Source organism: Pristis pectinata, chromosome 12, assembly GCF_009764475.1.
Source record: "Pristis pectinata isolate sPriPec2 chromosome 12, sPriPec2.1.pri, whole genome shotgun sequence".
NCBI classification, from domain to species: Eukaryota; Metazoa; Chordata; class Chondrichthyes; order Rhinopristiformes; family Pristidae; genus Pristis; species Pristis pectinata.
In genome coordinates this window covers 19,395,085-19,453,975 of record NC_067416.1, presented here as the reverse complement: position 1 = coordinate 19,453,975, position 58,891 = coordinate 19,395,085, and the positions used below count along the sequence as shown (strand labels likewise).

Below are 58,891 nucleotides of genomic sequence, written 5' to 3'. Positions count from 1 at the left end.
CACTATAGGGGCAATTTACAGAGGGCAATTAACCTACCAACTCACACATATTTGGCAAAATTCAAACTGCTAGAGGAACTCAGTACGTCAAGAAGCATCTGTGGAGGCAAAGGGATGGTCAACATATTGGGTCGAGACCTGCATCGGGACCTCTTCAGACAACTTGACTTTCAGGATTTTCAGATTGAAATTCCATAAGGTTTCCACTAAGTCTTGTTTCCACTAACTCCTCTATGAGAGGAGTTCCTGTTAAATTTCAATCTCTTTACAGTAGTTTAAATTATCAGTAGTTTTGTTGACCATGAACAAGTAATATATTTGAGTATCCGTTGTAAAATTTACCAAATATTTTTGACAAGAATTTCAGCTGCCGTATTATGCATTTGAAAATGGATTTTGTTTAATGAAATCTGATAACAACCATTTTGTGCTGGTTCAATCAGACACTTCTGAATGTAGGTCACACTTGTGTCCTTCATAACAATACAAGGCTTTATAGGGTGGATGCAGGGACGATGAATGTCTACAACCAGGGTTGAGGGGGAGATGAGGGTTGCAGTCTCAAAATTAGGGCTTGGTCATTCAGAAATTAAAACAAATTTCTTCATCTACAGCCCATTGATTTTGAGATATTAAAGGAATCAAGAAATATGGGGTTAACCCAAAAGGTAGCATTGAGATAAAAGATCAGCAATGGCCTTGTTGAATGATGAAGCAGGTATGAAGAGCCTAAGGGCCTATTCCTCCTTCTGTGTTTTGATGTCTTTAGATGCAAACTTTAATAGCTGCTTGAAGAGAATGATATACAGTCTGTGCTCAGTTTTACCCAAGAAACAGCATATATCAGGACGGTCTGACTATGGGGTGGTGGGGGGGTTTGGAGCTCATCCCTTCCTATTCATTGTTGATTCAGCTTTCTCAAGGCCCTTTCGTTCCAGCTGCTTAAACTGTAAATAACTTACACTCCCTGTCTCTGACAGTGTAGTTTATATGGTCCTTCAGAAGCAACAGCTACTGTAGGTCAACAGTTTGGTGCAACTTTGCCTACTTTCTCTACAAAGCACCCCACTACCAGGCTTTGATGCTCTCACCCGCTACCTCCAACCAACTGTGCAAGACTCTGAAGCCCCAACCCACCCACCAACCCCCAACCATCGCAACTGTCCACCATCCTCTAAGCAGTGCAGGCCTCCAATCCCATCCCCAACCAGCTCAGAGCACTACTTTCCTCTCTCTCCATACCCTTTCCCTAACCAGTGGAGGCCTCCAATTCCACCCATCATACTAGGCTCCAATCCTATATCTCTCTGCATGGCAGGGCTCTATTAGTCATTACACACCCACACTCCACCTCCCCCCAAGACCAGTGCAAGACTCTGATGCTCTCTTCAATACCTGCAGGGCTCTAATTCTCCTCCCCTATCCCCAACCAGGATTGGCTCCAATTCCCCTCCCCACGCTAGTACAGGGCTTCAATCCCTCCCTCCAACCACCACAGGACTCCAAAACCCCTCCACATCCCTTTTCCCCATCTTCCCATCTACTCCCCCTCTGCGAGCACGCACGCGCGCACAACACACACACACACACACACACACACACACACACCTCTAATCAGAGCAGAGGTCCAGTCCATCCAACCTGTGCAGGGTTCCACTTTCTCCTCCCAACCTCCAATGATACAGCTTTAGAATCTATATAAATTCCTTGGCCTATTTTTCATGTGGGAAGTCCTTCTTAAGGCACCAAATGGGTCAAAGTGCATGGAGGCCAATTGCAAAAAAAATCAAAAGGTCTAAAATGGGACTGGTGAAAACAAGGTTCCAAACTGAGAGGCTGCAACATTGGTTTGAGATCTAAATTGAAGAACAGGGGATCTGAAAACAATATCCAAAAACATGCCTAAAAGTGTAGGCTTGAACTGACTCAATATGCTCAGGACTGATGTAATTCTACTAAGCTAGTTTATGTGTCCAGTTGATTACACAGCGAGTAAAATAGTAATTACAATAAAAGAATAGAGTTAAGATGTCAGTACCTGTCAATAATTTGCTCTTGGGACTCCTGTACAGCTTCAACGTCAGCTTCAGCAGGAACTACAAACAGAGGATGTGGGGAATCCTGTTCTTCACCAGATGCACGTATACCAGATGAAAATACACTAGTGGAGAAGGAAAGACAAAAACATTATGATCTTTACTGAACAAATAATTATGCAAACTGATTCATGGAAGCTTCCCAGCACCACTCCCACTTTACCTAATTTGTAACTGAAAAATTCAAATCCAAGTCTATTTGATGACTCACTGGGTAATTACATCATGAGAATTGTAAAGATTATGTTTTCACAAGAGAATTTGTAACAGCCATGCAAACAACCCAAGTATGAACCAGGCTCAATCCTTTATTCTGTACAGGGTTGTGTATTTGTTTGTTCACTAATGTTTGCAAAAGAATTATTGGTATTACTTCATACTCACTCAGCTAAACTATCAAATGAGGAAATACATCCAACCAACTACCAAGGCAGGAGAATACTATAATTGGTCTCAGCATCCTTTCTTTAGGAAGGGAAAGTCTGCTCCTCATTACTGGCTGGCATCTTCTGTTCCCCTACCTTTCTACCACTAAAAAATCAGACAAAATGACTGCCTGTGATGGCAACATAATTGGAAATACCTCTTAGAGTAAGATTGAAAGAACTTAACAATAGGTCAACAGAAGGAACCAAACTCTCTCTAGCCAAGGAAAAGAGGACAGAAATAGCCTGAATGTAATGTAAATCACTGGTCACCATAAGGATTGTGAATCTGGCCACTTCTATCTAATGAGAGACCTAGCAAATGGCAGCTGGAAATGGAACCGTTATATCTAAAGTAAGGTCTTATGACATAAAGATAATAAGAACAAGAGTGAAAAGCTGACACATTACTGAAATGTTAATCAGGAACCTCAAAAGCTGACCATTCAGATCTGTGTATGTAATATTGTAAATGTTATGTTTTCACAAGAGAGCTAATTTAAATTATTTGCTGCTGTTGAACTAGGGACAGAACACATTAGGCATTGGAGAAATTCATAGGCAGAGAGTCTGAGATCTACTGCAACTCTACATTCCAATATCATTACTGAAGCATTCATTAATGAGTATTTTTATGTATGACATAAAGAATGGAATACATTTTAGGAACAATTTGTAAATGTTTCCTGGCACTAGAGAAAGTACAAACTAAGTTGGACATCTAATGAATGGAAAATATGAAATTAAGGCAGTAACATGTTTAGCCCTTTCAGATATTTGTGACAAATCACTGAAGGTTCAGATTTGGAATTTAATTGAAATTTCCGTTCTTTGGACAAAGTAGACAATACCTGTCAATTTATACCTATGCAGCATAATAAAGTACAGATGGAACTTTGACTCATCTTCAAACTATTTACCACCACAAACACAATTTTTTCAAAAACTGTTGCTCTAATTTGTTTGAATTCACTTACAGATGGGAAAACTATTTTCTCTCTATTTGCAGCTTTTAACCTATTTAAATTTTTTAACATCTGACCTAAAAGCCTGTTGTCAATTTTAACCAGCAGAACTTAATTCCATATCTGCTATGACGGAATAGCTTGCACTTCTACACTAAATTGATAATCATGATAAGTGTTATTCTTTACAGCAAACATCCCTGTATCCAGTCATAGCCAATAATCCAATACTTTTTTAAAAATGAGCAGGCTCAGAACATATGCACATAAATAAATGTTGACCTTCTTGTGCATATTTTCCAAGGAAGTTCCTAAATAAGAAATTTAGTAACGCGTGCCTCCATTATTTACCTTGCTCGATAAAGCAAAAGGTGGGAATCAGCAGAAGCATCTGTGGCTTCTTAAATCCTAGATTACCTCAACTGTGGTGACGTGACTTTAACTATTTTATAGAACTCTTTAAGTGTTGTGCAAACAAGGCACTGACACAAGTCCTGATGTAACACAGGAAACTGTGAGCATCTTATATTCAACTCTTCATGGGGTCTAGATTTGGGAACCCCTACTTTTCCTCACTAGGAACATACATGGTCTGAACCCTGACCATCTCTCCCTTAAATGCCTTTAATCACCCTGATGCTGATTTACCTTTATGGAGCTTTTCTAGTGTACTTCTTCTAAATCCTATCTCGGCCCAAAGAGATTGGTCTTTGCTCAATTTACAACTTTACTTCATCTTTCTTTGTCTTTTGATATGACTAAATATAACTGAATTATGATCCCAAATACTTTCCCACTCTGCCTCCTTCAACTGCCCAGTTTCATTCACAAAAGCTAAGTTCAGAACTGCACCTTCTCTTATTAGTTTTGCTACACATTGATTAAAAACGTTTCCTTGAATGAGCTTTAAGAATTCTCCCCCCTGTAAACTATTGACACTGTTTCTTTTCCAATTAACATTAAGATATGTGAAATCCCCCATTATTTCAACATTTCTCAGATATTTGCCTACATTTTTACTATTCCATCACCTTCTGATTACTTGGAAGGTGTTGTGCACCACCAGCAGTGTGATCGCTCAGTTTCATGTTGAAATTTTCAAAATTCTTTACTTTGTTACCTTATTGGAAGCTGTTCAAGGTTATTCTGGAGAACATCAACATCATCCAAAGGCTTAGTGTACTCAGGGTCTTGTGCAGGTTCAGGAGCAATAGCTGAGAGAAGAAAAGCCTGAAAGGACTCTTCTTTTTCTGAAGCCAAGGAAACACTGTTAAACACAGAATCAGAGATGTCTTGTATAAATGTTCACATGGTTATGTTATGAAAATGGACTTCCAATGACATCAAAGCTACAATATTCCACCAGAGTCCAATTCTATGGTTACAGGCACACTTGCAATGGTAACAAACAGAGATTGACTGAGTCTCTGTAATCCAGGCAAGGTGAAATTGTTATAGCAGTCCTAGTCCAGAATGGTTGAAAACATTCTGTAAAATTATATTGATCATTTTTCCTTGTGCTTTTCATTACATTCTACTTATGCTACTTTGAAAAACCCAAAATAAATGATCTTGAACATGGAACTGATTGCAATCAGTTCAAAGAAAATTAGAGACTACTTTTCAAAATCAGCCTAATGGTGGCTAATGTTTCTCAGCTTTACAGGGAAACTTTCTCCATTCCCCATATTGATACCTTAATGGAGGCTCTTCAAGGTGGGCCTGGAGAACTTCAGCATTATCCAGTAGCTTGGTGTGCTCAGGGTGTTGTGGAAAGGGAGCTGAAACAGGCGGAAGAACTGGAACTGACTCTTCCTTTTCAGAAGTCAAAGGTACACTGATAAACACAGTCAGACACGTATCAGGATAAAGATTCAGGTGACTATTACAACTAATTTACTGTATGATCAAAACTACAGCACAAAAGAAATTGCCACTTTAATAAACATTTTCATATCAATTTTACATTGATGTATGTTGGAAATAAAGCAGAAAGTACTGGAAATACACATTGGGTTAAATAATATCTCAAGACAAATTCAGGTCCATGTTTCATCCAAGATATTACTCTCTTCTTCCTCCCATTACTGATCAGCCCACTGACAAATTTCTAACATTTTCTAATTTCAGGTTATCAACATTGACTATATTTATTCTTCTCTCTGTACTTCCTCTGAGCACCTGTAATATCTGGTAAAATTTGAAACAACCATTATTCACATTGTATTCCATTATATATTGTGTAGGCCTTCCAACATCCAAAAAAGTTAATCACCTGGTTACACTGTGAGGCAAATCATTTTTTCCAGTTAAACAGGCCACAAATTGGTTGCCTTTGAGCTCCTAGAAATATCTGAATGAGCTGAGAAGTGATCAAAGAAAAATAACAAACCTTGATTTCAATTTACTCAGTAATCAGACCTGAGTCAGTGTGGATTCTTCCTGCTGAGACAAAGCGGGGGTACCAGTTCAAGTTCCTCTCCTGACACAGAGGCTTTTTCTGTTCTACATTAACTCCACACACTACCAAACAGTTTTGCAGATCTCTACTAGCCCTCCCTCATCCAGTACATTAGTCTTAAGATCCTCATCCTTGTTTAACGTTCTCTGTGGTTTTGTTCCACCTTACACTCGCATTTTTCACAGTTGCATATCCCAGAATACGACTTCAGCAACCATGCAGACCATTTAACCACCAGAAGTTTTCTACTTGCACTTCTTACAGTAGAAATTAAATATCTTTTTTTCACCTTGATATATGACAGTTTCTTTAAATCGAGTCATCATGTGTGGCTAATTTTAAAATAAACAATTTTCAGATTCCTGCACCAAATTTCTCTCACTACTGATGCAGCAAGTTGAATCATTACAAACTTCATTGAAACAATTCAAGCCTTGCAATTGACTCTGCTTCTGCAAGACTACCAGCTCCTTTTGTCAATCAGGGTGGAGATGTTGAAAATCCAAAACTAATAGTAATCCTTTTCCAGGATGTAAAGGGAACATTTCTGATGAAATAAAGTAGCAGGCTTGAAAATAATCCAGTTTGGAATTCCTGAAAGACTCAAGCCTTGCCTGGATTTTGATGCACAAAACTGAGAGCACACATCAGGATTTCTTTACAGGCAGATGTGGAAATGTAAATTGCTTAGTTGCTGAAGGTACTTGACATTAAGCAACAAGCTGTTTTCTGACTCATAACTTTCAAGTTTTTTTTCCAAGGGTTGAGACTAACAATTCTATTTAAGTCAAGAGGCAAGGTTGAGCTAACTTCCAATATTTTTCTCATTTTGTGGGCAGGACGAGTTTGGCTATCCCACAAGACTCTTTATTACACAAAAGGCAATTACAAAGTCAATGCCTCACCATGGATTATCTTTCAGGCGATTGCGATTGGGAGGATCTCTAGATAAGTTTGCACCTTTTTTACTAAGGTCATACATGAGCCAACATGGCTCACGTTCAGTTAAAAATCTGACACAATAGTTTAAACGTTCAAAAATAAACAGATTAATCAGGCGTTCACTAAGATAGAAATATGAAGGAAAATATATTATTTTTAAATAATATAAAAGGCTTATTTTCATTCTAGCAGCAACACAGAAAACTGGAGGACAGGCAGCATCTATGGAGGGAAATAGACAGTTGGTGTTTCGGGTCAAGACCCTTCATCTGGACTGGAAGATAGAGGGGAGATAGTCAATATACTGGCTAGCTCCCCTCTATCTTTCAGTCTGACCTGCTGAGCTCCTCCATCTTTTTCTGTGCTGCTCTAGATTCCACCACTTGCGGTCTCTCGTGTTTCCACTTTCATTCCAGAGTTGCTTCCCCCGAAGTTCCTTAAGACTACCATGACAAGTTAAATGGTCACTGTGCAGTGTGCCAATGATCTTTCTGGCTGTGAGCCTACAACCCAGAAATGTAATTGACTCTGGTGAGTAACTGAATCAGCCTGCAACAGAGAAGGACCCTTCCATGGCATGTTGAGCTACATGAAGTGCATGAGGGAACTAAAATAAATGCAGGAACTCAACCAGATTCGTGGGCATCTTAGAGGAAAGAGGTATGGGAATGGGGAGGAGGGTGAAGTGATTGATGGGAATGATTGAGTTGGACAAAGGTTACAAGCTAGGGGATGATCAGTGGAGACACAAGAGAGACTGCAGATGCTGGAAATCTGGAGCAACACTCAAAATGCTGGAGGAAGGCAGCATCTATAGAGGGAAATGGACAGTCGATATTTCAGATCGAGATCCTTCATCAGGACTGGAAAGAAAAGAGGGGAGATAGCCAGAATAAAAGGGTGGGGGGAAGGGGTGGAGCAAGAGCTGGCGGGTGATAGGTGGATCCAGGTGAGAGGGGGAAGATAGGCAAGTGGGAGAGGGGGAGAGTGGGAATGACGTAAGAAGCTGGGAGGTGATAGGTGGAAGTGACAAAGGGCAGAAGAAGATGGATAGGAGAGGACAGTGGACCATGGAATAAAGGGAAATAGGTGAGGAGGGGAACCGGAGGAAGGAACGTGTGGGTGATGGGCAGATCGAGAGGGCAGGGGAGGGGAAGGAGAAGGTGATGGGGCCAGTGGGATGAGGGAAGACAAAGGGGGGACAGAGGGGAGTAGTTACCGAAAATTAGAGAAATCGATGTTCATGCCGTCAGGTTAGAGACTACCAAGGCGGAATATGAGGTGCAGTTCCTCTAATCTGCATCTAGCCTCAACCTGCAAGTGGAGGAGACCATGGACGGACATGTCAGTGTGGGAATGGGAAGTGGAATTAAAATGACCGGTCACCGGGAGATCCTGGCTGTTACAGCAGACGGAGCGAAGGTGCTTGATGATCAGTACTGTGTTAGGAAGTAAGTAAATAGTTTAAAGGCCTCCTTGAATCAGGTCCCTGCACAGGACTGTGACCTACGTACCGAGGTCCCCTGGAGGACCTGCAGGATAGTGTGGCCACTCTAACAGAAGTGGTGTCCAGCCAAATGACACTGTGAGACACTAATGCACAAGTATGGAGACCTTCTTGCTTATCTGCACCAGATAAAACCAAAGAAAATGAAGAAAACCAGAATTGTGATTTTATAAACTATGCTATGTCCTGACATTTAGAGTAATTCGATTGCAGAATTGTGACACGATGTAATCTAATTAATTGGTACAAATAATTTTCCTATTTAAGGATTAGGGACAAATGATTTCTAATTTCAGAATCCAGCTACGTTTAGCAGCTGGTATTTTCTTGCATTTCCTTTGATAAATGTTCTTCAGCACTTACTGTGAATGATAAGGTTTTTCAGCAAAAAGTTTAAATTTTTTAAGTTTTGTGGACTGATACCTTAATGAAATCTGTTCAAGGTTCTCCAGAAGAATTTCAGCATCATCCAAAGGCTCGGTGTACTCAGAGTCCTGTGGTGGATCAGGATCAACAGATGCAAGAAGAAAAGCTGGAAATGGCTCTTCCTTCTCAAAAGCCAAGGATATGCTGGAAAACACCGACTTATAAATGAATGAGATAAATAATCATGTGGCTTAGCTAGAAAGTACATCTAATTTAGATTGAGAATTACTACCAGAGCCCAATCCTTTTATCACAAATCAATACTTCCAATAGTAACCGTCAGAAGCAGGAATCATCACTGATCAAGTCCTTTCTAACCGAGGGACAGGGAGATCAGATAAAATGGGCCAATTCTAGTCCTAGCTAAATTGACCAAGGCTGTATCTATCAAAACTCTGCAAAGTAATGTTGAGACTGTTTTCAATATCATGGATTAATAGATTAATATCATCAATACATTCTAATTATGATGACTTGAACATGTCAAGGTTATCAGAGTGAATCTGGCTCAGAGGAAATTAACTGCTGCACTTAAGAAAATCAGCTCATCATCAAGAGGTTTTCCAGCTTCAAGTTTAATTTTCAGAATCTTTTGCTGTTTCATCCCCTTCAATAAATTTTCTTAATTATCACTGTAGCCTAACAGATTTCTCAGCTTCAGAGTTAAATTTTCTAATTTCTCTACATTAAATACCTTAATGGTGGCTGTTCAGGTTGATTCTGGAGAACATCAGCTTTGTCCAAAGCCTCGGTGTACTCAAAGAGTTGTGGAAGATCGGGAGCAACAGGTGCAAGAAGGAAAGCTGGAAATGACTCTTCCTTTTCAGATGTCAGGGAAACACTGGTAAACACAGAATCAGAGATGAGTCAGGATGAACATTCATGTGGCTTAGCCACAAACATCTAGCGACTTTTACAACAGCTCTTGTAATCATAGGCCCAAGTCCAAGGGTAACAATAAGAAATGGGAAATTTCATTTATTGACCCTTTACTAAACTATGGACAGTAAGACTAGTTGTACTGCCCTTTCTGTAGTCTTCACCATCAATTCCCTTCCTTACTGCTGTTTCTAATTAAAGAAAATTCATAAAATGACAGCAGTCATGTCTTCTGGAGCTGTTTCTTTGCAATCCACTTAAGCTGATTTGAACATTCCAGAATTAAAGAAATGATTTGAACATGGGACAGACTGTAATTGTATCAGGGGAATTTGTAAATAGTTCTCCTGAATATTAGCCTTACTGTGACCAACACGTTTCTCAGCTTGAAATTTACTAAATTTTATACACTGATACCTTATTTGAGTCTGCTCAAGGTGATCTGGAAGAACCAAAGGACTGGTGTTCTCAGAGTCCTGAGGAGGATGAAGAGCAACAGGTGCAAGTAGAAATGCTGCAAATGATTCTTCCTCTTCAGAAGCAAAGGAAACACTGCTGAACACAGAATCACAGATGAGCCAGAAAAGGTATTCATGTGGTTTGGCTATGAAAATTAATTTAATGTGTCATCAAAGCTATTGCTCAGAAGAAAGCTGTTTGAACGATCGCTTCCAGATCAATTTTGCATTGAGTTATACATCACAAATAAAGCAGAAAAAGCTGGAAATGCATAGTTGGTTGACAGTAAGGGACAAACACAGGTCAGTGTTGCTGCAGGTTGGATCTCATCCAAAGTATTAATCTTTTTCCCCTGTAAAATTCTAATTTAACCAAAGCCTATTTCTAACAATTTTTGGGATCAGATTAAAATTGTTTCCATTTTTTAATCTTGCAACTTTTCCTGAAATCACCTTTGACCATACTAGGTTTTAACATTTTAGTTGTACATTCTCCAACATTTTGCAGACCTTCTATCCTGATGAAAGTTTAATATCAAGAGGGCACAGGTTTAAGGTGAGAAGAAGGAGTTTTAAAGGGGATCTCAGGGGTAAGTTTGTTAAAAAGAGAGCGGTTGATATCTGGAACACACTGCCAGAGGAGATAGTGGAATCAGATACAATTGCTATGCTTAAGAGGCATTTAGACAGACAGTTCAATAGACAAGGCATAGAAGGATACTGTCCTAATGTGGATAAATGTGTGGATAAATTAGTGTAGATGGCAAAAAAGGTCAACGTGGACATGATGGCCTGACGGGCTCATTTCTGTGCTGTACAATTCTGTGACTTGATGTGATCAGACTTTAAGACATATATGTCTCCAGCTAAACAGCTGGGGATTCAGGCAGTTTTTAAGCCCCTGGAGATGTTGGGTTCTATATGAAATAAAACATGATCTAAAAAATATACAACAGTGGTTTCATCCTCCCTAAATATCAGGATGAGCTTAGAGGCAGAATTTGCCACTATGTCAAATGTAGTGTCAGCTTATGTCCTTCACATGATTTGTGGATGTATTTTATTCAATGTTAAATGCACACTCATCACACAATTTGGCAAACCATTATTGGTTTCCCATCACCCAGCACGTAAATTTAAATCCTCATTGTCATTTTAAGATCTCCCTCTGATTCCTACATGTGCTATTATTACATTTAAATATCAGCACAGTCCTCAAACCATCTTACTCTTACTCCAACTCCCTGTACATAATGCTACACTAGACTAGTATCCAAAGGTCTGGTTTCGGGTTTTAGAGACTTGAGTTCAAATCCCACTGTGGCAGCTGGTGAATTTCAATTCAAATAATGTTGAGAATAAAAAAAAACTAGATTGTGGTAAAAATCCAGCTGGTTGATCAATGTTCTTCTGAGGTGGAAATCTGTTTATAATAAATGCTGGCATAGTAAGCAACATCCAAGTCTATCGATGAATACACTAAATTAAATATGGTCAGTGAACATCTTCACTCGAGTATTCACCCTCTCCAACAATGCAGTTTCCTCCTTGAACTTTCACACTAAAAATTATGTAATTTTAACTCACTTTACTTTCTGCTTTTTAAATAAAGTCACTATTAAAATAACCAGTTTTTAAAAAAAATACTGCAGATCTCTTGCCAACCCTATTTTGATGTGTTGACGCAGCAAGCTTCATCAGTTACTAACTTTAGAGAAATAATTCAAGTTGTGTGATTGATTCAGATTTTATATGGCTGACAAATTCCCTTGGTAATTTTGAGTGAAGATGTTGAAAATACAGAGGTAACGGAAATGCTTTCCAAGATATTAAATGAGCTTTTCTGGTCAAATCAAGAGTCAATGGGAAAATAATCTGATCTGAACATTCCTGGAAGAATGAAACATTGATCTGAATTTCCCAGAAATAATTGTTTTAACTGATGTTGGAAATGAAAGAAACAAAGTTACACATATTTTGTAAAAGTAATTCTAAAAGTATGTACTTTCAATTTAAATTGCTGTCTTTCCATTATTTTTCCTAGTGAGTGAATTAGACTCTCGAATGGACCTCTTATATGCTGAAGATGAACTCTTGATCTCTCAGTCTACCTCATTATGGCCCTTGCACTTTATTTGCCTACCAGCTGTAACACTATATTCTGCACTCTGTTTTCCTTTTTACTACCTCAATGTACTTATGTACGGAATGATCTGTCTGGATGGCATGCAAACAAAAATTTTTCACTATATCTTGGTACATATGACAATAATAAACCAGTTACCAATAGACAGAAGAATTACCTGGATTGTATTATATTGTCATATACTTGTTTATTTCACAAACAAGTTATAGTAATCATGCATTGTCTTCCAACAGATAGTGAGCTGCATTGCAGTTTTCTATATTCTCTACATTGATACCTTAATGAAGCCTGTTCAATGCACTTCTGCAGAGCCTCTGCATCATCCAATGGCTTGGTGTACTCAGGTTGTTGCGGAGGATGAGGAACAACAGGAATAAGAAATGGAACGGACTCTTCTTTTTCAGAGATACTGGTAAATACAGATACAGGAATGTGTCAGAATAGACATTTATGTGGTTTAGCTTTGAAAGCCATTTCAATCAATCATCAAAACTAAAGCATATCACCAGAGCCCAAGTCTGATGTCACACAATCACACTTCTGATGGCAACACTTGAAAATGTGAATCTTCATTGATTTAAGATTTCTATACCCAATTTCAATTTCTATACCCAGAAACGGTGCAAGCAGTGAGAGTGTCCCTAGCTCCTGGAATCCTGGCTTTGGTTGGCTGCCATAATTGGCATATCTATTCAAACAAAATACTGTAAATTTTTACTAAACGTGCTTGCTCTTTACATTAAGCTAATTTAAACATTTCAAAATTAAAGGAATAATCATGACATGATCTGGTCTTGATCAGAGGAAATTAGAGACAATATTTCAGAAAATTAGTCTAACATTGACCAAAAGATTTCTCCACTTGAAGGTTATTTTACCAAATCTTTACACTGGTACCTTAATGTCCGTTCAAGGTGCTTCTGGAGAACTTCAGCATCATTCAGGGGTTGCGTGTGCTGTGGAGAATGAGGAGAAGGTAGAAGAGCTGGAACTGACTCTTCTTTTTCAGGAGCTGAAGATACACTGGTAAATGGAGAAGAGACATGTCAGGATAAACATTCAAGTGGGGTAGCTTTGAAAATTAATTTATTGTATCATCAAAGCAGCTCATAATAAGTGATTATTTTAACAATCTTTCAACTTTTATATTCAAATAAAGAAGGAAATGTTGAATTGCAGAACAGGTTAAGGAACATCTGAAAGGCAAACTCCGAACACTAAAGCAAAAAACTGTAGATGCTGGGAATCTGATATAAAAACAAAACAACTGCAAACATTGCTACAGTCAGGTAGTATCTGTGGATATCAACAGGATTTATAAGATTTGGTGAAAGATCATTCACCTGAAACATTGAGCCCATTTCATTCCCTTTAGCTGCTATCCTGCTGAGTATTTCCAGTATTTTTAATTTTTATATTGTGAAAGCAGTTAATGTTTCTGTTAAATATATCTCATACAAAATACTAATTTCTTTTCCCTTCAAAACCTGATAAGCCCACTTCTAATGTTTTACTCATGTCAGGTTAACGTTACTTACAGAGTGTTTTAATTTCATGCAAGAATTTTTGACCATAATAAACTTTAGCATTTGTTGCACACACTATAATCTATCCACCAATTTGCAACATTCCACCCAGAGGAAAATGTGGTGACAAGCGGACAGGCTTCAAGCCATCAGTCTGGAAATTTGAGGGCTTTTTAAGCCCTTAGCAATGTTCGATCAATATAAACTAAAGTACTAACCAATGGATTTAGGAGACTTTTTGAGATCTCAACCTCTCCAAATGTCAGAATTGGCTAAATGATACAATTCTTGCTGCTGAGGCAATTGAGACATCAGTTCAAGACCTTATCCTGATATCCATGTGTAATTCACTCTCTTATCAGAATCAGGTTTATCACTGTCTTACATTACGTGAAATTTGTTGTTTTGCGGCAGCAGTACAGTGCAAAGACAAAAACTATAAATTACAAAATAAATAAATAGTGCGAAAAAAAGGAACAATGAGGCAGTGTTCATGGACTGTTCAGAAAGCTAATAGCGGAAGGGAAGAAGCTGTTTCTAGATTGTTGAATTGGGTCTTCAGGCTCCTCTACCTCCTCCCTGATGGTAGTAATGAGAAGAGGACATATCCTGGATGGTGAGTGTCCTTAATGGTGGATGCCGCCTTCTTGAGGCATCACCTCTTGAAGATATCCTTGATGGTGGGGAGGGTTGTGCCTGTGATGGAGTTGGCTGAGTCTATAACCCTCTGCAGCCTCTTGCGATCATGTGCATTGGGGCCTCCAGACCAGGTGGTGATGCAACCAGACAGAATGCTCTCCACTATACATCTGTAGAAATTTGTAAGAGTCTTTGGTGACATACCAAATCTCCTCAAACTCCTAACAAAGTAGAGCTTCTGATTCTGATTATTTTAATTTCCAAAAAAATTACGCAGTTCAATTACGTAGGTAGAAAAATCATGGAAAGAATTATATTAAGTTTGGACTTCTGTTTTATTCTTTATTTTCATAGACATATTCATGAAAGCTTACATAAAACAAAAAGTAAAGAGAGACACTTTCAAAAGTTTAGACAGTTGAGACTAAAGTTTAAGGAGATTTGGCATGTCATCGGAGACTCTGATAAACTTCTACAGATGTACAGTGGAAAGCATTCTGACTGATTGCATCACAGCCTGGTATGGAGGCTCCAATGCACAGGAACATAAGAGGCATAAGAGAGTGGTGCACTTGGCCAGTTCCATCACGGGTACAGCTCATCCCACCATCCAGGACATCTACAAAAGGTGATATCTCAGGAAGGCGACATCCATCATTAAGGATCCCCACCATCCGTGCCATACCCTATTTTCATTGCTGTCATCAGGCAAGAGGTACAGGAGCCTGAAAATCCACACCTTAAGGTTCAACAACAGCTTCTTTCCCACTTCCATCAGGTTCTTGAATCCACCTGAAAAACCCTAATTCTACCTCAGACTATATTTCCCTCAACTTGCATGTATGTTTTTATGTTTATTTTGGTTTATTTTGTCATGTAAGTTATGTATAATTTATGTTAAATTAAGTTTATTTAGTTTATGTTTGTCGTGTTTGTAATGTACTGTGCTACTGCTGCAAAAAGCTAATTTTCATGGCATTTATACCCTGGGTATGTATGCCCATTACAATTAACTTGAACTTGAACTTGAACTTGCTAAGAGAGTGATCTAAGCAAAGGGGACTAGAAGAATAAAAATTTAAAGGAATTGAAAGGATATGACAAAGTCCTGTTCCTCCTCACTACCACATTAATGCTTGCCTTGAAAAAGCTCCCCAGCAAATAAGACAAGATTTGCTGGGTTGATTCTTGGAATGATGAAGTTGACCAGGTTCGCCCAATGCTCAATAGAGTTTAGAAGAATGAGAGGTGATCTTAATGAATCTTACAAGGGGCTTGTCAAGCTAAGAAGATCTTTCCTCATATGGGAGAATCTACAAAAAGGGGGCACAGATTCAGAATAAGAGGTTGTCCATTTAAGATGGTGATAAGGAAGATTTTTTCTCTCATAAAGCTGTGAATCTGGAATTCTTTACCTCAGAGAGTGTGGAAGCTGAATCATTGAATATACTTGAGGCTGAGATAGATTTTTGGTCGATGGGGGATTCAAGTGTTATGATACAAAATTGAAGCTGAAACCAAGGTTGCATCATGACCTTATGAAGTGACAGAGCAAACTCAAGAGGCCATACGCTTACTCTTATTTCTATTTTGTACAGCCTCATATCCATCATTCTTTCATGTACATTTCTTACTTCCTTCCACCTTCCTTTTCAAATAATACATTACTCCACCATCAAATGGCATCCCCAGATACACATACACTTACAGCAACAAAAGTCATAAACAGGAACTTTGCTGATCATCTCTTCCTAATCCGGGGAGCAGTTATTGCAGCCAGACACTTGGCCAAGATAAGCAAACCCAAACAGAAGTTGTTTTAATCAGACAGAAGTTCTGCATAATTATGCATATTTTAGTGTGATGTCTTCATACTTTGCTTTTGATGATTTGAGGATTGTACAATTAAAGATTTGGCTTTGAATATGGAATAGGTTGCAATTCAGTGGCAGGAAATAATGAACCAGTTGTTGAAAATCACCTACAAACGAACACATTTCTCAGTTTCAAGTTTAATTTTCTAAATGTTATACACTGATACCTTAATGAAATTTTCTCAGGATACTCCTGGAGAACATTAGTGTCATCCAGTGGTTTGATATACTCAGAGTGCTGTGGAAGATAGGGAGCAACAGGTTTGAGCAGTGGAGCTGGAACTGACTTGTCCTTTTCAGAAGCCAAGGATAGGCTGGAAAACATAAAATCAGAGATGTGTTAGGATAGATGTTCATGTAGCGTACCTGTGAAAATTAATTTACGGTATCATCGAATCTGCAACATAAAGGAGATCAATTTCAGAGGTTTCACATTGATTTCACACATATCTGGAAATGCATAACAGAAAAATTGACATTGAAAGACAAACACGGGTCAATATTTCTACTGAATGGATCACATCCAAAATATTCACCTTTTCCCTGTCAAATTCTGATTGAACTATTGTCCATTTATAACAACTTCTTGTCTCGGATTAACATTACTTGTGTTATTTTTGCTCTTAAGAAGCTGACACGTTGATAAACTTTGAATGATCTATGTCAGTGGTTGCCAACCTTTCTAAATGAAAGCCTCACTTATTCGCACTCAAGAAATTATGCATTCTGCCCCATAAATGCCCGATGATGTCAAGTGTCACTCCTTTTAAGGGAACTACTGAAAGTCTTTTATTGTGGACTCTCTAATTAAATTATGATCAAAGACTCCATGACCAGACCATCCCCAACCCTCAGCTCCCACCCCCTTCCCCCATAATTTTTGGCATCCCTCTCAGCACCCCAGGTTGCAAACCACTGATCAAAATAATCCTCCCCAATATCAGATTTGTCTCTTGCCACTGAAGCAAAGTATGAGTTAAAGCTATTCTGCTGTTCACCCAGTATCCTAACCAACATTTATCCCTTCAAGCATTATTAAAACAACATGAGATAGAAATGTTTTCTCAGTCACGTTCAGACATGCAAAATATTAATGAAATAATGTATACTGCTTGTGAAATGTGATTCCATTGAAATCAATGAAATTGAATTCCAGAAGCAGTGTGTAGTGCACAAACACTACAGTATTGTACGTTTATTGCTTGTTTGTGGGATATTGCTCTGCCTCAGACTGACTGAGGCATTTCATTATAACAAGAAGTACAATTTACTAGAACTTCATGAATGATAAAGTGAAATTGTAAATAGTTAAGGATGCATTCAGCTGCTGTATAAATACAATTTTTCATCTTCCTCCTTCATCTCTAACGTGACTTTTGACTCAGTAACAGTCCGATGAAATTGTTGATAGTGATATCCCTTTGAAGCTTTAACAAGAAATTTTGTCTTTCTGACCAGATGGTACAGGTAAATGTTAAAGTCCTGAAATAATAACCAATTGAACAAAGCCATTGCAATAAGCTGACAGGTCATTTCTATCTGTGGAACCATGTTATGTGCAATGTGTTTGACCATGGCACTCCAAAGGTGCTCATTATATCGAGGCACTTTGAAACATTCTCCTGCTACACTCTTAGTAACTCATTCTTGGTTTAGTAAACAAAGATCCACAACTATTCCCACAATTAAATTGGAGAACTGACTCCCTCTGCCCTCTCTTTCTGGACTGCATTTTTGCAAGGTTCTGTCTACAATCGCTCTGGAGTACTGTTTATAATGGGCTGACACGGTGGCTTAGAGAAGGACCAAGCAGTGTGGGAGAAATGTGCACTAGCTTGTGATTATAGGTAACAAATCATTTCTATCTTTAGCTGAAGCAACAGTAAAGGATTTTAGGGTGGTCATAGCAAACAATCCATTTAGTCCATTTATTACAAACTGAAATGGGATAAATGCACTGAATGTATATTTAAAATAAATAGGCAAGCCTCATCTTCATACAAGTTTCTAGCCAGCAGCATGAGTCATGCACAGTGGCTCCGTAGATAGTGCTGCTGCCTCACAGTTCCAAGAACCTGGGGTTGATCCTCAACTCCAATGTTGACTGTGTGGAGATTGCATGTTCTCCTTGTAAGTACCTGGGTTTCCCCCACATCCCAAAGTTCTGCTGGTCGGTGCATTAATTGGCTAGTGTAAATTATCCCTAGTGTAGGTGGGTGGTAGGAGAAGCAGAAATCGATGGGATTGCTCTGGGAGCCAGCATAGATTCAATCGGTTGAATGGCCTTCTTCCACGTCATGAAAAAAATATGAAAAATTAAATCAACAACGAGCCTTCAGCTGCCTCAATCTTGCAAGTTGGGTTTCATTCTTTAAACTGCTTCATCAATTGACTTTCTCCTCACGTTTAAAAACACACATCTTTTTTATACCTAATATCCCTCTCAATGCTCAGCACATCTATAACACTACCCAAGTCTCATCTCACCTCAGTTCATCCCCTTGAATCCTTCATTCACACCTTTGTTACTTCTTGGCTTTTCCAGCCCTGGACAACCTCCCTCACTCAAGGTAACCTTGAAGTCAAAAAATTACTACCCTGTAACTACTGTTACATTGTCCTGTTCACTGACATTCATTGGTGCCCAGTTCAGCAATGCATCAATCCTAAAATCCCCTGTACTCCCCATTCCCTATGGACAATTTCATCCAAACCTATAACCCTCCAAAAAAAAGATTCCTCTAATTCTGGTCTCTTGAACTACCAATCGTGACCATGTTTTCTCTGTCAAGCTCGTAAACTCAGGAATTCCTTCCTCAAATCTTTCTCCTTACTATTTCTATATCCTGCTTTAAAATGCCACTTACAATTTATTTCTTGGATCAAACTTATATTTTTTCATCTGCTCTAATAACGCCTTAAGTGGCTCAGTACCAATATCTGTATAATAATGTTGCTTTTTGCTTCTTTTCTAAAGTGCAGTAGGATGTTAAAAATACTATATAAATGCAAGTGTTCAATCAGCCTAGAAATAAAGGCATTACGTTCAAAATATGGGTGAATTGGGACTTTGGAAACTGCTGAAGAAGGATTTGAAATTCATTGCATCCTTTTCATTTGATCAAAAAAAGGTTCGGCAATTAACTCGAAAGCTGCTTTGTTCCCTGTGTGAAAGCAAACAAGTGAAAGATCACATGCCATAAACCTTTCAAGTTCTTATGTCATTGGGCAACTAAAGCAATTATGTGCTGCAAATTAATTAATTGTCCAAAAGAGACACTCTATTGCATTTTAATACCAGCTACTAAACTAATCTCCTGAAGCTTCTTCATTACAATAAAAAAACACCTCTGACAAACTAATCTCCTGAAGCTTCTTCATTACAATTAAAAAAACATCTCTGACAAACGGATGATCAACTAAATTGCTTTTGAGAATCAAAGAAACCCCTGGAATTTTCCTTTCAGTCAGTTCAATTGGAAGCATTTACATGGAAGAGAAATAAGTGGCCATGGGCGTTTCTGAAGCTGAAACAAACAAAAGTGTTTGGCTCCAAACCTTTTTGTAAAAAGAGTCACCCGACACTCACACTGCAGTCAAAACAAGAAACGGTAGGTTACCAGTCAATCCGGAAATTCCTGATTTCAGAACAATCCAGGCACGTACTGCCATTTTCTAAAACTCAGAACCGGAACAGCCAACTAACATTGACACAACTTTAGTGGTCATTCCTTTGACATATTACTTTAAATCCATGGATCTACAAATAATTAGAAAAATCACTTCCAAGTCTATTTTCTTGAAAAGTTCATGTGATCAAATTTCAGGAGGTAAATCAGTGTTCTCATCAGGCTGGAGATACAAGAGACTACAGATGCTGGAATCTGAAGCAACACATAAAAAGCTGGAGGAACTCAACAGGGCAGGCAGCAACTACGGAGGGAAATAGACAGTTGATGTTTCGGGTCGAGACCCTTCAATTGGACTGAGCAGTCCTGATGAAGGGTCTCCACCCAAAACATCGACTGTCCATTTCTCTCCACAGTTGCTGCCTGACCTGCTGAGTTCTTCCAGCTTTTTGTATCTTGCTTCTCATCAGTCTGATTTGTTGGCTCCAACAAAGAGAACTCTTGAAGTCAATGCAAAACGTGAAATCCTTCTTTCACATTAACTTCATCATTTCAAAATCGTCCACCATATTGAAACCTACATCAGCATTGTAAGAACTAGTACTTTAACCTTATGTATGTCATTGACGAAAGGCCATGGTGAAAGTATCACTTCCTTGCTTCTGCTTCTTTAAATTCTACTGTAAGCTGTCTCAGGAGATGGATTTCAATCTGCTTGCACTTCTATATCGATGTGGTTGCATCACAATATCATGCTGACCCACAAATCAATTTAATGTACTTATCAGGCTTCAGGGAATCCAGGTATTTCAACAGTAGACGAAAAGATTCAAGAAAATCAATGATGAAATGTTTTGCAGAGTCTGCCTGTAATTTCTGATTTACATTCCACGTGGTGTCAACTTATTGGATGGGCACACTCATAAATCCTTGTACCTAAAATGTTGACAGATTGACAGTGGCCAGGTTGTTTACATTCAGCAAGTGATTCTAGTGCCAGGAAAACTGCGTCAACTATCAATGCTATCCACGAAAATGTAATATCACCTCCAGAAGCACAAAATCCTCTCTATAGACACAGGTTAAGAACAAATAACTCTCGTGTTTAATTGTGCTGCTTGATGCTTTCAGTTCAAGTGAACTTGCAATCCATTTTTAAGAAATTTCAGTAACATAGATTCCTTGATCATTTACCTCATTACATGGAAATGTGTGTAAATTGAATGTTGTGTTTCTATACACCACAACAAACACTTTAGCTTAGAAACAGGATATTACTCTTTTTGGTATCCTCGGTTGTCATTGCATCTTGTGCTAACATTGAATTGGGTCTCACATAACTAAATGTCCAAAAAGATGTTTAAAACTGCATAAGTGTGTTTTACAAGAGCTAAAGTAGGACCAGGGTTGTTCCCCACAGGACCGTGCACAACTCAGACCATCTGAAACACTTTGCTGCATACCAGTTACAAAGGGCATGCTCCCCAGAGAAATAAAAACACTAGCAACTAGCAGGAGATACAAGCAACCCCCAAGGTCTGCCAAGTAGGAGATAGCGCAAGGGACAGAAACGGGGCTCCCATTAATACATAAAGTATTACTGAAGACCCGGTGTGGGGAAAGAGCCCAGGAGAAGTGTTCTGTTTGTCAGGTTGTGGGAAGTGAGACGATGGGGACGTGGTGCAGGAGAACCACTCGGGCCAACTTTGGAAGAGTGTGGCAGGAGGTGGCTGAGCTAGATTCACCATGAATGCAAATCTATGAACCATGAAGTAATGCCAGAAAAAATTTCATGATCTTACCATTGACAATCCACCCCTTCCACAACCATTCTGAGATCAAGCTTCCAAAGCATGATAATGAATAGCTTACCCTATGTCCCTACATCTCCTCCACTTAGGCAAAAGCAGCAAGGAATAGGAGGCAGGCTACCTAAATCAGAGATCACCCAGCACTAGTGGGCAGAGGGCCCACTTCTCCACCATAGAAGGCTGTCAAGGCCAAGACACTGAATACATTTAAGAAGGAGATGATTGTTTTGAATGGCGGAGCAGCTTGAAGGGTTGAATGGCCCTCTACTGCCCTTAATTTTCAATGTTTTTTCAGTTTTTTGTCAGTAAGGATGGAAATAGGCATCATAAAAATACTGATGTAATTATGCATGCTTCTGGTGGTGGGACACCTTCAGGCACACTAATGTGAATAGGAATGCAAGTGCCTGGTCCAATTTTATAATGGGTGTCGTTTTCCTAGAAATCATCACTATTGAGATCTATTTGTGCATAATTTATGCATTAATCAATCAGATATCTAAGCTATTGTTTCAAAACTCCTAAATGTGAAGCATCCTCGGACATCCCAAAATTATATGAGGCAAATAAATTCTTACTAAAGCTAAAATCAATGACGTCTGATTACTTCACATTTTTAACACAGAATTCCATTTTTACTGTGTTAATTGCAATGACTGCTACAACTTGGAGTGAAAAGTAAGTAACCTACTCCTCATAGCAAAAATGCAACAGAATTAGCAGACTGCATCTACAGAATCATGTATCTATTATTCCCTTTTGAAAGCTTACAGAAGACACTGCAAGAGAAAGATATGAGCCAAGCTTGTATTTGTTGGTTCTTTCTACAGGGAGGAAGTAGGGAGCTACACTACTAAAACTCTTCAGTCATTTAACAACTGCTGCTTCTACTGTTCAGTCAAGAACAATGGAAGGAGGTTGGACTTCCTAAACATCCATAGATTTTAATTAAAATCTGCAGCAATTTCCTATTCAATCGGTAAACAAGAAATGTAAACAAAGTGAATCTGTGCCAGCTTCACTGTTCTTTTCCAGATACCCTGCTGTGTTACCAATGCTCAGACTGCCTCCCTTTAGGAATGTTTACGCAAACACTGCTTTTCTCGTTGTCTACTTTCAGATAAGTCTCTAACTTGCAGGCTGACAAAAGGACTCCAGAGTTCACAAGTCTATTGCTCATGTTATTATCATCAATAAATTAGAACACCCCACAAAGTAAAAGATAGGCACGTTGTACTGCATCTCTGAAAAGTTATCTGGTCCTGGAATTTATCACTTTAGGTTTATTGACCCAGGCAACTTAACGAAGCCAATTCTTTATTCCCCATGAAATGTATGCAAGACCTAATTCTGTCTGCAGTTACTATTTCATGCTTAAATGCACAGCAAAACTGTTCCCCATAACATGATCTGCCACACTGCACCACTGGGATAAACTTACTGAGGAGTGCTGAAGTATAAAAAATCTTTTTAAATAGTCTCATGCCATAATTCTGTTGTGCCAGTTTAACTATTTATTACAAACATGCAGAAATCCCATTGTGCTTACCTAGGGACAAGTAAGCCAGATACGTTGTAAATGAAATTGTCTTCTTACAATGGAAGCACTGAATCTCACAGTATTTAGCCCACAAGCAGTAATGAATCCAGTAGCTAATTCTCTAACAATCTGTAAGTGTATTACTATTATAAATAATGTAGAAGGACACTTACAGTCAACCATTTAACAGTTAGTGAAGTCCACATTTTAAGCTGCAATTCTTGAATGAAGTGCATTGAAGAGTAACTCACACAAAAGGCCACTGGCTATAAACTGTAGCCTTTCGACGGAAGCTCCTCCTCTGTTGCATTGTCATCAAAGGTCAGCATCTGACTGACAACCAACAAGTGCAATTCAGACATTTGAAACTAGTGGGGGTCAGCTGGATACAAGTCTATACAGTACTCGTACAGTGGACCCACCCATTTTAATTTACAATTCAGAGCTTGAGACGCAGACAAAAAGCCTGCATATACTGTATGATGTAAGGTTCTGGAAATGCAGTCACAGCATTTACTGGTATAAATGTTTATAATCAGTTACTCCTCGTGTTTTCAACTGAATTATTTTACTGTTGTCTAAAACTCAGTTTACCTATTTGATTGGATTCTGTTTTGTAGTGCATGAAAGTTTGTAAATGTTTTCTTTCTTTTTAATTGTAATACATGCTAAAATAAAATCTCTCTGATTAAAATGAACAATGCCAAGAGTGTAATAATCTATCAGTGTTGTTTCAGCAATAATAATGCACCAGTAATAGCAGGGCAGCTTCAGTTTCCATGGCACTGAGGTGTGACCTCGGCTGTATTTTATAGGTGGAAGGCACAGTAAAGTCTACGAGAGAGAAGGAGGTCAAACTGAAAAGCAAATTAACTCTGAACTTTTCTTAAGTTTGCAAATAAGCTGTTTATTCTAGGAATAGCATCATTTTTAGAACTATTTCTCATTTTAAAGCTATCATTAAATCAAATGATCATTTAAAATAGAAGAAGAAATGCTGACATTGAAGAGCAAAGTGGGTTAGGTTATCCAGGTTTTACAGTACAGTGAACAAGGTGTAGCTGAGGGATTACTAAATTAAAGGAGTAAGATGAAAGCACGGGTCATGCAGCAGTGCTTGCTTCAGACCAACTCTGCCTGCTACCTTTTGGAAATGCAAGATCAAGGAAGCACATTTTGCTAGTTTCTTTAAGCAGTTACTCCAGCAGCTTTTAGAAAATCAGTTTGCTCCTAAAAGCGTAGAAGGATAGGGCCAAGTTTTGATTTATTAAGATTCTGAACCATATGCACCAAACCTATAATGGGAACTGCTTTTTTGAAGCAACAGGGGAAAACATTCCTTTACTTGTGGCTGTCAGTTCAGCAGAATTAGGCACAGGAACTTGTTTCTAAACATTACTCCTGCCTGAGGTTGTTTGATAGATAACTGTATGGACTAGCTGATACTTTCTTTGGCAATCTCTGTGAACATACTGTAATGTTTAATTGACACTTCAAGGCTCTATCATTATTCCAGTTTCTTCATTCTGTGCTCAACATACGCCTATACTGGAGACCTTAACCTGTCATGCTTATTTTGACAAAGATATTTTGTCTTTCGAACTATTTTGAAACAAGAGGATTTCTCTTTCAAATTCAGATTTAAAACAGCTTCATTAGAGTTTCCAACAACAATCCATTTGTTCAGAAAGATTTAATGTCTTATTATTAAGTTAATCAGATATAATTGTTTAACATAGTCATATGATATTTCTTAGTCCATTACTGTAACAGAGACACTAATTAAACAGATTTGTAATGAATGTGCTTAACATTAATATTCACTGCTAAAGAATCTTGGAAAGAAACCTTCAAAACTGTAGTTATTAAAATATTTGCCTGCTTTGGCATGTGGAACTGAGGAAATGTGTTGTTCACTCAGGAACAAAGTAAAAGGCCACGATGATGGACTTTAAAAACCAATAGAAAATTCATTCAAATAATTGAAACAAAGAGCATTTAATCTGAAAGAAACTCTTTCCATTCCTCAGACTGCCTGTTACCACACAGCTACGTTAGTAGTTAGTAGTTAGTAGTTTGTAGTTAGTAGTTTGCACATGACAATTATTCACATGATAGTAGTTAGTAGTTTGCGCATGACAATTATTCACATGATAGTGAATTATAGAAGGCTATTTGACTCCATGAGGCATCACAATTAAACCAAATTCTTCCCTTCCAACATGTCAATGCACAGTTATCTCTTGCATTGTCCACAAACTGCCTATATTTTGCTGCATAAGTGCCAAGAAGCTTGGGATTTCCAGCTTTCACCATGAACACAAAAGTTCCCAAACTTGTCAGCCGCTCTTAGCCAGTCTTTTTCCAATTGCATTCCAGTGTTGCAATAGAGCATAAATTTGCAGTAATTCTCCACTGCTTAGAACTTGCACCACATTAGACCCTACGCAGGAACAGTATCTCTGTTCATCTTAATGAAGAATAATTGTGAGAGGTTAAAATAAATATTATGGTAATTTACATTTTTGAATTAATTTAGTAAATGTCTTTATTGTTTTTTACTGGTTTTAATTTTTTGTATTTTACTTTTTGTTTGAATTGATTTTTTAATGAACAATGTTTAAAATGTTTTAATTGTTTGATCTTTAATAGTTTTTGAATGTTTCTTTACATTCAGGAGAATGTAAATTATTGACAGATTTAACAGTTGGCTAAGCTAAGGGACAAGAATCAATTATGAGCTGTCAAAGAGTTTTCAGCTGTTTCATGGTTGGGGCTTGATCTTACGAGGCATCTAAGGTCCTGCTGATGCATTGGGCGTTACTGAGGATCTGGAATACTTCCGTCAAGAAGCTGACACCAGTACAACTACAAAAGGTAAATTCAAGCTTACAGCAAGGGCATGCGGCAATGGCAGGAAACTCACCACTGAAAGGAAGTTGTGAGAACTAAATTAATTCAGACACTGAACTCAACCATAGTGATCACTGATCTGTTGCAAATAACTCAGCACGAACAAGGATTCAATAATTAGGGTGGTGATATTATCACTTTAGAGTTAACTATTCAACAGAAATACGTTTGTTCAGATGTTCATTTCAAAATATCTGTATCCACTTATCACCTTCATGGAGAAGAGCTGTAATTTCAGTATCCTGCACTTACACAAGTAAGTGATGAATTAGGTTATGAGTAAAAACAGTACCTTGGTCATAATCAGCCACAATGTTCAATGTGAATCGATGGAAATTTCTACCATCCTCAAATTTCCACAGGTTTATTTTATTTGGTCTTTTCATTGTATTTTGCCTACATACAATAAGCAATAGCATTCATTATTTCTTTCCTTTTGTGCATCTTACAGATTAAATTGCTATTAAAATAAACTAATTATTGGACACCATCGCCAGTATCCATCACCACCAACAAATAAAAAAAACTTTAAAATCTTTAAAAAATTGAAAGATGGCTTATTTTTTCCAATTATTTTTCTGATCAAAAAAAAAGTTATTGTAGTTGGTCCCCATGATAGGGGGATGAGCTAGGTCATTGCCATGACTGAATAATGTTGACCAACAATATTTACATTAGCAAGCCAATACATATCTTGAAGGAGAGGGAGATCGATAAGCAGGAGATGCACAAGCCGTTATCTCTGGAGGGTGCAGGATTATAAATCAGCTGGGAGTACATTAGTGCAGTCAAGTTAGGAGACGAAAAATGTATGTAGCAGGTTATCAGTGCTGGAACAGTCTAGTTATGGGGATAGCAATATTCACTGAGTACCCTAGTTTAACTCATACAGGCAGTCCCCAGGTTACGACAGGGTTCCATTCCTGAGAACTGTTCGTAAACCGAATGGTCGGAAATGAACAAAAAGTGTATGGGAGAAGTTAACAGGAACAGCCGTGATGGAAAACAAGAAGACGCAGGAAAAGTGGCCACCAGCTGGCCTCATTGAATCAGTGAGTGAGCGGGTGAGTCTGCTCAGCATCCCCAGCTCTGCTCAGCTCAACCCAGTCCCCTATTCTTGCAGCTCGCTGGGGTGGGGGTGGGGGGGGGGGAGGGGTGTGGTTGGTGGGGGCAGGGGGCAGTGGAGGAGGCGGGGCGGGTGGGGGGTGGGGAGAGAAGGCACACAGGAATGCCCTATTCCCACACGGCAGCCAGCAAATCCATCCCCATCGATCCTGCTAGTCTCCCAAATGCTCATTCATATGTACAGGGTGTCTATAAGTAGGGTGTTCGTAACCTGGGGAGAACCTGTATTTAATTCCCTTTTCATGTATTTTGCAGAAATCACTATTGCATTTGGCTTACACATTCTATCACTGGAAGGCATGCCAGCGGCTCTACTTCATTAGGAGTTTGAGGAGATTTGGTATGTCACCAAAGACTCTTGCAAATTTCGACTGATGTACAATGGAGAGCATTGTGGCTGGTTGCATCACAGGCTCCAATGCACAGCATCAAAAGAGGCTGCAGAGGGTTGTAGACTCAGCCAGCTCCATCACGGACACAACCCTCCCCGCCATTGAGAACATCTTCAAGAGGCAGTGCCTCAAGAAGGTGGCATCCATCATTAAGGACTCTCACCACCTGGGACGTTTCTACCATCAGGGAGGAGGTACAGGAGCCTGAAGACCCACACTAATCGGTTAAGGAACAGCTTCTTCCTCTCCGCCATCAGATTTCTCAACAGTCCATGAACACTACCTTGTTATTCCCCTTTTGCACTATTTATTTATTTTTGTAACTTATAGTAATTTTTATGTCTTTACGTCTTGCACTGTACTGCTGCCACAAAACAACAAATTTCACGACATACGTCAGTGATAATAAACCTGATTCTGATCGCAGAGAATGCAGAGTCTTGTTCAGTCTAATTTCATGTGTGCCCATGTATTGCAAAAATTTTGAATCCAGTAAGCCTTTTGCCTGTCATGTATATCACTAGTTTATGTATCAAACCAATTCCAAAAGCTTAGTCTAAAGGAAGAAAAAGAGAGAGCAAGGCGGAGAAGTTGAGGGGAAGAATCGCAAAGCATAGGGTCACAGCCACCAGTGGAGGTTTGTGTGGCTGGAAATGGCAATAAAATCCCACTTGACGATGTAGGAAAAGTATCTGTCTAAATCAGCAGTAAGAAAATATATATCAATTAAAGAGGAAGAAGGAGAATGTAGTCAATTAAATCCCTCAAAACAGTTCTTGAAAATCTTCATTTGATATTTTGCTTTATCACTGAACTTTGAAATTAATAAGGACCCTGAAATTCCAGAGTCACAGTTGCACTGCTGGATGTATGATAGATCCTGAATCTCTCCCAACCTACAACCAAAAATATGGATTCCATCTCAAGTCATGAGGATGAGTTTATTTAAACAATAGGAGTAGCTGGCTTCAAAGCACGGTGCACTTTTTTTGCTGCTTAGGGAAATTGACCTTTCATCCAGAGCAAAGAGGCTGATGTCCCTTAGTATGTCAAACCTGGTTTATCAACAACTTGCATTAGACACTCGACTGGGAAACCTTGCCCATGGCAGAGCTTCATCAGATGTGAGTTCAGGAAGAACCATCAGTACATCGTGGAAGATAAGGTTAGAAACCCCTTTGAAATTCATGTGAATAGCTCAAAAAAAAGGAATGTTTTAAGAAGGGCAGAATAAGCAAATAAAGGGCTTTAATCTTAAGCAAATAATGCAAACCCACCATAGGAGGTAGAACAAAAGAAATAACAAATAATAATTGGGAAAATGAGGAAACGGTTACCTTCATCATACAATTTTGCAAAATGACAAGTATAGTATGACAAATCCTATACCCATTTCATTTAGTTTCCCTGGTGTTTTACTCTGTCAGCTGTATGATATGTTACAGCAATAGGTGAACAGCTGCAAAGACTGAAGCAGAACCATGGTAAGCATCATAAAAGATTCTTCAGAAGCTGTACTAACCATGGGTATTTAATAATGTTAAAAAATTCTTACGCCACGTTAATGTCTGAAAATTCATGATGGTATTCATTGTCAACATCTGGAACTCCAAGGTCAGCAACTGAGCAAACAGATACAGCAACTTGACAAAGATTCTTCAACAACACCTCCCAAAGACCTGCACCTCAACTATGTGGAAGGACGAGGTAAGCATAGAAACCTGCAGGTTCACCTCCAAGTCCCATACCAGTGTGACTTGGAAAATGTACCATCATTACCAAATACTGGTTATGTACCATCATTAACATATTCAAATCCTCTCAATAACATTGTTGGAACACATTCACAAGGACTGCAGCAGTTCAAGAAGGTGACTCATCGCTACATTTTCAAGGGCACTAAATAATGTCTTTCTCAATGACAAACATGTCCTGTGAAATCAATGAAAAATTGGGTTCCCCTTAATATTGCACAATCACTAATGTAGAACTTGGTTTATGACCCATTTACTAGTTCACAACCAGCACCACAAATCAACAAATAAAGATTGTCTGTTTCAATTACTTTAAACAAGACATAAACGTCAATAGCAACTACCTGCACATAAGAAAATATATAAAGTGGGAGAAAAATAAGCTCCAGACATGTGTCCTTCAAAAGTAAACTTCTTTTACATAAAAAATCTTGTACATTTTACATGCTTTTAAATTATTGATTTAAATAACATAAGAATTATGATTGAAGCTGATAAAGCTCAATATGCAGGGACTTTCCAGCACTTATGAGGCTATCCCGATATCCACTGAATGTCTGCAGGTGGCTGACAGTTACACACTTTTAAACATTTGTGTGTAGCAAAAGTAATGATGGTTTTTGATAAAAAAAACTATTTCCACATGATGGAGTGACAATTAAGAGGATTTATAATTGTCTCTGAGTAAAAAAGGCTAATAGAAATCGTTTTGCAGACTGAAGCAGATTATTAAAGGGAAAGGCAGACAGATTTTGAAGGAGAAAAATGTACATGGATATTTGTCAGGGAGCCAGGCTGTGAGATTTGAATTTGCTTATTTGGCAAGATCATTTGGGGGTATTTAAAGAGGAAATAGATACATTTTTAAAAGATCAGAAAATAGAGAGCTATGGGAAACTGGCAGAGAAGTGGAGATGAGGTCTGGAATAGATCAGTCATGATCATATTGAATGTCAGGGCAAGACTGAGAGGCCCTAGCCTTCTCTGTTCCTATTTTCTTAAGTTCTTGTTATCTTATTCCTGTAAGAGTAGCACAGAAGAAATGGGCCAAAGGGGCTCTTCTTGTTCCATTAAGATCTATTGCCTTGTGTGCAAATATTCAATAATTTAGATTGCATTCCAGTTGGCACAACTGTTATTGAATTTTTCTACCTTGTGGTCATGATGCCTTTATCCAGTGTATCTGCTGCTACTGTGCAAATTATACTTGCACCATCCTTTCCAAGGACAGAAGGTGAGGAAGAGATGGATTCAGAAGAACTACAGTCAACAGAGGGCAGGAACAAGATTAGTTATAAAATAAATTGCCCATAGTTTTATCAAAACTGTTTGATAACAAGAAATATACATTTATACAGAAAAGATAAAAGCAAGAACCTATGTACCTTCCAGACTTTAATCTTTCTTTTAGTCCTTCCTCAGTTACTCTGGCTTCAGTGTTTTCACAAGGAGCCAACAGAACCCCATCTTCTTTTACATCTGTTAATGTGTTGAGGGACCTACCTTCTTCTCCAGCTGTTTGTTCAATTTCAAATAAGAATTCATTTTCTAATTCAGAATTTGACATACTGGACTGTTTTACAACGGACATTTGATCTACTCCGGTCAAATACTCTATTGGGAAAACACCCACAATACTTTCCTGTTCTTTAGCATTATTTTGCAGGCAACTTTCTGGTGTCTTTCTGGTGTGTAACAAGAGCAGGTGTTCAGCTACACTGCTAGCTTCTTTGCTCTCAATGGTCATAGATTCTGTAGGTTGAGTTTCCTGAGATGCAGCATGATTTTTACGATCTGTGCCTTCAACTGGAACAGTCTCTTTCTCCTCTACCATTTGAAATTTATTATTTCCTACAGCAAAATCCATCTTCAAACTTACTTGCTCTTCACAAGTGCTTTGTGAAATTAGACTGTCACTGTCATGTCCCTGTTGTTGCTCACTATCCGCAGCTGTAGCCAGTAAGAGGTTCATTTCCACAGTTTCGGGAGAAGTCAGAGTGCAAAGAGGAAACATCTTGGAATCTATTCCAAAGGTCATGTCTTGTTCTATACTTCCAACATTATTTGCGTAAACACTTTCTTTTCCACTTACATCCAGGGACTGCTGTTTCTCACTGTCATATCTTTGGCTTAAAATATCCTCTTTAATTGTTGTTCCAGAATGCAAGGAACTAAAAGTATGCTTATTGGTTTCTGGAGTTATACCTTCAAGGCAAAGTACATTTTCAGCACATAAGTTTGCTTTTGTTTCAATAACTGGTGATTGATGAGCTTCACCAAGACTACCGTTTGCAGTCCCTTGCAATTCGGTCCCAGTATCAGCACTAGATAACAATGTCACACTTACTGGGACAACAGAATTTTCTTTCCCAGTCTTATCAATGAATACATTTTCTTTGCTTATTTTTGTTTCATCTTTATACATCAGCTGTTCAGTGCCAAGGCTGAAATCCAATAATTTATTTTTATCATCCTCAGTGCCAAATTCCTGATAGTTTGATATCAGTTCCGCAGTTTCTTGGGCTGAACTGTTCCCTGTGGGAATCACTAGGTCAGTTGCTTCTTTGATCTTAGTATTACAGGTTTGCTGTTGTTCATTTTCAAAATCCACTGATGTTCCCTTCAGTTTCACTTCTTCCGGGTTCTGAGGCATCAATGTCAGTTTAGTGGCTTCTGAGAGTGTTCTTTCCCCATCCATCTTAAGGTTGCTCACTCCTCCTTCAAATATATTTTCTTTTGGGTCTCTGATGTTGATTTCATTCTTGTCACCTTCAGGAGTGGAAGCCATTAAATAATCATTCTCATTATCCAGCTCGTGAATCTGCACGTTGGGTGGCAATTTTAATGCTTCTGAAGTTGTAGCAATTTCTGTACTGGTCTTCAGTTTGAATGTATTCATTTCCGAGATGTTGCCTCCTACTTCAGTGTTCCAGTTCTGTTGTTCAGTATTCCAAATGACATCTGATATGTTCTCTCTACAGTCCATTTTGTCCTTACTGGGATGGCTGGATAGTAACATTGTAGTGATGTCTGGGTATGAATTATTTTCCATACAATCATCATCCTTTCTGGTTTCTGTATGCATTCCACTGCTACCTTCCCTCTGTTGATCACAACTGGAAACTATCGGTTCAGAGATGTCAGAATCCTGAGGTGCCGTTGCCAACTTCATACTTTCAGGGATTATAATATTTTCCAGAGCACTCTGTGAGCTATGCACAGATTTTCCATAAACTCTTTCCTCTTTACTTGCACAGCTGCATACCATCTGCAGCTGGCTACTTAAAATCGATATCTCCTTCACATCTTTTACACCAGGAGTCTGAGTACTAGGTATCGGATTGATGGTTTCTGGAAATAAATTATTTGTATTGTCAACCTGGAGGTTATCCAAGGTTTCAGGTTGATATTCACTAACAAATCCTTTTACAGTCTCTGGCAAAACAGCAGTTTTAAATTCCGGTGCACAAGCTGACAATTGCTTATTCATTGATACTTCGGTGTCTTTTATACTTGTTTTTGACACCTGCATGTTTTCTTCTTGAATATTTTCTTTTGAATCATTTTTGACCATGGGTTCTTCTTTTAGATCCCCACAAAAAGTTAATGCCTCTTTTTCTTTCCCTTCATGATTCTGAAGGCTGTCTGTCAACCCTAGGGTTCCTGTGTGTACAACATCCTCAGTAGTCATCTGACAGTTCCAAATATTGTCTTCGGAAGCACTGTCTTTCATTAAGTCAGCACCACTTTCCCATTGTTCACTAACAACTGCCAGTAAAGTTTCTTCTGATGTGTCTGGATTCTGTTCAGTGACATTTGAAGGAACAATATTTTCTTTAACTATCTGAGACCGACAAAGGTTTTCCTCACAGACATTTTCTTTTGCCTCATTGTTACATACTTGCTGCAGTTCATCAATGAAGTCAGGTAATATTTTTTTCACTTCTGATGTTTCATGAGTCACAACAGTGGGAATTAATTCCGTGGTTTCTAAGGGGGTCTCTGGTGTGACCAGTTGGAAGCTGTGTATATCATCTGAACAAGGTTTCTCCTTGATTTCATCACTGTATTTTTTGAACTCCAGCATCTCTTCCTTTGCCTGCCCTTTATGGTGATGCTCTGAGCCAGCTGGGACTTCTATGGGCAGGGCAGTTACATTTTCAGTAACACTCGTAAGACAGCACACTTCATCCTCATGGGTTCTTTCTTCTGTTGGACCACTGTGGATATGTTGTTGTTCATCAACGAATCCCAATGATGTCTCAGTACCTTCAGGTTCCAGAGGAATGGAAAGTTTCTGCGCCAATGTGATCGATTCCGTGAGAGAAGGTTCCATATCCACTTGAAGATTGCTCAAACCTTCAACAAAATTATTGGGCTTTGCTGCATTTCCACATGTTTGCTGATGCTCAATGTCACAACCAAAATTAATCAAGCTCTCCTTCAATAATTCTGTGTTTGGATAATGATCCTTCAATCCTGAAGCTGTGAATTCTGGAATATTTTCTTCATCCTTCTGAAAAGTGCCTATATTTTCTTTACTGTAGTTGCCTCCTATTCCTCTTGTGGATACTTGTTGTTTTCCATTGACATCAAAACTCAGAAGTTTCTCTTTCATTTCAATTGCACTGGGATCCTGAAGGGATTTCATTGATGCTGCAGTTTTAAGGTTCAGACAAAATTCCATGTTTTCTGCAACAGTTTGAAAGTATGATATATTATCTCCTGTCACTTCCTGTTGTCTTTTCTCATTCACACACTGATGCTCATTGCTGAATCCAATTATTGTTTCTTCCAGATTTGCGCTATCAGCATCCTGGCAGCTGGCTGGTGAGTTCCAAACTCCTGGGGCTGAGATGTTTACAGCTTCAGTGCAAAGATTTTGTTCATTGGCTTCAAAGAATTCTTCTTCTATCCCACTTTTTGCCTGTTGTCCATTGAGCCATGGTAATGTAATATTTTGTTCCTCTACATCAGGTTTCTCTAAGTCAATTGATAAGCTTATGGCCTGTAAAGGATTAATCTTTTCCACTGATATTTGGGACTGTTCGAAATCCTTTTTGGGAAGTCCATTTTTGAATTCAGTGTCAGAGATTTGTTGCTGCTCTGCAGAATAGCGAGAACCCTCTGACACCTCTGTTTCAGTTGTAATAACTTCAAGATTCAGTGCTAATCCTCTGCTTATTGATGATATTAGATCCTCAGGGTCTTCTTGTAGACCCTCATAATCCTGCTGCTGTGTTTCACTACAGGATTGCTGGTTTTCACCAGTGAAGGTCACCGATGTTTCTCTCAGCTCTATGTTATCAGGATGCTGAGAGGCAGGCTGAAATTCCATTCCTTCTTGCATGGCATCACCACTATCAGTCTGAAAGTTGCACACTTCCTCTTTGGAAATACTTTCTTCGATTTCCCCTGGTGTCATTTCCTGTTTGCCATGATAATTCAAAGTCAACTTTTCATTTTCTATAGCTATTGAACCAATGTTCTGTGTTGTGGCAGATAATTGTTCAATGCACTGGAACAAACTGGTTTGTGAACCAGCTGGGTAGTTGTAATTACTGCCTTCTGACACTTCTTCTTGCTTTTGCTGTTCTCTGAGGCTAAACAATGTTTCCCTCAATTCATTAGGGGTAGGATTCTCTGAGCATGGTGACAGATCCATGCCTCTGGTAATAACCTTCTCAGTATCAGTCTGAAGGTTCTGTAAATTTTCTTCACAGCCTTTTTCTTTGGTTATCTCATTGTGTGGCTGCCACTCTTTGTTACTGTATTGCATGAATAATTCTTTCTGTTCCATTGCATTGGGATTAAGTGACAATTCAGTGGCTTCTGGAATTAAAATATCTTCCAAGGGTTTCTGAAGGTTGTCTGAATCCTTTTCACTGAGGCTCTCTTTGAACTCACTTTCACAAATATGCTGCTGTTCATGAACAAAAGTCTCTGTTAACTCTTCCTTAATTGGAACATCCTGAGAATTCAGTGCCTCATCTGTGCTTGCTGACGGCATGGTATCTGCAGTTTCTTCCTGGATGATGCACGCATTCGCCTCATGAGTCTTTTGCTGCTCCTCACTGACGAATCCCTGCAGTGGCTCTCCACTGAATTTCAGTGAGACCTCCTTCACTCCCACACCGGCAGCCATTTGAGAGATTGGCACTGATTCCACTCTTTCCAAAACCACATCTTGCCCATCAGTCTGAGAGCTGCACTCTTCTCCAAAGGGCTTTGCTTTGATTTCACCTTCTGCTGCTTGCTGCAAATTACCACGGCTTAAACATGACTGCTCCCCTCTTGTGTCTATTGAGTCAATAACTTGAAGAGCAAGTGGTAAGTGCCCCATTTCTGACAACAAAGTACTTTCCATAGTAGCTGGAGGGCTGCATTCATTTCCTTCAGCCTCTTTCCCTTGATTTTCATTGCTACATGTCTGCTCACAACTGACAGACTTTAACGACTCTTCCACTTCAGCTATACCAGGAAAGTACAAGCCAGCTGGCAACTGCAGGCCTGCTGGGATTATAATATTCTTTATCATCTGAATGTTGCTCAGATCTTCTTGACAGGATGTTTCTGCAGTGCACGCTGGTGTTTGTTCTGTGAAGTGACTGAAATCTGATAGTTTCTCTATTGTTGCCTCTATTGAATCACAGTCTTGAAGGCTGAGCAGTAAATCCTTGCTTTCTGGAAAATTGGAACTTTCCAACCTCATCTGCAACTTACATTGGTGTTCCTCGGAATGCAGTTCTGTCTTTTGGCTGCCAGATGCTTGCTGATTATCAGTGGCAGATAACTGTGCCTCTTTCTGTGTAACTGTACCAGGAATATGTGAGCTAGGTGGTAGCTCTGCCTGTGCATTCCCTTTACAAATGCTTTTTTTTAGCGTACTGTTGCCTGTCTGCTGTTCAATAGTGAGAATCAGCATCTTGTTTACATCCATCATGTCAGATGTCTGGGTGCTTGGGGTCAGCTCAAGCATGGCTGGAAGTGTCTTGCTTTTTATATCCAAGTCCTGTTGCAACCACAACATCTCCTCACAGAATTCATTCTTTGCCTTATTTACGTTTGCTTGCTTTTCACTTGAAGAGCTTAGATTCAGTATACTTCCTTTTGCTTCACTTCGAACAGAATCCTGAGAGCTAGGAGACAACCCTGTTCTAACTGACAGCGGCTCCTTTTCCTGACCAATTTCAAGACTTTTCTCAGATCTACCATCTCGCTTTTCTGTGACGCAGGCTTGCTGGTTGTTTTGGAAACCCTGTAACACTTCTTTCACTTCAACTAACTCCAAGCTCTGACGGTGTGCCAGCTCATTAGTTTCTGGAAAAGAATACTTTTCCATGTCAATCTGCACACTGGATAAAATTTCCGTAGGAGCCCTTGCTGGGTTCTCGCTACCTTGTGCTTGTTGGCTGTCATCACAGCAGAAACCTAATGGTTTATTTAGAGGTTTCTCTGAAAGAATATCCTGAATACTCGATGCAGATTTGGTTCCCTGAAGGTTCCACACATTATCTTCACAAACATTTCCTTTTGAATCACTGGCATATACCTGCTCTTTGCTAGTGAAAACAGATCCTCTCTCTTTTGACTCCAATGCCGTAAGGTTTTGTGGGATGATTGGAAATACATTATTTTCCACATGTATTTCAAGACTGTCCAAATCTCCTTTAGGAGAAATTATTTTTGTTTGCTGATCGCACTTCTGACCTTGTTCATTGTCACGGCTGAGAGCCATGAGCTCATCTTTTGTTCTCTCGGTACTGAGATCCTGATGGACGGAGGGCAGCAAGGTGGTCTCTGCAATGTTCTCCATCCTATTTGCAAAGTCAAAGACATTTTCTGTGAAGACTTTTTCTTGCTCTTTCTTGTCTGTTTTCTGCTGTTCACCATTGACTGGTAGCAGTATTACGTTCAGTTTAGTAGTGTCAAAATCTGATGTGCAGATGGAAAGTAATTCCATGTTTGCAGGACCTCCCTGGCCTCCAGCATCATCCAAAAGACTGCAATTATCTTCTTTACTCTTACATGTTTGATGTTGATCCATGTCACAACACAAACTCAACTCATTCCTGTCCAACACAACTCTGTTCGATGAATTTAGTGCATATTCTGAGTCTGATGTAGAGACTTTGCTTTCTTTAATGTTGATCTCTGGCAGAATATCCGTCTCCTCTAGTTCAGTGACCACTGCTGCAGTCAGCTGCACACTTCCAGCTTCAGCTTGAGAATGATTGACATCACTGCGACCTGCAATTGCCACATTCTCAGCGTGTTTTTCTAAACTCGCTGGTGTCAGATACTTTGGGTCTTGGATTTCCATCATTAACAGATTGCTCTGGCCATCTGTGCTTTTTGAATGATTTTCTTCTGTGATGGATTCTTTGCATCCTGGGACTGGCAACACTAGGCCAGACTTAATCTCTTGGGCAGGTAACTGATCTCCCCCAACTGTGCCCTGTGGGGAAGGATATGAGCCCTGCTTGTCTGCTTCATCCAGCTGCTCACCATGATGCAATTGATCTGACAATGTGTCCTCAGCTGCAATCACTGCAGTCTTTACTTCTGTTGACAAAGAACTGGATTTCAGACTTTGGGCAGTACCTGCTGTCCAAACAGTTTTAATCTCGTTGTCTGTATTATTTACTTTCCATGCATCTTTTCCAACCACAGCATCTTCCAGTAAAGACCTATTTTTATTTTCAGCTAATAAAGGGGACTTAGGATCTGTGGTAATTTGAAGATTTGCTTTTTCTCCACATTGTGATGGTGAATCCCTTTGTCCAACTAGAATTTCTTGAGATGTTGAACTGAAATTGTTTTCAGCACCAGTTTCAGGATGCTCAGCATCATTATCTCCTATTTTGGGGCTGTTAATAGTGGAAAAGTTTGTCAATTACATATGACAATACCAATATAGTCTGATGTTCAAATAGATCGCAGTTCATTCAGTTCACATGCAGCAGATTTAACGTGCTGAAGCCAAGCACTGCATGCATTGAGACAGTGATTAGTTCAATATTAAGTTAACAATTCCCTCACTATCATAACTGGACAGTCCTGTTTGTTCATGGCTAACAGAATCAGACAATTAATACCAGATGGTCTTATTGAAAGCTGAGAAATATCACATCATGGAATCAGACAGATCTTGGTTCAAAGCTAAAATGATCCCAAAATGATTTTTCTGCAACATGTGATTTGTAACTCCTTTTCCACCCATCCTTATTTATCCAGCTGCTGCTCCCTCTCTCTCTCTTTTCTTCAAAAAAAATGTGAAGGGGGGAAAGCCTAAACATTAGATAGTCTTCACTGAAAACAGAAAATACTTATAAGTAGGAAAACCTTACCTCTCACTCACTGTAAAGGACAGCTAATGTGCCCAGTATTTTCAGCAATTTTTGTTTTCGTTTGAGATATCAGGGAACTTTGCTTTTTGATATTCTGTACTGTTAATTACAGATCCATCTAAGAAAGGATTGGTAAGAAAAAGCCTCTTCCAGCCATAGAAGTCGCATTGGAATTTTATCAATTCTAAACGGTTCATCATGTACATAATATTTTCTGTCAGGTCATTAGGCATTTTAATGGATTTTAATGGCAGTATTTTAACATAGCTTTTTTTTTGTTTCTTGATTAACCGCCTGGCTGGTCGGCAGGGGGAAAAGCCCAGTGGCAAAAGGTCATAGCCCCCAGGATCATTGCTTGGGTAAGCTGCAGTGAAGGGTTCTTTGGGGCTAAAGAACAGAGAATCAAAGTTCTGGACAAGCGATAAAAGGGGAAGTGAGAAAAAACTTTTTTTATGTAGGGAGTAGTTATCATTTGGGTTTTCTGTACCCTAATTGTAGATATGCTGAGTTTATGGCAACTGAGTCAACCAGTGCTTTCAAAGGGGAATTGCACTGGCACTTGAGGGAAAAGTGCAGGAAAATAGGACTGACTGGATTATGCTACCAGAAGCTAGCACTGATTAGTTGGCCCAAATGGGCTTCCTCTGTGCTTTAAGATTCTATGATGCAATCCTGGCCATTGGAAAAGAATGTGTTGGAATCGGGGAGGCACTGGAAAACGATAATATGAAGGAACCATCAGGTTGTATAATTCACTTTCATACATGAGATCAGGCTAGAGGGAAGAATGGAAGAATCATTGGCTGAAGAGGAAGAAATGTGCAGATTGCAATAGTAGGAAGAGGCAGCAATTGCCATAAGTTTGCCTTGAAGGAGGTGGAAGTTGGGACATCACTCCAACTGCAGGCGCACATGCCATGTTTTAGAAAGCACAAGACCAAAATAAAAAGTGCTAGAAGAACTCAGTGGTCAAGCAACATCCATGTGGAGAGAAATAAGAGTCAACATTTCAGGTCATGGACCCTTAGCAGAACCACAATGGTTTCACTGTATAAACCTTGAACCTGCATAAATCCAAGAAACATCAATGGCAGATTTACAGGGATCCTGGGTATGTGTATTTACAGTTACATAGTAATACATTGTTTAATCTCTAAATCCAAAATGATGCAATTTTTTCAGAAACAAATCCCAGATTTTAACTTAAAGGAGCAAGTTGTTTGTGAAATTCACTTCTTTTATTGCAGCAGTGAAGCATTTTGTTTTGTCAGCTTATTGTTCCTGTTTGCATTTAACTGCTATACTTCCCAAGCCCTGGAAAACCCAGCTGCCACCATTTAATTTTATTCAGGATTCCATCAGCAGTCTGGTATCTCAAGTTAAATATTATAACAAAGTGCCCTGCCACTCCAGGTGAGAACCAGGCAAACTACATAACTACTGCTGTAAAACTAACAGCAGAAAAAGCAAGTAGGGATTTGATGTCAAGTTTTAGAGTTTTAAAACTTTCATCCATCCCTCCAATCCCTTCCAGAATGAAAAGTTAATAACAACCTTATTGTGCCTGTTTTTATTCAATGGAACATCCCAGTGGCCTCCACATTTGGTTTTGCTTCCAGTATTCAAGCCCAACATGTATAATATTAATCACATAATTATAATGGATCAAATATAACGAAGGTGAAGTTCCTGCAGAATAGTAGGGCAAAACAAGTAATAGTGAGTCTTCATCTTATCTTACACTCTGCCTAATTTTATTTTCTACACAGAACATAAAACAGTACAGCACAGGAACAGGCCCTTTGGCCCATGATGTTGTGCCAAACTAATTGAACTAGTAATTAAATGCCTAACTTAACTAATCCATTTTGCCTACACAACGTCCATATCTCTCCATTCTCTGTACATCAATCTGCCTATCTGAGAGCCTCTTAAATGCCACTATCGTATCTGTCTCCACCACCACCCCTGGTAGTGCATTACAGACACCCACCACTCTCTGTGTAAACTTTGAACTTACCCCCGCTCACTTTAAATGCATGCCCTCTAGTATTAGACATTTCGACCCTGGGAAAAGGATACCAGCTGTCTACTCTGTCTATGCCTCTCATAATCTTATAAACCTCTGTGAGGTCTCCCCTCAGCCTCATTTTCTGTTCGTCAGAAAAGATAATCGGGTGGTGCCAATACAAAGATGCCAATGCCCTGTTACCAATTTCCTATCAGTGGGCAAGTGAGTTTCAAACACAACTTGTTCCTTTAATTTAAAATCCGGGACACATTTGTGAAAAAAATCAAACATGTATCATTTTAGATTTAGAGATTAAATAATGTAACACGCTGGGATTGTAAATACACATACCCAGGTTACTTGTAAAACTACAGTTGATATCACTTAGATTTATTCAGGATCATGGGCTTTAAAGTGAAGCCAACATGGTGTAAATTTTGCACCATAAAATTCCCTGTTATCTAATGTTTTCAGGGTAGAGGAAGCCCAATGTATTTAAGACTGAAAACAATATATTTTTGAACACCCAGGTGATCCAGAAGAAACTAAAGGATCAGGCAGAAGGGTGGACCAGAGTGAGCATCAGGCAATCTCACTGAATCCAGGGGCCATATGGCCTGCTTCCTTTTGTGTTCATATTTTTGCTTAAGAATGGGTTGAATATCAGATTCTAAGTTCTCAAAATTCTCGGGGAAGCGGTTCAGGATGGAGCCTACCCACCAGCTCCATCTGAAATCTTGGGATAAGGCTGATGTTGATGGACTGCTTCTGAAACACTTGGAGCCATCTTGATGAGTTGGGGTGAAGGACTGAGAGTAAATATATTGCACTTTGTGTATTGTTGTGGGTTGGCTGGTGTCCACCAAGGCAACTAAATAGACAGTGGTGTCTTCCTTTGCTAGTTTTAGCAGCATTTCTACAGTCAACGTCAATGCAAAGTCAAAATTTTCAAAGACCTCCCTCCCAACACATGGTCCTAACAACATTGGGTATCTGGAACTCACAGCATTTTACTGTCTGTTGACCACCAGTAGCACACTCCTCCTGCCCACCCAACCACCACTCTCCCATCCCAAATTTCAGGTATTCGGGAACAAGAAGAATCAGGATCCCTACTGTCATTTCTTGACAGTGTGGTTGTCTTAATTCCCTGGCAATGAGGCTAGCTATCTGTTGAGCTGCAAGGGTTCTGTATCCACATGATCTAATGTTATAGCAAAGAAAATATATGTATGCAGTTTTTGCTCTCTCAGCTGAATTCCCAGAGGAAGCTCTTATTCTTGTACGTTATCTTGTTTCCAGTTCAGGATTTAGATGCCAAATATTTTGTTTTTCATCACATCCCTTGAGCCAAATGTATACATCCAATAGGGCCAAAATTCTTTTCCTGTAGTATTTGTGAATCCCCTTTAAAAGGACTGTAGCAAATCCAACTCTAAGATTGCAGCATATAACCTAAGCTAACAATGCAGGATAGTATTGAGGGAGCATTGCAGTGCTGCTGGTGCCATCTTTCAGTTATTCAGATAGACTTTAATGGATCTATATAAAGTGTTCTGGCCAACATTGTGCCATCAACTAACATCACTAAGAGCAGGTTAAGTAATCAATTTTCTCACACCTGTTTGTAGGTCCTGACTTTGTGCAAATTGGTTGTCTCATTTGCTGCCCAAAATAGATATACAGAGCACGGTTGACATAGAAGTACATACTGGCACTGTCCAGGTATATTATCAAAATGATACAACAAGGAGCCACATTGGGAGATATTACAACCTGTGTTTGCTAGCTTGGTCAAAAAGATAAATTTTAAGAAGCACCATAGAAGAAAAGCAGATGGAAGAAATCACAACAACAACAATAACTGCATTTCAAAAATAATCTGTGTGAAGAACTTTAAAATGGTTCTCAAAAAATTGATAAAGGCACCATGTAAATGTAAATCCTGCTTTTGTACTAATATAATAGAAAATAAGGCACAGGGATCAAAGTTTCAAGAATCATGTGAAAGATACGAGATATACGTTGCTTTGAAGAGCATTGTTGCCTTTCAGTTCCCCAGTGGTTAAAGAAAACAATTTTTAAATCCATTTGCACTCAATAGGTCAGTCAGATGGTCCAGTATATTTGTACTATAAAGCTAAAAAACTAATAATTGTAGCCTCAGGGGCACATTAAACTAGAGGATATTTGTGTTATTGCACTAAAGAACTGAGGTGCTCCTTGTAATTGTGCTCGTAAATCAATATTCGATGATGAGGAGACACTGATGGCGTTAGCTACTGAAGACCAGTGATTAATGCTGTACTCCATTCAGCAGATGTGAAAATGTCTGCTGTGGAAACTTCAATTGCTTAGCTACAAAATTAGATTTCAAACACTAAGCACTACATTAGTGTTCCATATGATTTATTAGAATGGTAGTTACAATGTATCTAATTGATCTAACTCATTTTGCACAGAAAATAATTAACAGATTAGCCACTTTAAATCAACCTTCATTCAATGCATCTGAATAATACTTAGGACACAAGCTATTTAATATTACTGGCTGTGATTGGATGGCATTCAAATCGTTATTAGAAAATGAGAGGATAATTGAAAAGAAGGAAACTTGTTTTGATATATTACAGTCACATGCTCAAGACGTCCTAAATTGCAAGAAAGCAAGAAGAATAGTTTGATAAAAGGAGACAAATGAGACAAAGTATAAAACTACATGACAGAGTTTTACACATTTCATTTATAGATATAATTTGTTAATTGTCCCATTTATAAAATGGGTGGAAATGAACCGGCAGCCAACTAGCAACAACACAATGTAAATCTTCAACACAACTAAAGTTACCTCTCTGTTCCCATACGCAGCCCATAAATGCACCTACCTTCCTGAATGCATACTAACACTTGAGTCAGATAAACTTTACAATACTTCAGTGTGGAAAGCATAAGAACAAAAAAAAACTTCTGGAGGAACTTAGTGGGTCAGTCAGCATCTGTGGAGGGAAATGGACAGCTGATGTTTCAGTTCGAGATCCTTCATCTGGACTATCCAGCATCGGCAGTCTCTTGAGTCTCTGGAAAGGACAAGGAACTGTACTTCCTAAATGAGCATATTTTAGATAACTATGCTGAACAACGTTACATTTGGATTATTTCATAGCTGCTCCACAACTCTGGAATCCAAAAAAGGATGATGTGAGATACCCTCAGGGAGTCACCTCATACTCATGGATTTGAGAGCACCAAAGGTGTGGTATAATTATGGCCTTGGAATGAGAGGAAACAACAATGATATAACATTTATATCAGACTCCTATGTGAAACCAGAGCAAAGAAGAATTTAGAATGGATGTGGAAGTGGGTTTTATAGACAACCTCAAAGAGTGATGAGAAGTAGAGAGGCAAAAGGGTTTAGGGAGGGAAAGTTCAAATAAGAGCACAGATGGCCATGTCCATTGGTGATGAGACAAATATAAAGAAATAGATGAAAGGCCATTTAGAGGGACAGAAAATTCAGGAGGTGGACAGATAAAAGGAAAAGGACAAGATACTTAAATGAGTAGATGAGAATTTTGAGACCTTAGGTGCCCACAGATCAATGTAAGAAAGAAGAGACAGGACTCAGGAGTGAGAAGTGCAGAAGGGTATAAGGAGACAAATACTGGAAGAACTGAAATTTACAGAGGGTAAAAGACAGGTTGCCAGCATTGATAGTATCAGTGTAATTGAATCTGAGGATGACAAAGGCACAGATGGACGGAATTAGCCATCGTCACTTCAATGATCCATAGCCTTTTTTTTCTAATGTTTTCTGTTTCAATCTCTCTATCAGCTGTCTCCCCATCCTTGTCACTGAAAAGGCCTCAAGCAAATTCATGATGGATAATCTCTGTGACTTTTATTTTGTGGTGTATTATCCCTACTTGATTTCTCTGCAGCCTTTGGTACTGTCCACCACATTGTCCTCTCCATTTTAGCCCACCCTTTTGTCCAGCTGTTGGCTATGGACTCACTTGGATAAATGTACAGTATGGTACCGACCTCCAAGTGTATCCTATTTCTGAAATTCCATTGAATTTAATGGAATTTTATTTGTGAGGTGTTGTAGAATACATAACTGCCATTGTATTATGTTTAGCATCAGCAAGAAACAATGAGTTTCTAATCTATGTAACTGAACCTTTCAGCCTCAGCTTTACAATACAAATTCAAGTTAACACTCTAAGTCTGAAACATGGACTTGAAGCCTAGAAGATAACAGTATGAGGAAAATCATTTTCTTTAAAGTGTGACCCAGGGACTTATGTGCCTTAAATGTTGACACATCTTTTGATTAATATCTTGAGAGTGTAGCATAAAACGAGCAAGTAAGGTCATCCAGAAAGATTGCAGACAATAAATCCAATGGGTAAGATTATAAAATACAGTTTTCTTGCACATTTTCAAGATATAACTTAATTAGGAGATAAAAGTAATATAGCTGCCATTAAAGGAGCGATTTTGACCGATGATAGAACTCATGAGGTGCAGACCCATGCAGCCAGCAAACCTGCCAGACCTCAGTACAAACGCTGGAATATTTTCATTCCTGAGCCTCATCTACATGAATTTCCCACCTAAACCCATCAAGAAATCAAGGTCTGATGATGCCCCTTGCCCACCAGTCTAACTAAATAGGAAGAGGCATCAAGGTTAGAAGAGACTGAGAAAGTTTAGTGGTTTTATATGTTTTCCCTGTGTATCAAAATAAGCAAGCATGTTTCCTGAACAAAAAGCTAAATCCTCTCCTGCACTGTGCACCCAGTTTCCTTGAACATGAGATTAGTCTGGTTCTTCTCTCTGGCACTTACCTTATGTAGTAGAATACATAACTGCCATTGTATTATGTTTAGCATCAGCAAGAAACAATGAGTTTCTAATCTATGTAACTGAACCTTTCAGCATTAGCTTCACAGTACAAATTCAAGATGCGAAGGGAATTTCCTTCAGGTCTCAATCCTGTGATTCATGCCATTTGGATTAGCATATTTAACAAAGCCAGTTTTCATTAGGCATCTCTTCAAGCTGTTCCAAAGAGCAGGTTAAGACAGGAACCCAGAAAGGAAGTGGTACTGCCGCAGCCAAGTCTCAACAGCTATTCCAGCTGTTGCCTATTGCATTCTGGTAATATAAGTAATGTACTGCAAGTTGTTTCATCACATGCTAAACAAGTCACACTCAAACACAATAAAGTAGGGTGACATTTCATCGCAATATTGAAGGATTGCTGCAGTACTGGAGATGAGTTGTCAAATCATGGCCCTGTTCACCCTCTCAGGTGAATGTCAAAGAACCTATGGATTAATGTTAAAGATGGGCAAGGATGTTATCTCCAATGTTTTGTTCAATATGTATCCCTTTGTTAGCATTACTTAATAAAATTCAAGCTAGAGGTGTGTTGTTAGTTGCAGACAACATAAAACCAATAAAGCAGAGTCTGCAAGTTGCACTCTGCTTCCAAAAAAAGCTTCCAGTTAAGTGTTAGCCTACAATTGTTGTTTTGGTGGTACTTGCTTAACGTATAATAAAATGCTCTGTACTACATGTGGAGGTGGTGGGGAGGGGTTAGGTGATGAGTGAGTTATAGCTGAAATGATTCATGGTACTCAAAACCATAATCTGCCTTCTTTCAGATCCTGCCATAACAAGTTCTTCTGAGCAATTTAAAAGAATACTTGATGAAAGCTTGGTTTTTTAATGTAAATATGCCCATCAAACTCTGGTACCATCCACTGCCCACCACTCCAACTAAATCAAAAGATTTTTCTTGTGTACGTGGACAGCCTTGCTGACCTACAACTTTTCTCCAACTAAATACTGGGAAGAAAGAAGCCAACCCTTCACGTCTCCATTACAACCGCTGTTATTTAGCCATCAATTCTATCACTCTCCTTGACAATTACCTGAAAGTAACCCAGACTGTTCACAAGCTAGTTGTCATATTTGACCCTAGAGTTAAGTTTTAGATTTCAAATCTATGTTTTCACTAAAGCCACTAACTTCCACCTCCATACCATCACCCAACTTCATCCCTGCCTCTGCTTAACTGTTGATGTAACCCTCATCTATGCCATTAGCAAGTCTACACAACTTTCCCAATGCTTTCCTGGCTGGTTTCTACTCTCCTGAAACTGAAGTCTTCTAAAACTCTTGTGGTTTTGTCCTAACTTGCACCATCTGTTCATCTATCAACCTTCTGCTGCAGACCTACACTTCTATTCCCCCCCCCCTTGTTTTCAAAGCCCCACTCCATGCTCTCCCCCCTTGATATGTCTGTAAGCTCCAAGCCTATCTCCTGCAACCCTGTCACCTTCAGGCATAACTGTCCTAGCCTCCTGAGCATCAACAACTTATGACGCTTCACTACTAATGGCCACCTCTCCCACTGCCAAAGCACTGAGCTCCAGGATTCCCTGAAACTCTCCATTTCTCTTTCTATCTTTAAGATGCTCCTTCAAACCTACTTATCTGATCATGCTTCAGGTTATCTGGTCCTGTATCTTCATAAGTGGCTCCTTGTCAAATTTTGCTTCGTAATGCCAGTATGAACACATTTACTCCATTAATTACATTAAACAAAACTGTTGTTAGTCTCATTGTTCCACCCTGCTTATCTTGCTGCCCCCAGTCTGATAGTAAAGTGTGAAGATGATCTCGTTTTATAAAGAATTCACTCCACTCTCCATGCACCTCACTCTCTAATTATATATGGGATATGTAAATACAAATAAAATGACCCAGATAACTCTGCTATAACAATCTCTCCCAACCAATGGCTTGCACAATTTTCTTCATTGGCACAACAGCAACATAAAACACTGCGAGGAAATTTTCTCCTGAATTAAGTAGCTGGAAATATCTTGACAATATCCTGCATGTTACTATATAACAATATATATAACCGTCCAATGCATGTTATTGAATAATGTACGTTACTATATACTATATATTTGTAAGCTGTGTTACTCAATAACAAATACATCATATCACATTATGATGACTTCATGTGCACTAAAAACATTTTCAAGTTTAACTAAAATTTAAGCTATTCCTACAAGAAGTTAACAAACAATAGCAATCAAAGCTACATAAGACATCACAAAGAACAAATTAGCTGACATGTATCATACATACTTTGCTTTTACAAGCCAGTAAGCAAATTCCAGGCTTTGGTATTTGCTGACATCATTTGACTTCAAGTATGCCAAATGCAAATTAGTCTACATAGGCCTCAAACACCTGCCTCAACATGTTACGGCCCTTTAGAGAAATGCCACTGTTTGTGTTAAGTACAGCTGCAAAAAGAGTCCTTGTGTTCTGTATTTCAGATGCAAAATATAGATTAAATCCTCCCTGATACAAAATTATTTGACTTCAGTGCTTTACTATTATGGAGTATTTTATATTTGCCTACTTATGTTGAAAACAGAAGATTTAAAATGTCCCTCCCACATGTCAGACAAGTATTACTTGAATTGATTTTTGATCAAAAATTGAAGTGGCAGGATCCCAAACACAATATTCAAGCACCCAAGTGCACGGCAACCAAAGCTGCTTAACCAGTCATCTTTAAAGGGATTGCTGGAGGCAACCATGGAAATCACAGTTAAGCTTTTCTATGTACTTCTGAGGGAAGCAATGAACTCCTTTCAATGTACAATATTGTGGAAATGAGGCCTAAGTAAGAAAATGCTTCTGGCCTCTTGCTGGAGCCAGAGCTGAAAATTGGCCTCGTTTTCTACAAGTAGGCAGTGAAAAATGTTTCTAACCTTTTTTTTCACAACAAAACAAATTGAAATTTAGGGTCATATTTTTCAGTTATTTCCATCTCAGCTTTTTTTGCTGCTTTTACATTGTAAAACTGATACAGGTGATGGCATCTTCCAAGGTGTGGACCTTTGATCAATTTGGATTTGGATTTGATCAAAGGATTGATCATACATAACATTGGCTATTGTGAAACTTGAGTAGTTTATAAAATCTGAATATGGATCCTGGTCACTACAATACATGCATCTGAGAACTTGGGTCACTCAGAAATCTGTACCAAAGGCATTACCAACCAATCAAATTCAGATATTTTAGTAATCAATTAACTGGCAGCATGTTCCAAATAACTGAATTAAACTGTAACTTTGATGCTTGATTTTAATCCTTCACGCACTCTATGTAGCTTAAATGCCAATTCAAAACCGTGCTCAGAGCTTATAACATATAGAGTATTGAGTTTGTTGAAAACAAAGTAATTAGAAATCATGCCAATGGTAAACATTATAACATGTTTGACTTGTATGAACATGGGAACAAAGGGTACCACAAAATTGTTTTCCATTTCCCAAAATGAAAAATGACACATCTTGCAGCATTAATATTCATGGTAATGCAATGTACTATATGGTACATGCTCCTTCAGTACTCTGTTCTGTCACATTATAACATGGTCATCATTAATGCATTGCTCACTCTTGCCATGCAAAATCCCTGTGCAACTGGAAATTTTCAAATTCATCATGCATTATGTAGTCCCTGCAGGTTAAACCAACACATCACAACTTTATTGCAACAATATATCCTCAATTCCAAAGGTAAATCTTAGTGTTTCAAGGGAAATTATTTTCAGATATTGTACTTTATATTTGTAATAGTTATAACAAAATGCACTCAATAATATTCATGCACCATAATGTTCAAAGCAAAAATGACCTTTCATTCATTTAGATTTATCACAGTTTCTGAGTACCAATGGACTACTTAATTTATCAGTGTATAAACCATGGGCACAAAATAGTTTTTAAGGTGGTTCATGCATGTCTTATCTTGTTAATTACACACCCAGATAGCTAACTTACATACCCAGGAACAACGGGCCCAGCTGTATCCTGAATAAACTTGTGCTGTTTTACCTGAAGGTGTGCTGGGATGTTTTCACTGTCAAGGCTATCAATAAAAGAGATAGACAAAGAAAAAATTGTCTGAATAATTAATGATCACAGAATGTCCATTAGTGTCCTTTTCCTCGGGAATGAAATTTATTCTGCATTCTCTGTAAACAATTGTATAAACACATCTCATCTTTATCAGCACAATTAAATACTTTTAACTGGAGAAACTCCGAGCAAATTTGAGAAAATCTGCCCACCAGTTGTTATCATTGGGATTTTGACAGTTTATTTTCTCATATTTATGGGTTGGACTATCTGAATGGCAAATATACACTAGGGAACTGGAGACAGTGAAAGATATTGAAGAAAAAGACAGATTTTGAGATATCTTTCTTTCATGATGTACAAAGGAATAGTGTTTGGAGAGAAGGTTGAACCAATGTAATTAAGCATGCATTAAAAAGATATTTGTCAGCTATGTAACATTTAGAGCAAAGAGTGTACTAACTTTTGATCTTTTGATACATATGGTGTAAAGTGCTTATGAGGCAAGGAAGATTAATTGCTGTACATTCAACAGATAGATTACATTTTAATCATCATCACGGGAAGACTTCATGCCATTGGGCACAGTTGAAGCACAAGATGATTTTTTAAAAAATGCACAAGCAGTCCCTGAAGGTAGATGATAACTATTTAGTGGTGCATTGTATGTGTAAGTTTTGTGTGTTTATTAATATATTTGAAGATATTCTGCAGAGAAAGGTTTTGAAAATGAAAGAAATTGTATTTTGTAAGGGTCAAAAAAAGTTTCTCAGAATGGAGGTTGGTGACTAGTGGTGTGCCGCAGGGGTCAATATTGGGACCCTTGCTATATGTTATTTATATAAACGATTTGGATGCAAATGCACAAGGCTTGATCAGTAAATTTGCAGATGACATGAAATTAGGAGGTGTTGTTGATAGTGAAGAAGGTTATCATAGATTACAGGGGGGTCTTGATTAATCAGGGAAGTGGGCTGAGGAGTGGCAAATGGGTTTCAATACAGATAAGTATGAGGTGCTGTATTTTAGAAAGTCAAACTAGTGTAGCAATTACGCTATGAATGGTAGGGCACTAGGCAGTGTAATGTAACAGAGGGACCTAGGAGTACAAGTGCAAACTTCCTTAAAAGCGGCGTCACAAGTAGACAGGATGGTGAAAAAGGCATTTAGCATGCTGGCCTTCATCAGTCAGGGCACTGAGTATAGGAGTTGGGACATTATGTTGCAGTTGTATAAGTCATTAATGAGGCCACACTTGGGGTACTGTGTACAGTTTTGGTCACCCTGTTACTGGAAAGATGTGGTTAAACTGGAAAGAGTGCAAAAAAGACTACAAGAACGTTGCCAGGACTAGAAGGCCTGATTTATAGGGAGAGGTTGGCCAAGCTAGGTCTTTATTCCTTAGAATGCAGGAAAATGAGGGGCGACCTTATAGAAATGTTTAAAATTATGAGAGGCATAGATAAGGTGGACGGTTGCAGTCTTCTCCCTAGGGTAGGGGAGTCCAAAACTAGGGGGCATAGATTTAGGGTGAGAGGGGAAAGATTTAAAAGGGACTTGAGGGGCAACTTTTTCCACACAGAGGGTGGTGAGTATATGGAACGAGCTACCAGAGGAAGTGGTTGAGGCAGGTACAATAGTATCATTTAAGAAGCACTTGGATAGGTAACATGCTGGGGTGGGGCTTAGAGGGATATGGGCCAAACACAGGAAATTTGGACTAGCTGGGTGGGCACTGCGGTCAGCATGGACTCGTTGGGCCGAAGGGCCTGTATCTGTACTGTATTGCTCTGTGACGTAATACTATGACTGTAAAGTGATAGGGGAGGAACTGAGTAAGAGTTAGTTTATGAAGATACATTCGAAGAAGAAAATAAAAGCTAGCACTCTGCCACACTTTTAAAGTGATGGGGTTGTTGTGGATATCTTGCTTTCTGTGAACTATGAAGACTGCAGTGTGTGTGAGGCTGAGACACATCTGGTATATACTTTCCCTGGGCTGGTAACCATGAGACAGAGGGATTCTGATGCAAACAGTAAAGCCCAGGTGGCCACGCCCTGGAAACTGACACAGAGCGGGCATAAGTAGAATGAGCCTGTGAAACAGGAGTTATCTGATTTTTTTGTCTTGGCATGAGGCAAACCACAGAGGCTGCCAACCAAAAGCAAGTAATTAGCATTAGCCATCAAGAACGAATCCATTATGAGCAAGGTAATACTGTGGTTAAAAGGATCTTTTGAAAGTATATTTTTTATTTATTTTCAAGGTCTTGGTTTTAAATTTGACAGAATAAGACCCTGTAACAGAACTTACAAAGGAGCTGCCTTCAGATGCTGGGCATAAGATTTAAGCAAAGGATTTCATTGAAGCTTTCTTTGGGAAATAATCCTCCAAAAATGGTCCAAACAAAGTTTTATCCTTGGATCCATGACCAAGAAACATACTTGACAGATCATTCTATGATTCAATAGACAGTGGTTTTCACACTTTGTCATTGAAAATGCATGTGTATGTTCTTTTCCCAAACCAGCATGAGGACAATATAGAATCCATGAAGTGCATGGACTATAGTCCATACATAGTGTTCAAGTTCTGGGGATATGTCATTCAGTGTTCTAGCTCTTGGCAAAAATCTTCAGTCTCATTTTGAAAACAGTTTGTTTTCTGTTACAAAATAATCCCTTCAATAGCTTAAAGCACTTTTTTCATAAATCTTCAAACACTGCTGAATGTTTGTTATCTTGAATCTATAATAGTTGCACTTTTATTAAATCATACAGACCTACTGGGATGACTCTCAAACACCTCCAAACTTATAACTTGTTCACTGGAAATAAATTGTGACTTGCCAAAATTTATTTTACGAAGTATCAATAGTATCATAACCTTTGAAATCTTGTCATTGTATGTTTTGTGCATTGCTAAGTTCAAACAAATTAGGCTAGCAATACATACAAAATACTTATTGCTGCATTCTGCATCACAAACTGGCAAAACATTTCACAGGTTAAATTTGAATGTTTACTGTTGATCAACCAATTCAAGCAACAATGTGCAACATGCAATCAAATAAATCTCAAATATATTTGGCAATGGATACAAAGCTTCTCTAAAATCAAAATACCTCTCTTCTAAAGAAGGTAAACTTAAGACAATAAGACCATAAGATATAGGAGCAGGATTAGGCCATTCGACCATCGAGTTTGCTCAGCCATTCAATCATGGCTTTTTTTTTGCTCTAACCCCATTCTCCCACTTTTTCCCTGTAACTCTTAACCTCCTTATCAGGAGCCTATCAATCTCTGCCTTAAATACACCCAATGACTTGGCCGCGACAGCCCTCTGTGGCAGTGAATTCCACAGAACTGAGGACTTTGCAACATAATAATTAAAATATTGAGCAACTTTGAAGTGGGGGAATCCCATTTCCAAACAAAAATCACTGATAGGGCTGGACAGTGGTGCAGCAGGTAGTGTTGCTGCCTCACAGCTCCATGAACCTGGATATGATCCTGACTTCTGGTGTTGTCTGAGTGGGGATTGCATGTTTTCCCTCTGACTGTGTGGTTTTCCCCTGGGTGCTCTGGTTTACTCACATATCCCAAAGTTGTCCTGGTTGGTAGGTCATTGGCTGATATAAATTACCCCTAAGTGCAGGTGAATGATAGGAGAATCAGGTATTGGGAGATGGTGAAGACTCAATAGGCTGTATGGCCTCCTACTGTGTCATGAGAAACATATGAGAATTTAAATTGAAAAGGTAGATAATTGAGGAAATTGGACTGATGGGATTGCCCTGAGAGTTGGCATGGACTCAATGGGCAGAGTGGACTCCATTTATGACAATAAGATACAACAACCATGTGGTTTTCTCAGGAATCTACTACCATCAGTTTTAAAGGTTGTGTGAAGGAGAGTCTTTTGCAGCAGACATTTCAATTGCTGTGCTGCTTTACCATTTACTTAATACCTCCACAATTAGGTCTTCTCTATACTTCTAGTACATTTATAGGCTTTCCCATTGTTACCTGAACTCACTCCTCCAGACAGGAAATGGTTACTAGTCTCACCCATGGAGGACTGGCACACAAGCCATCCTTCCCATTTGGCCTGGCTGCATATCCTGCCTCTAAACTACCCATTAATTAATGCAAGTTGGAAGGACATGACCTCTATGTCAGATGAAGGAATACAGTATTTTCTTTCTCCTTGGAATGGGATGGCTCCATTGCGGTTTGACCAGGTGAGATGTCTTAGGTACCTGAAACCAGGAAGGCAGAAGGGCATGCTCATGGTGAGGAGACAGAGGCAGATAAAAGGGGCACTCTGGAGCATGAAAGAGGGGGATGAAAGTGAAGTACGATTAATTACCAGTATAACTTTCTCAATGATCCATGCAGCACCATTGAGCAATGATCCAAAGATGAACAAGCCTCAGAGCTCCAAATGACTGAGCTATTCAGGACAGTAGTGCCCCTCTCTAGTCTGCTGACTACAATTTTCTGGCTATGCAAAAGTGTTGGTGGGTATGTTATAACGTGTGTGCGATATGGAGTTGGAATTGGAATATTATTGTCACGTGTACTGAGGTACAATGAAAAACTTGTCTTGCCTACTGTTCATATAGATCAATTCCTGACACAGTGCATTGAGGTAGTACAAGGTAAAACGATAACAAAAAGCAGAAGAAAGTGTCACAGCTACAGAGAAAGTGCAGTGCAGGTAGACAATAAGGTGGAAGGTCACAACAAGGTAGATTGTGAGTTCAAGAGTCCATCTTATTGTGATATGGTTGCTATGGTTAAGTAGCTGTAATTATGTGCAACGTGCAATATGTGTGTACGATCATATGATGATATAGTCCTGATCTAAGGTTTTGACCCGAAGTGTTGACAATTCCTTTCCACCCATAGATGCTGCTCGACCCGCTGAGTTCCTCCGGCAGATTATTTGTTGCTCCAGATTCCAGCATCTGCAGTCTCTTAAGTCTCTATATGTGTATGAATATTGGATTAGTCGTTAGCTTGTGTGTGAAGCAGAGCAAACACTTCTTGTGACAATGTGTTCATTCCTGGGGGCATCTCTATGGGCGTTGATCTCTCTCCTTCTGTTTTTGCTTCATTTTGGTTCTTTGTGGCTTCCTGAACCTTCTGTGGCTTTTTTCTCGAGGTCAGCTCCTTGCACCAGGATCACGAGGTTAGCATTAGTGGTTGATGCTTTGGAAACTGCACAATGACTTCCACCAGTGGTTGGAATCAGTGGTCACCTCAGAACTAAAATGGTGCTAGAGGTCTTACTAGTGTACATGCCATTATAACAGGTTCATTATCCATTTTGTAGTGAAATTTCTAAGTTTTGCTTTGGGGTTGCAGCCTGTCCATTGCTGTATGTGACCGAACACTTCATGGTGTATTGTTTATAAAGGAAACGTGAGTGGCATTGATGCATTGTAAATAGAAGGTAGTGATTTGATGGCACAATGAATGTAAAGAGAGACGTGTACCAATCATATTGTATTCCTGTATCTATTTTTATGATTAAAGTATATCTTTTGAAATAAAAATCAATCTTAAGAGAAATAAATATGACTTCAATAAGTACAGCTTATTTTCAGCTGGTGTGTGGAACCCCTGAAATTGCTCACACTGAGTTGTGAGTAACGCCTCCTAAATGGACATCCATGCCAAATGGTTGCACTAGAAAAATCATGGAACAATGACACACTGCCCTGTCCCCATGCAGACCCACTTTAGCACAAGTTTCCATGCACTAATCAACGTCAGGGCCTGTATGTCTTCCTTTCTGTATCGTTGATGTTATAACAAATCAGAATGTAGTGAGAGTCAAAGTCATTGAAGGAATATTGTCAACCAATTCAATATGTAAGCTTTTCCCTGATTCCTTTCAACGCATGAAGTTTTATAGCATCATGATACGAAATTGTCCTGTCCATCAAGATGTATGCCCTCACTAAAAAATCTCTTTGTTTTTAATAGTAACATAACCAAAATTTATATGTTTCACAAACTGCATCTAAAAGCTAGTGCTTGAGATTTCCCATCTCCTGAGCAAACATTCCAAAAGGCAATTTATAGGAACTCTGAAAACTCTCTAAAAAGTGATAAGGGTCCTTTACTGGTGTTGTGAATTGATTATGACACCCAATTCCTTACAAGACTTTTAACCAGTTTCTAGATCCTAGACAATCTTATGGTTCTCAACTTTACTCCTACAGCCTCTCTCCTTCATAGCACACACAAGGTCACTGCACTTCTCAATTCTGGCATGTACTCACTTTTAATTGTTCCACCAATGGTAACTGATTATTATGACTGTGGAATCAGGAGACCACCCCTTCTTCTCTGAAGGTTACACAAATAGACCTAAAAAGGCATCAGTCCTCTTATTTACATGAATAAGGCTCATACAGCTTGTTTTAGACTGCTGCCAATCTCAGGACATATGTTTATCAGAACACATCTAAGAGCAAAAGAAAATAAGAGCAGGAGTAGGCTACCCAGCTCCTCAAGCCTGTTGCATCATTTAATATAATCACGGCTGATCTACGCTGGCCTCAATCCTTTTCTGTGTCAGTTCCCCATAACCCTCAATTTCCTAATCTTTCTAACATTTATCTAACTCCATCTAAGATACTTTTAGCCTCCACCTTCCAAGGCAGAGAATTCCAGAGCTTCACAACCATCTGGAAACAGAAATTTCCATGACCAGTCCTATCTTGTAACTGTTCTAAAGAAGTTCTAAAGAATACACCCAATCTGTTTAGCCTCTCTTGATAGGATAATCCCCATCGCATGAATAAACCCGGTGAATCTCTTTTGGACTGCCCCCAATGATACTATATCTTATATATCAGGGAATCTTTGAGCCCAAGACATTAGGTATCCTAAATTGAGCTTTCTTTCATCAGTTCACATCCATATAACCATCCAATTTTTAAACCACTACCTCAAGTCTTAGAGCAAAAGCAAAACAACACAGAGGGCAGCTACTGATTCAGCCAAATGCCACTGATGTACCTACCACAAGCACCGATAGTCAATTAAGGCATATGTTAAAATCTGAAAATAAATTATTTAGCATTTATTCAACAAGAAAATTAAGCACAATCATTTGATAAAAATGGATAATAAAAGCAAAATGAGCAAACCATGCTTTTTTCCCCAATTGAATTAACAGTTCAAAGTTTCTTTAGTATTAACAATTCATGCACTGTCCCATTAGAATGATTCCCAAATTTCCATTCCCTACCTTACACTCTCTGCAGCTAGTGCAGCAATATTCTCTCCCTTTAGGCTTGGAGCAGGACGTGTCTTGACTATGTCGGCCTGACCACTGGCAGCTCCTGTCCTCCTCAAGTCTGGCAGCTTCTCATTCACATTCTGCTCATTTTTAACGTATTTACTGGACCGTGATCCACCTGGGGGGCCTTTCTTCTTTTTATTTGCCTATAATGGAAGAGGAAGAAATCCAATAAGCACTGATAGCATGAGAGTGAAATTACCTATTTTTCCAAGACATCACAATCATGCTTTCTGTATTAAAAACATAATCATTACCACTTTGGAAGCTACCAGTAGGGTAGCCATTCCCATGGACCTTTCAAATTTGTAACATGGTTTCTTCATGAAAATGAGCTTGTATTTGATCCCAGGAAAGAACATAGTTTTCCTTTCAACAGGCATGTCCAAAGTAATCACTTTGGTTAGTCTCCATAAATGGACATAAAATTGTCAGTGATCTGTTGTTCATCTTCATAGTTTATGACAATCTACGTAACAAGTACATCGTTAGTGTAAATACAGTGCAGTCCACCAGAAGAACTTTGGCATTGATATGTTTCTTAGCTTAAGGATTCCTTTGTGTGATTTTTTTCTGCTGATTCATTATTTACCTCGTTATAAATTGCCATCACCACCCCCATTATACATAGCAGCTGTCCATTGTAATGCATGTGTATGTAAATATCCCCTACTTCAAAATTGAGCATACAGAGTATAACGATAAATAAGCAGACATAATTCACACAGGGAGCTGCTACAATACGTGCAATTGATACGTTGATCCCTCTAACTACACCGTACATGTGTTCATCCATCGTACATGTATGTCATATATTTACATACACCACACTGCATTCCTTTTTGAAGAGTGATTCATATATTTAACCTTTTCACAGATTTTGTGGGTTGTTTTGATCTTCTGATTGGAAATTGTATTGCTGGCCTTGATCCATTCTAAACTTGAGGAAGGTAACACTGAAATAGACTCTGCACAGTGAATTACACTCACTATTGTGCATTGCAGTCACTCACTCTGATCAACCTGTATAAATCAGAACCTTATCCTAACATTAATATCTATTGCACCTGCACAAAGAGTGACAGAGTCATACAGCACAGAAACAGGCCCTTCAGCCCAACTGGTCCATGCTGACCAAGATTCCCATCTAAGCTTGTCCCATTTGCCTATGTTTGGCCCATATCCCTCCAATCCTTTCCTCTTCATGTACCTGTGGCATCCCCAGGTACATGAATAGGAAAGGTTTTGAGGGATATGGGCATGGCTATGCCTGCATTTAGCCCATATCCATGGATATAATTACAGCCTGCACATAGTACCAGCTTTTCAACATAACTGCCAATCAAACAAATTGTACAGCAATTTTTCTTGTAGGACAGGTGGCACAGAAATGGAGAAAGCAGGAAAAGGACAGCCATATCTTCATGACCTGCTGGCCATTTTCAGGAAAGATAAGGCCATAGCTAGTGACAGAGTTGAAAGCACTGAAGATGTGATTTCCTCACACCTGAACTTCCTTCGCACGTTTCATCTCCTCTTCAATCTAACCTTTCTTCTGATTCACAAGCTGAAGATGGATTTAAGTTTGCAGCTCTTCCACCATCCCAACTCCACTCACTGCACCACAACCTTACTCTCTTCCCTTTTTCATTTCAGATATCCAAGAACTTCAGCCTGGCAGTAGTACATACATGGTCACTTGTCTTCTCCTTCACTGTCACCAGCTCATACA

At 39.0% G+C, this 58,891-nt stretch overlaps 1 protein-coding gene across 1 annotated transcript; it reads right to left on the bottom strand.

The window, feature by feature from the left end:
* Positions 1-2,038: 2,038 nt before the first annotated feature.
* Positions 2,039-57,955, bottom strand: LOC127576909 (integrator complex subunit 3 homolog). Its single transcript, XM_052027731.1, has 11 exons — positions 57,752-57,955; positions 57,109-57,305; positions 16,512-16,658; positions 13,203-13,328; positions 12,583-12,714; positions 10,119-10,256; positions 9,517-9,663; positions 8,820-8,966; positions 5,183-5,323; positions 4,607-4,736; positions 2,039-2,161 (listed from the first exon to the last, which is right to left on the bottom strand). The coding sequence occupies exons 1-10, from the start codon at positions 57,953-57,955 to the stop codon at positions 4,688-4,690; spliced, it is 1,428 nt and encodes a 475-aa protein (XP_051883691.1). The 3' UTR covers positions 2,039-2,161; positions 4,607-4,687.
* Positions 57,956-58,891: the final 936 nt, after the last annotated feature.

What these genes read in the sequence shown, in the direction of transcription:
- LOC127576909 (XM_052027731.1), bottom strand. Translation starts at nt 57,955, where the DNA reads ATGGATGAACACATGTACGGTGTAGTTAGAGGGATCAACGTATCAATT. An exon ending in CTAGCTGCAGAGAGTGTAAG is followed by an intron (nt 16,659 to 57,108) that starts GTAGGGAATGGA and finishes TATGTTTTCCAG; the next exon opens with CCTATCCTTGGCTTCTGAAA. An exon ending in CACCTTGAACGGACATTAAG is followed by an intron (nt 12,715 to 13,202) that starts GTACCAGTGTAA and finishes TGTATTTACCAG; the next exon opens with TATCTCTGAAAAAGAAGAGT.